This window comes from Tachypleus tridentatus, chromosome 8, assembly GCF_004210375.1.
Source record: "Tachypleus tridentatus isolate NWPU-2018 chromosome 8, ASM421037v1, whole genome shotgun sequence".
NCBI lineage: Eukaryota > Metazoa > Arthropoda > Merostomata > Xiphosura > Limulidae > Tachypleus > Tachypleus tridentatus.
The window spans coordinates 93816627-93888715 of NC_134832.1; the positions used below are offsets into that span (position 1 = coordinate 93816627).

Consider the following 72089-nt stretch of genomic DNA (forward strand, 5'->3'; position numbering starts at 1 on the left):
GTCAATAAACTTCGATCACGGTGAATTCCTAACCATTTGATAACGCTATTTCGCTATTTCCAATATCCTACCGAGGAGAATCATCAGTGTTGTTAGATTGTTAAGCAATACGGAGCAAAAACAGGCAACATTTCTAAAATAGAAATCTTCAACGTTATCAAGAAAAGCGGGAAAACGCACACAACAAAAGGTGTAGTTCTGAAACCTCACTTGAAAGACAACTAAGAAAAGCAGTTGTGGTGAAGATGAGCAAATTCTCATGATCTTCTTACACAATAATACCTAGCTGACGAAAGACTGGAGATTACTATAACATCTTGAAATAAATAATTATTTCACAAAAAGGGTGGTTAAAAAAACCTGAGGGTCTATGAGAAGTTTATCAAGAAGTATGGTCTTACACTGGCTTTTCCATCTTGCTCCAAAACTGGTTACAATGGAGATTATACTGTCACTGATAAATCACTCTTTAGTGTAGGTAGCACACTACGAGTGTCAAGATGAATCCAAAGACAGCGTACCTGGTTTCAGGTAATATACAGATATTCATCAGACAATTCTAGAAATTCAGAACCGAAATAAGCAACTTTAGACTTTTCCTGTATCGATGTCTTTTGTGCTTAACCTTTGAACCCTACAATATGTCAGAGAATGTTAAGTTGTTCGATAATGTGCTATTTAACAACAGCATCAATTTGTCCTTGATTAATTTGTGTTTTTTTGTGAGAAAGCAAGTGGTGCTCGCATCACAAAATGGAGAAAAATTTACTTTAAACTGGGTGAAGCTGTACACACTGGCCTAATCTCAATGTAATTCTCCTAAGAATATATAGCAACAATGCAACAGCATAGTTTATATCTGTAAATACTTAAAATCGTAAACACTTCCATGGTAAATGTTTGTGTTGTTACATTACGTACAGAGAAAATAACCAACGTGTAAAGCTTTGTCTATTAAACAGTGCATGAAATGGAGTGATTTTCATGAGTGCTTTAGAATGAAAATCATGATAAATCAAAGTGATCCATAAAAGAAGAGACATCTCAAAATAATGATTAGTCAAAATAATCTAAGAAAAGTAAAATAGCTGAAAATAGAAATGAGATGAACTAAAACATGGTCGCAATGAATGATTAGGAATTTGAACTATGTACTTCCAAAAATGAAGAACCAATTACTTTCTCTTTATTAATTTTGTCTTCCACGTAAGCGTCAACAGGGTCAAGAACATGTCCTCCTTCTTCTGCCATAACACTACACTTGTCCTATTTTCTAAGAATAGCATTCCTCCCTTATCCGTTTTTGCTTTTGTTTGTTTTTTTTCATTGCGTAAAGCTTAACTTGAATTCGCGAATAAAAGTAACAGAAATACGCTTCGAACCCGTCGGTAAACTCAGCAGATAGCCCAATGTGGCTTTGCTACACACACACATACACACGTACAGAAATACACTATTCTGACCTCTCAACCAGTAATAGGAGGGGGTTAGTTGTGATTGTGTATGAAGCCAGAGGTCCAGGATTTGGCGTAGGTGAGCTAGTGACAATGTATGATTTGCTCACTGTAAGCTAGCTGTAAAGATTGTTGCTATTGTTAAATCAAAGGAAAACAAAATTTTAAACATATAAAACTAGAGTATCTCTAAATGGTGTAGATGGCTTACTCCACCTGAAGATATACTTGATTCACTTGAGGTGGATAATGTACCTCCTCATATGACAAAGTTGTCCATCATTTAATCACAGAACGGTCCATCATCTAATCATAGAGTAGTCCATTATCTAATCACAAAACTGTCCATTATCTAATCACAAAACTGTCCATTATCTAATCACAAAACTGTCCATTATCTAATCACAGAGCAGTTCATTATCTAACCACAAAACGTTACATTATCTAATCACAGAGCAGTCCATTATCTAACCACAAAACGTTACATTATCTAATCACAGAGCAGTCCATTATCTAACTACAGAACGTTACATTATCTAATCACAGAGTGATCTATTATTTAATCACACAATAGTCTATTATCTAATTTCAGAGTAGTCCATTATGTAATCACAGAGTGGTCCATTATCTAATCACAGAGCAGTTCATTATCTAACCACAGAACGTTACATTATCTAATCACAGAGTGGTCTATTATTTAATCACACAATAGTCCATTATCTAATTTCAGAGTAGTCCATTATGTAATCACAGAGTGGTCCATTATCTAGTCTCATAATAGTCCATTATCTAATCACAGAGTAATTAAGAGTGGTCCATTATCTGGTCTCATAATAGTCCATTATCTAATCACAAAGTAATTCAGAGTGGTCCATTATATACTCTCATAATAGTCCATTATCTAATCACAGAGTAATTCAGAGTGGTCCGTATCTAATCACAGAGTAGTCCATTATCTAACCACAGAGTAATACAGAGTGGTCAGTGTCTGATCACAGAGTAGTCAATTATCCATTCATCATTGAGAATATACAAAAAAGCTAATTGTAAATCAGAGCTCCTATACTCAGTTCTAAATAGTTTACGACATAACACACTGTCAACTGCGATTTCCTTACTATTGAAGCCATGACATTTGATAACTATAACCAAAGCTGTCTCTAACTTCATTTGAACCTGAATTAACTTATAATACACAAAAGAGGAGGATGTTAAACACAGCTCATTCATGTATAACTAACATCAAACGTAGTCCATAATTTTACACTAAATACCATTGTTAAGCTTCTAACCTTAACACCTGCCACAGTTGAAAACAAGATTTGCAACACTGCTAAATGAAAATCAATCAAATCAGATATTTCAAGGCAAAAGAAACAATTAATAATATGTGTGTTTGATTATTTCTCTTTCCATGCATACAATGCTTTATATCTTCTTTTTTATTTCTCAATGTACTATCAAAAATTTGAAAAGTCAGTTACTTATATATTTATGTGTACATGTATATCATGTAGACACCAATAATATAAATTCAGATTATTAACCAACACTGCATATTGATGTTGCCGAGTTTTACTGAAACTGGACAGAAGTAAGTAAAAACATTTTAAAACAATACCATCTACTTGTATCTAGTATAAAACAATGTCTTTCAATTCACTTTTCTATTTATAATCATAGGCACGGTATTGCCACGTGGTTAAGGCGCTCGGCTTGTAATATGAGTGTCGCAGGTTCGAATTCCAGTCACATCAAACATGCCTGTCATTTCAGCCCTAGGTATGTTAAATGTAGGTCAACCCCACTATTCGTTGGTAAAGGTGTATCCCAAGAGTTGGCAGTGGGTGGTGATGACTAGTTTCCTTTCCTCTAGTCTTACACTGCTAAATTAGCGACTACTAGAGCAAAGAGTCCCCGTGTAGCTTTGTGCAAACTTCAAAAACCAAACTTATAACCAAAAACATATTCAATATTAACAATGTATTCAGTAAAAATTATCTTGCTGTATTTTATATATTTAAATTATATAGTGTAGTTTGGTTCGATATCAAATTCATGATACGCTTTTCAAGAAAGTTGTTAATTTGCATTCTGAGATAACCAAGAGATGATTAAAAATTAGTCATAGTACGCATAATAAGAGTTCTGTTTTTCTTAGGTCTTAGTCATGTTTTAGTCCATGTATTAAAATATTCCTAAAGCTATTATAATCGCTGGGGTTGTGTTTGTAATAAACGATGTTATAAAACCGTCAAACCGAGATGTTTTACTCAAACATCGGGACTACGTAAACATAACAAGTTGAATATTCCTCCCCCTCTGACTTTAACTGAGCTGAAGTATGCTGGTTTTCAAGTACAGATGGTACTTATAGTTAACTCTTATGAAAAAAATTACATTATGGGACTTTCCAACGCTAACTTCTAGTTCAAGATGCAAGAAGCATGCAAACACGACATTCTGTACATCTATTTGTTGACTTTTATTGGATAAAAAAACAAGGAAATGTGTGATTCCAACAGGAGAAAACAAATCTATTCCATGACTGGCAAACAGTCATGTCCTGGAGATAACAAAGAAAGTTAAAAAGCTTATCACTGGAGCAACTCGAATATACAGGGATGCGTTGCTGCTAAAGTGGGAAACTCTCTTGAAAGCAGAAACAAGATATTTCACAAGGATTTGTGTCTATAAAGGTAACACAAGCTTCTCTCAGTGCACGAAGCCACGTAAAAGACCTACTACCCAAAAATATATTAAGCAGTACCTGACATGTGGCATATGAAAAACCAATTGCTCAAAATATGCTCAGCAATGTCTGATATGTAGCAAATGAAAACGAACTCCCGAAAACATACTCAGCAGAATCTGACACGGAAACATCTTGTCTCATTCGATCAAGCATATATACACATATATTTCAGTGACTGTAACAACGTACAAACAGTTTGTAACTGTTCTTATGATGATAGAACAATTCAACTATCTGTACAAAGCACTTCACGAAATTTTTTCCGATGCACGTGGTTAAATGTTACAGTTATAATGGTCAGGTAAGCCTATAAAAAAGTCGATAAAAATACCAAATACATGCCATTAGGGTTGGCACGCTGATGGTACTGTGTTACGAAGAATTACAATCTTTTTACAGATTTGATGTTAATGAGGAATGACTTCATCTTGTCAAACCATCCAGCCATACGGCCCGGCATGGCCAGATGGTTACTTGACTCGTAATATGAGGGTCGCGGGCTCAAATTGCCATCGCACCAAACATGCTCATCCTTTCAGCCGTGGAAGCGTTATAATGTATCGGTCAATCCTGCTATTCGTTGGTAAAAAAGTAGTCCAAGAGTTGGCGGTGGGTGGTGATGACTAGCTGCCTTCCCTCTAACCTTACACTGCAAAATTAGGAACGGCTAGCGCAGATAGCCCTCGAGTAGCTTTGCGCGAAATTCAAAACAAGCCAAACCAAAATCCAGCCATACTTCCAAGTCAACATGTCATTTCCGCCGTAACAAGCGACTACAAACATGAATTCACGCTATACGTTTCAGCAGCATATCCTGTAGAGTTCTGTGTCTCCAAGTGGCTCAAATAAATCTTGAACGTTGTCTCCTTGCACGTGTGATAGGCTATCGAAAGCGTGTGAGAAGAAAAGAACGACCACCACTGACCTCAGTATATGTTATTACAATTTTAATTAATTTACAAAACAACAGTCCATAAAGAGTATGATCATATAGACCATCACTGCTGGAAGAAGAGAATGTTCTTAGACCTTGGCTCTTAATCTTGTATGTTTTGCCACCGATCAAAATATCCCATAAAACAATACATGGTAAAGGATCACTATAGTTTTATTTTCGTAGAACTAAAATTAACCATATTTTATTAAACCATAAGGACAAAAGCTCTTTTTTAAAAAAAACATACTAAATACTAAAGTTAGGTTATTAAAAAGAGAAAGTATAAAATAAGGAGGTCTGATAATTTATTTAAAATCCAAAAGATTCGGTTGCTGTCAAAAATATTATGCTCTGCCCTTCAAGACCGTGGGTATGCTATAAAAGTAACGATCGAACCCCACTATTTAGTCATACAGGAGTAGCCCAAGAGTTGACAGTGAATGCTGTTGACTAGCTCCTTTCTCTTTAGTTTATCAGTTCAGAATTTGCGAGAGCTATTCGAAGATATTCCGCCTTGTAGGTTTACGCGAAAAGTCTAAAACAAACAGCAACAAAACGTTAATCAACTGTAAAAGAAGGGATAAATAGAGAAACAGTGTAATCATTTTTCAAACAATTGGGAAACTTCAGTACACCAATAAAGTACATACAGTCTGAGATTATTTACGTAAACGTGAGTACGGAGGCGTATCTATGACAGATCGTTTCTTGTTCCAGTTAAATACGTGATAGTTTTTTGTTATTTTTTCTGTATTCTCAGCACTTCTAGATATCTTTTGTGTATTTATATAAATATCAAAACTTTAAGTAGTACTTTTTTTTTTCTAACCAAACAGAGGTTAGATACGGCAGAAGACATGCCAACAGGTTTGTGCCGTTGCTTTTAATGGCAGTACATCTTAGCATGTACTTCTCTGTGCGTGACACGAAATAGGTCGTAATCACGTATCGCTGAGCAAAGTTTCTATTAAGTCACGTTTCATGGGGCTTGTAATGTCAGAACTACATCTTGACCAACTAGATTAATTTACTAAATCGATAGATATTTTGAATTAAATTGATATCTTGAAACTAAAGAAATAACGAGTTGTTATTTGTTTTGCTATCGACTCCTCAAGCTACGGATTAGATTTAAACAGACAGGGATACGCATTTGTTTTGGTATAAATACATAAGCAGAACTCTATGAATTAATTATACACAGTAAAATCTTATTCATATTACCAACATAACTATTGGTGACTGTCGCTCACACATTATAAACCGACTATGGTAACCCTATCTATTATCAGGTTAATAAGCAGTAATAGTTATCTCTTTTTGGGGAGATCCAGAATATTTTCTGGATTTAGAAGAATCAGGTTTGATGATTCCACCTTTTCCTCCCTTTCCTTTTATGTGATGTCACTAGCGTGATTACAATACCCTTATCAGGGTTACGTCCATTTACCTTCAATGTTTTAGCATTTGCAAATGATGATGATTGCCTCTATTTTCTTGTTTTAATTACCTGCAAAGTTATCAAAGGCTATCTGCGATAGCCATCCCTAATTTAGCAGTGATAGACTAGAGGGAGATCAGCTAGCCACACCACCCACCGCCAAATCTTAGGGTACTCTTTTACCAATAGACAGTGTGATTAACCGTCATATTAAAACCCTTTCACAACTAGAAGGGTGCGCATATTCGAAGAAAGAGATCCAAACCAACGACCCCGCAGATTGTGAATCAAGCGTTCTAACCACTAGGTCATTTCAGTATGAAAAACAATTTCATTCTCCAACTGCTTCAGGTATGCGACGGTTGAATGATTATATCGAGGAAGTAGCTGTATAAATATGAACTGTATCACTTTTCCAGAAAGAGTTCCTTCTTCATTACGTTGTTTACTGCTGCCTAGGGCACGTGGATGGCTTTTGCAATTGACTTAGGTGTTCGTGAATTCTCGCCTGTTACAATAGGCCACATTTATCATGACTGTATTATGACTTATTGTTGCAAATCTCTCTCTAGATGGTCTTGGTAACCCAAGTTGATTCATATTCTTTTGTTTTCCAAGGCCATTAACGCAAGAAATATCCCCATGTAAGAAATTTTAAATCCTCGATCTGAAAATATCTTTATTATCTAAGTATATGAATGTTTTTAGTCGGAAAGGGTTGTTTTATGCCCTTCCCGAAAGCTGTCAGTTTTCATTAGCATCACACAACTTACGAGATGTCAAATAAATATAAAAATATAGTTCTAATATATGTCATTCCATTTCAACTTTATAATGGCTGTAGTTGTCATGTTACTTCCTAAATTGTATCCTTAATATAACTTACTCGACTCTCTGTATGAGCATAATTTTAATGTTCAGTATTATTGTTCTGATAGATCACACAAAGTGTTCCAATAGCTACTTTACTTTAATATACGTCACCCCTTTTTCCTTGTTGCGTACTTGCTTTCTGATCTTAATATTCTGACACAGTCTTACAGAACTAGCCATGTTTGGGTGCTACATTTGAACAAAGGAAACATTTTCTAGATCAATTTATCATATAAAACTTTGTATCAGTTTATGATAGATATTTTGCCCCCAAAATGCAGTAAAAATTCCACAATGGTGTTATCAGGTCGATAAAAACCTTTCCAAAGCAAGGTTTCGTTTCATCAGGACTATGTGATTTTGACCTTTGTTTGTACCCTGATAATGATTTTCAACACGCTTACAACATCGAGGGTACCCTGAGCATTAATTAGAAACAGCACGAACCTACTTTCAGCTATATAATTTGACTTTCATTGGTTGAGGTATAATCAGTTATGTCTGTCAATCTGGTTTTTTTTTTCCCATTTGTTTAGATTCTAACATTTTCGGACGACCTCTCTTTCCTATTACTTAAATACCAACAGCTACTTAATCGTGAAAGCCTACACATGAATGCCTACATAACGTGAGCATTTCACGCAAACATTACACTTCCAAACTTTCAGGATTACTTTTGGACATTCTACTAGTGTATATTGATTAGTTTAACACTATAAATGAATAATTTACTTAGCTGAAGGCAATGAACGTTCACCAAAATATTTATACAAATGGGAGAAAAGCTCATTTTTCTAATGAAGATTTCACTGTAACAGATGAACCGATTAGTACAAAAGGTATATCATTCAAAAGCTCTAATACAAAGGCAATTAGTACTTTTTATCGTCCTGCTAGGTATTGAGATCATGAAAATAGTCACTAATGTCAGAACGATAGTCTTTTGATTTTAATAGCAAAATGCCCTTTTCTCCTTATACGTTATCTAAATCGGTCATTTTTTACTTGCTATATAAACCACTCCTTTTCTCCTGCTACCTTTGTTGTTCGTAGTCATACAGCTGTATGTCTGCGGACTTATGATGCTAGAAAGTAGGCTTCGATACAAGTTGAGGGCAGAGCACATTTAGCCCATTGTGTAGTTTTATACTTGACTTCAAACAAACCTACCTGTGTTACCTCAAACATCCTTCATTACTTCAAACATGTTATCTAAATTACTACTTCTTTCCTCCTACCTGTGTTACCTCAAACATCCTTCATTACTTCAAACATGTTATCTAAATTACTACTTCTTTCCTCCTACCTGTGTTACCTCAAACATCCTTCATTACTTCATACATGTTATCTAAACTACTACTTCTTTCCTCCTACCTGTGTTACCTCAAACCTTGCAATTATTATGCCAGTTTGGATTTTGGTAATTATTTAATTTATTTGAATACGAAGAATCACACATAAGAAAAACGTGGAAATTGGTGTCTGTAGTTTTATCTAAATATAAATTACTATTTTATTTTTAATTTTGTATATTTAACTGTTTATATACCGTATATTAAACATCCAAATATTCCCGACGATGAAAAATAATTCATGAAAATTTTGACAAAATTATAAATGTTTGCTATCAGGAAGTTTGAAGTTCACACTTTGACAACAATATTTGTGAATTATTAAATCGCACAGATATACATAAATATATATATAAAGTAGGCCTAAAAGTATTTACAAATAAGTCTAGTTCACGATATGTATGGTGAATACCTCGCTTTCAACTAAGTGTATTTACTTATCAGCTTCAAAGGTCACTCTGGTAAATACAAAACGGACTTTTGATCCAGTACATGGATTGTTTAAGACACTGGTAGAACATAGCACAAGCTGTTTATACGTTAGTCAGATGTTGGGTAGCTGGTTAAAAAAATAAAAAATGTAAACAACACTTGTGGAACGAAGAATTAGTTGTGTAGGTCTGAATAGGACACATGGAAGTATTGAAACCAGTTTTTAGTGTATGGACTAACATGTTGTTCCAAAAGTATGGTTTAAGTATTTTTCGATAATTTAACCAACATACACGACATTAAGTAATTATTAACCAGTCTGTTTCTTGTTTTCTTTTTTTTTTTTGGAAGTCATTGAACTAGTACAGTAGTAGTACAATATTAATTAAGAATTAATTCGTTAATCGTTTTACAATTTATACGACACATGCTTAAGATATGCAGTCATAGGTCAAAACATTTGATTTAATAATTGGCATTTTTATACTTTATGTAAAAACATTCACATTTCAGTACAAAACTTCGTTACGAAAAACAAGGCGTACATGCAGAAAGCTTCGTATCTGCTTTGTTTCTAAAATATTCATTTATACATAACGTTTTCTCATAAAACAAGACAAAAATGAAACCTAAGTAATTCACATTTCAAATGTGGTAAAATAAATCTATTCTTTTTAAAGTAGTGAAATTACCAAGTTTCTTGAACTTTGTATTTTAAAAAGATAATATGTAATAGGTTAAAACAGCAAACTGTAACCTTTCTCGGCAATACCGTACACAACTTCACGACTTAACGTTTGAGGCAGGCCATCATATATGTATGCATCCGTCTTGTGAGTGCTATAGATAGCCATCATATATGTATGAATCATTCTTACGAGTGCCATACCAAGCCATCATATATGTATGCATCCTTCTTGTGAGTGCTATAGATAGCCATCATATATGTATGAATCCTTCTTACGAGTGCCATACCTAGCCATCACATATGTATGTATTCTTCTTGTGAGTGTCATACCAAGCCATCACATATGTATGTATTCTTCTTGTGAGTGCTATAGATAGCCATCATATATGTATGAATCCGTCTTACGAGTGCCATACCAAGCCATCATATATGTATGTATTCTTCTTGTGAGTGCTATACCTAGCCATTTTGGTTAGTTTGTCACCACACCACTTTGTGCTACGGCCGACTTACCTTATTTACAGTTAGAATGAACACGCTGAGAACGTAGTGTTTACATATTCATCAATCAGGTATGTTGCAAGTGCCCATAAGTATGATACTTTCTGATCAACACATCCATATGCGTGTTCGTTGAATGATTATAACATGTAGGCTGGGCATGACCAGGTGGGTAAAGCACTCGACTCGTAATCTGAGAGTCGCGGGTTCGAATATGTCCGCTCTTTCAGCCATGGAGGCATCATAATGTTACGGTCAATCCCACTATTCGTTGGCAAAAGAGTAGCCCAAGTGTTGGCGGTAGGAGGCAATACCTTCCCTCTAGTCCTACAATGTTGAATTAGGGACAGGTAGCGCAGATAGCCCTCGTGTAGCTTTACACGAAATAAAATAAACGTATCAGGAAAACCGGATATTGTAGTACCTACTATATATAAGGGCTCTTATTTGCCTATCAATATACGTTTTAAAATTCGCATATAAGAATACGTTTTACAGTGACGTCCTTAAGTGAATGAAAATTGTTTACATATTCTCTAAGAAACATAATTGCTTTTAACTTAATTATATTTTCATCTTTTACCAGATAAGAAACAAACGTTCTGTTCCTTAATGAATGAAGGTAAATGTTTGAGTATTTAACATGGTGCAGCAACATTAAGCTGCGGATTAGATAGTTTTCTTCTGTAGTTGTGTGAACCTTTTACCAATCTTTAATAAATTAACAAGGAGTTTAGTTTGTCGTTGTTCATTTAAAGGGAGCATGATGAAGATATATATATATATATATGTGTGTATGTGATTTTCGAATAAAGAAAATAAAATTTTAAGGTGTATGCATTAATTTGTATACCATAGAACCACTTTTAGAATACTTTTAAGAGCACGTGTTTATGTCATTGTTATTGAATATTTTATTAGTGTAAAAGCTATACAATGGACTGTACGAGTTTCATGTATCTTAGCTCTGTAAGTATGGAAGTTTACCGTTGACTCACCGCGTGACCTTAGTTTTACGCGATTAAACAGTATTGTGTTTGAACATATGAGAAAAATAGGGTTTTCCCTTCACATACAGAGGCCCGGCATGGCCTAACGCGTAAGGCGCGCGACTCGTGATCCGAGGGTCGCGGCTTCGCGCCCGCGTCACGCTAAACATGCTCGCCCTCCCAGCCGTGGGGGTGTATAATGTGACGGTCAATCTCACTATTCGTTGGTAAAAGAGTAGCCCAAGAGTTGGCGGTGGGGGGTGATGACTAGCTGCCTTCCCTCTAGTCTTACACTGCTAAATTAGGGACGGCTAGCACAGATAGCCCTCGAGTAGCTTTGTGCGAAATTCCCAAACAAACCCTTCACATACAAATGTAATTTTTGTATGTTAACAAGTCCCTGTAAGTTTGAGCTACAGCTCTATTTTAGGACTATGCTTTTTTTTGCGTAACTGATCCATTTCCATATTTTTAATCTTTTTTATTATTTTAATAATTTTCAAAATAATTGCAGTTTAGTTTTACATTTATGAGACATTTTCTGACAGTTTTGTATTACATATACACATATATCAATTTCCCAATTCAAATATCTTCTTGAACCTTTAATTTTGTTTATATTCATAATTTTAAGGTTTCTACCTGTATAACATAAATACCACCCATACTACTTTAAAATAGATATCTGAACACGTGCCTTAGTATATCATCTTTACCTTTAATTTAAACTCTTATTTTTTTTAAGCACTTGTTAGCTAACTAGTATGAACACCTGAATATTTTGTAACTCTTCACATACACTGTTCTTTTTCGATCTCCAGCACATGTTATATCTCGCATATCACAAATATCCTTTAGGTTGACATGTACACTGTATCAACTTTACAGAGAGTTCTGTTAGATTATAGATTATTAATAAAGGCTGAGAGATAAGGTTTCAGCTATGTTCAGTATTTGTTTTCCACGTTTCGATAACAGTTAGGTTTACAGTTTATAAACATTAGTTAAGTAATAGCGATATCCTTCCACAATACATCGTTCAAGCAGTCTTATCAACACACATTCTTGTCATTTTCTGTTATTTTATATTATAAGAAAGTAATTTAATCATGACGAAGTACCTTGTCCCACCGTCCTTAATCCATTCAATTTATATTTCTAGCCTTTTGTAAGTTTGTATTTATAGTATTTATTAGAAAAAATATAGCATTTATCATAACTTGATGACACTTCACCTGTTAAGATTTATAGTATTAGATTCAGGTCCTCAGGGCAGATGTCCCAAAGGGGTGTCAGTATCCTAACCTCTTCGGAAAAGTAACATCATATTTTTGTTATTAAGAATCAAAAACTATGAACATAATTTTTTATTCCAACTAGTGTTTTTACTTTTCTAACGCATATAACATAAGACCAAATACAATTCAAATAAGCAATAAGTTTTCACGATTCTTTTTCTGAGTAAAAGCATTGATCATCTCTTCCGTTTTGTTTTCCATCACAGAATTTATTTCCTGTTCAATATTTAAAATGATGACATAAGACAGTCTTTCTTTGACAATGGTAAAGCGTAAGTAAGTTTTGATTCAATGTAAGGCAGAGAATGATCTTTCAGCAGAACAACATGTGGCTGGAACAGTACTGAATATTTTCGTTAACCGAGAATAGATTGGAAGAAGTTGAGAGATGCCATTCTCATAAATCAATTTTGACAAATTTTATCCCAAAGACAAATAGAAATTTTGTTTTTCTTGATCAAAAAGACCAACCACAATCTTTCTTTCTGGAGATAGTTGATTCTCAATCAGTCCATAAAAGTCACAAAGTAATGAGGCATCATCTGATGAAGTTTCACTTAAAGTTTTTTCCAAGACTAGGAGAGTGAAGATGAATTATAAGTCACAGACTTTACCCGTGGCCGAAGTGCTGTGATCGTTTGAAACAATTTTAAGAAGGGCGAGAATTGTAGCTTCAAGCGTTTCTTCAAGGCCACCGCTGCGGCATGTCTTAAGGCCCAAGGGTATCGCTCTGAGACTGAAGTACAATGACTTTCTTTCCTCGACTTTTTTTTAATTTCCTGAAATATTTGGTGACACGTGGAACTTCCCTCGACAAATTAATAAATTGATTGTATTGTTCCTGGGGTTTTTCTCAGTGATTGAGTTTTCTTCAGGGTTTGTTGTTGTTTTTTTTGAACGCCAAAATTAAGCAAGTGACCGAAACAATGGATATAAATTTATTTTGGAGCCACAGTTTTGATTAGACTTTGAAGCCCAGCATGTTCACTTTTCGTGTTACTGGCTCCGCATTATCCTTGGCCAATTATCAAAAAAAGATCGAGACCCTGTTGCACTAAAGTTTCTGTAATAAATACAAAAAGGCTTTTGTTGATTTCGCCAAGAAGAACCCTAAAAACTCTTTTAATGACACCTTCTGACATGTAGCGAAAGCAGAGAGAAAGTTGCTCGTCGCTACTGGCATCCATGGTTCATCTGTGATGACGGAATAAAAACCACTGAATTTTACTTCATCGGTTATTGATTTTCTCACGTTCATCACAACCAGATTCAAAATTTTATCTTGAATATCCCAGCTCAACCATTGTTTATGTCGGCCAACAAGCTCTGTGAACTTTTCTTTAAACCATTGAAGATCCTTAATCCACAGATGAAAAAGTTCAAGGAAATTCCCTTAATTTACATCACAAGAATCACATACATTAAGAATATCTTCATGATCACCCCTAATGGCAATGTTCTGCTTAGCAAGAAAAGCGAGTGTTTCTATGACTTTTGAAAGATAAATTCTGTACAGAAAAAGGTAAAAATTGATAAGTCTAAAAACAGGTGAAAGAATCAATGAAATGAAAATGACCATTGTAATTAAAAAGAAAATATATATTCATTATTCAAATGACCCCCTGATCCCCCATGCCCTAATCAGGCTAAAATGTACAAAAATGGCGTAAAATTAATGTTTAAATGTTTATTAAATTATTCACAAAATATAAATGCATTTTAGATCAAAATAAACATTTAATAATATAATTAAGGAAAAATGCCTTTATTAACTGTGTGTGTTTCGTTTGTTTGATTTTGAATTTCGAGCAAAGCTGCACAAGAGTTATCTGCGCTAGCCGTCTTTAATTTAGAAGTGTAAGACAAGAGGCACCTAGTCATCACCACTCACCACCAATTTTTGGACTACTTCTTTCCCAACGCATAGTAAGATTGAACATTACATTATAATGCTCCCACGGTTGAAAGGGCGAGCATGTTTAGTGCGAGGGGAATTCCAACCCACGACCCTCAGATAACGAGTCGAGCGCCTTTATCACCTGGCCATGGCGGGCGTTGTGTTTTCTTCCAACAAAGTCACATCGTGGTATCTGCTGAGTCCATCGAGGGGAATCGAATCCCTGAATTTAGCGTTGTAAATCCATAGACTTACCGCTGTACTAGTGGGGGACTTTTGTTAATTAATTAAAATGCATTTTTTTCTTCTAAAAAACTTTATCACAAGATAAATATTAATTATAAAAACAGAAATTTTTTATATATTTATCTTATAAATATTAATTAGAAAAACTGAGAAAAATATTCTATATATATTCATTATTCAACCGTAATGATACGTACAAGAAAAAAAAATGATACAGAATTACAAGGTAATTGGATCATTTCGCTTAAACCACTGTTCAATTGTTTACTGAAATTCATACGCTCGTGCTCCGACGATAAGGAAATGAATGAAGAAAAGAAACTAAAGTCAAATCTTTATCTTGATATTCTTACGGTGATTTTTCTGTCTCTCTATCCGATCCTACCTCCCTCTAGTACAACGCTAAAATCAGAGGTTCGGCTCCGCTCGGTGGGCTCAGCAGACAGTCCGATGTGGCTTTCCTATAAGAACAACACATACACTCTATCCGATCCATATTTCTTCCCTGCTTTTAAATATTTTCTATCTTATTTTTTCTCTTATTTTCTTTTATTATTGCCTTTTCCATTTTTTCTTTTCCTTTTTTTAATCACCCTTCAATGTTTTTCTCCGAGTTGGGTGGTCAAAAGACCCCTGACCTTCATGCCCTGCAGGCATGATTGGATTTGCTTATATAGTTATATTTTGTTTACCTAGATAGCTCTATCTGTTGTTCTTTTTGCCTATATAGTTATTTCTTGTTTACCTACACAGTCCTTTTTTAATTTTTGTAATTCTATAACTTGCATCAAAAATGATTTGTGACAAATATTTTATGTGGGATTATTTACAATAAATAGATTGCTTGAACACATTGGATATATGGATGACACATTGGCTGTTTTTACGAATTGTAGCACCAGAATATTTGTAAATATGTATGTATATGGTTAATAGTTTCGTTATATAGAAATATACATAATGATTTCAAACACGAAGCTTTTCCTTTAACCACCGTGTACTTTTTACTACTTTATTATTAATATAAGGAAACATAAGAAACATACACATACTTCATTTTTTCGAACATATGTTGCAAGATTGTAATTGTAACTCATGTGGAAAACTAGGCTTTAATATTGGAACGCCAGAACTCTTACAACAACCATATAGATAAATAAATCTGTAATAATTATGTAGATATATAAATCTTGTGACGTCACAGCCCCTATAACAGGTATGAAGATGTACGACATACCGCTGTTCAAGTAATTTCGTCAGAGTGAAAAAAAATGGGTTTTCAATCATTATTTAGTTTGTTTCACATTTAGATTCATGCTGTATTTAGGATGATCTATCTATATCTTATGTTTTACAATAAACATCATTTTAAGCTGTATTTTATAAATGTTTTTTGAGTAAGTCAAGAGAACTCATAAAGACGACGGATAATATCGTCTTATTATTAATGTATTTCGATGTCGTTTTGTTTGGAGTGCACTTAGCGTTTCTCTAGATCAATGATAAATAGTTCATTGATGTTACTATATGAAGAAAACAAACTGGTGAGCATGTAAGCCACTAGAGATCATTATAACATCAGATAACAGTGTGATTTAACACTGTTTCACTCAATGGATTATAATTTAATTTCAACGAAAGTTTGAAAGCAGCTTTTGTGTGTTTTTTAGGTTTACTACACGTTTGTTATCTCTTTTTTCAAGTTGAAAATAAATTATATTTTCTTATCACATACAAATACATACATACTAATACAAAATCAAATATACAAATAAAGAAGTTCCTTAGGAGTTTAATCTATTTATTAATAGCATGTTTTAATAGCTATGAAAATTTATTCTTATATATATATATATATATATATATTGATAAGGATTAATAAATTAATTATATATAAAAAGGCAAAGTTAGCATTACAAATTATCGTAATTATCACTTTTCAAATCTCTACATTATCCTATCAGTGAAACTCACATATTTTAATTCCTAATACAGAAATCTGATACCATATAAAGTTACTACACCCTTATTCCTGCTTGTTTGTTTGTTTTTGAATTTCAATCAAAGCTGCTCGAGGGCTATCTGTGCTAGCCGTCCCTAATTTAGCAGTGTAAGACTAGATGGAAGGCAGCTAGTCATCACCACCCACCGTCAACTCTTGGCTACTCTTATACCAACGAATAGTGGGATTGGTCGTAATATTATAACGTCCCTACGGCTGAAAGGGCGAGCATGTTTGGTGCGATCGGGATTCAAACCCGCGACCCTCGGATTACAAGTCGAACGCCTTAATCCACCTGGCCATGCCGGGCCTTTAAAGATGTGCGTTTGTTATAGCAAAGCCACATCGATATATCTATTGAGTCCATCAAGAGTCATCGAACCCCTAATTTTAGCGTTGTAACGTTATTTCTAATAATATCAACCTTATATGAGTAAACTACTATTCAATGAAACTTACTCAGTTTCTCTCTTAACGCTAGTTAATAGTCACTATTTTAATTTTTTTCTATAACTCTGAAATTTTATTTCCTTCCATAAATCCTTTGGAAATTTGTTTATTATATGTGATAGTTTATACTATTATATCAGAGTCAGAGTATTATACATATTATTTTAGAACTTTTATTTTTTTAACTGTAATAGAAATTTAAAATTAAAATATACTTATTAAGAGCACACACATCAAATAACTGAGTCCGTATCGTTTCATTTGTTAATATTAAATCTATATTAAATTCGTCATTTTTGTTTAAAATTATCAACCTAAACTTCATGTTTTTAAATATATATTTAACTTTTCTAAGTAGGTGTTACTTGTTGAGCCATATACAGGCAGGATCATCGAAAGACAGGTCGGCCCCAGGTACAATTATGTCACCGGGCCCCCTCTTCGAAATCTTCATAAATTAATGGTGCATTTATGGCGTATGAAGAATTTTGCTGGTGCGCGGAAGCCAAATGTGTTAAGAATTTATATTTTTTGGATAAAAGGTGTTTTTTTGAGACGTGTGTGTGTATTTTTCTTATAACAAAGCCACATCGGCCTATCTGCTAAGTACACCGACGGGAATCGAACCCCTGACTTTAGCGTTTTACGTCCGTAGACTTACCACTGTACCAGCGGGGAACTATTTTTTGAAGGCAAAGCAATTTTCCGTAGGACTGCGATTTTTTTTTAAGTATACTACGAAAATGAGAATACATTATTCTTTATCCTATATTTCTTCGGGCCCCTAATTGGCTCGAGACTGTAGCCCCCCTGAACTACCCTCTTTCGTCAGGCCTGTATACAGATATTCCTCGATTTATGAACGTTCGGTTTAATTTTTATGGGCATATTGTTCTATTTGCGTTCGCTATTTTTGTTATATTATCAACTGACGTGAAAGTTGTGAGAACATTTTTCCCTTTACGAAACAATTTTTCACAATTACGAAATTAAAATAGCTAAAAAGGTATTTTTCATGTTATAGTATTGAAATATATTTAGTTAACAAACTATTTTTACTCTTGCTTCAGTCCAGTGCGCAGAATGTTTGAAAGTAGAGGCTCTAATTTGTGATATCAAAAGCTAACACATATTATGCAAAGCAAGTTATTGCTACGGGTGTTTGGGGCATGTCCCCCAAAAATATGTAAAAAGTAAGTACTATAAAATTAAATCTGAAAGCATGAAATATAGCTTACACAATTGCACGGGTGCTCACATAAAATCAACAATTTTCCATTTTGTTGTAATACTGCATGAGAAGTCAGTCTTAAATTAGCATAAATATGTATGCTACAAAGCGTCAAACAGAAGCCATTGGTTGCGGCTTTTTTCTAGCCAACAAATACTAAAGCTGTGTAAACTATGTAAAAAAAGGAAATTAGCATAAGCAACTGCTCTATAACTAAATAAGAACTCTCAACATGAGCATCTTGCGAATCATCTCTACTTCAGTCGGTCTTTGTTCCCTGTTTTGTGACTAAGTTCTGTGTTGTTGTTGTTTTTTATCAGCCGTAACTACCTCAGTTCTCAAAAAAGTCTGGCCCAAAATCTGATGTTAGAAACTCATCCTCTATTTTATTTTAAAGTAATTGGAAAAGCGTTTTCAATTTACAAATTTAACATTTTATGTTAAGTTCTCCAAGAACCTATCATTTCGTAAAACGACGAATACTTGTATTGTCAATTTAAAGAGATAAGGATGGAATACTAAAGAGAAAGAGAAAAGTGGCTTCATATGTAAAATGTGAGTTGAATTTTGTTGAAGATGAGGATATAAAAAATAATAGCAATGAGATGGAATCCATTTAGGTTTCCATTAGTGGATATAAATTGAAAAGGGTCTTATTGGGAATTTGTTACAGACTATCAGATGATACTGATAAAAGTACTGAGAAAACTTACAATGGTATTAAGATTTAGCTCAGGTAATAACTGTGGATGACTTGAATTTCATGAATATAGATTGGAAAACGTTAGATTCAAACCAAAAGGGAGAAAGGTTATTAGAAACTATTCAATATGATTATCTTTACCAACTGATCAAGCAATCTACTGGATACAGTGCTATTATTTGAGATTTATTGTTAATTTCTAAGAAATAAATGATTCAGAGAAAGGAAATTGGAGAATCTGGGTGCAAGTGATCATTGGTCTATTAGGTTCAATGGTATGATGCATATAGAGATCAGTACAAATTATATTTTGGTTACAAATTAAAACAAATTTTGAAGATATGCAACAAGAATTATTGAATTATTTGGTGACATTGATCAAATGTGGAAACTTTTAAAGTTAATTTTTAAATGTTCAAGACAAACATGTTCCTTATATAAAGAAACGTGTGGCTGCAAGTAAAGAAAACGAAGTTGACTCATAAAAAGTTTAAAAGACAAAACTGGTATGATGGAAGATTATAGAAGACCAAGAAAGTTGCTCAGTCAGGAAATTATGACATCGAAAATGATGGCTGAGAATGTAAAAGTTAATAGGAAGAATGTCTTTAGATACAATAAGACTAAACAAAATTTTAGGATAGGAACTTTGAGAGATGATAAAGGAAGATTTGTACATAATGACTATGAGATGGATGTGTTATTAAATTCTACTTTTCTCAAGTTTTACTAGTGAAGATTTAAACAATACTTCTTATCTTGAACAGTTAATAGATGGAAACAATAATAGATGAGTGCATTAATTCTGAGCTTGTTAAGAAACAAATGGAAAGTTTGAAGACCGATAACGTCTCTGGGTCAGATATTATTTCACTAAGGATTTTGAAGAAGGTTAAGAATTGGATATGTGAGCCAATTGGTACTATATTGTGTATGTTCTTGAATACTTGGCAGGTGCTATAGGATTGGAAGTTGGCTAATATAGATTTAGTATATCTGGATTTTAAGGAATCGTTTGACAAGGTGCTACATAAAAGGCTTGTAAACAAAACTATCTCTGTAGGTGTGCAAATAGAAGAGTGACTGGATGGAAAACAAAGAGTTGTCAAAGTTCATTCAAACTGGATTAATGCCACAAGTGAGGTACCTTAGGGGTCAGTCTGAGGACCTTGTTTTTTTTTCTTTACATCAGTGAGAGATGGAGGAAGAGTCAATAAATTGCTTAAATTTGCTAATGATATTAAGATCGTAGATGTTGGTGGCTGTAAAAATGCTGCTGCTGCTTTACAAAAGGATTTAGATTATTTATTGAGTTGGGCAGATGGATTTTAATTATAATAAGTACAATACAATGCATGTGGGTTATCATAATTTAAGTTGTAAATATAATTTGGATGGTAATAACTTTAACAGTATTATGAAAGAAAGAAATATTCATGTAGTGATTGCTCAGTCTCTTAAGCCATCAAAGAAGTATGCTGTTACTAGTGGTAGTAAAAATTTGATTTAAGGTTTAGTTTACAAAAATGTTATATGGGATCTGACTGAGGTGTTCAAAATTTCTAAGAGAATTTATAGTGTTGATGCATTTGTTTTCATACTTAATGGTGAGAATAGTAGGCCTAGGTAACACAGATATAAATTTCGACAAGGTAAGAGTCATCTTCAGCTAAGACAATTTTGTTTTTCTTACATAGTGGTTGCCTTTGGATGTCGTGGAAGGAGTGAATTTAAGAGAAAGTTTGAATTACAAGGGTTGGCTTTGATGACTTTTTTATTTAATAGTTTTAATTTAGTTTAAAGGATGGGGAATCTTATATGTACCATTATGTTATGTTAAAATATCCAATATCCTTCATAAGTTTTCTGTCCCCTACTGGCACAGCGGGTAAGTCTACGGATTTACAACGCCAAAATGAGGGGCTCGATTCTCCTCAGTGGACTTAGCAGATAGCCCCATGTGGCTTTGCTATAATAATACACACACACACACACATAAGTTTTCTTTTAATAAGTCTTAATTAATCGGACGTCATATTTATATGATTAGGTCAACTAAAAACATCATCTATAATTAGAAATAAATAAGTCTTAACATTGATATTTTCAATATACATCTAATTACAATAATAATAGTGCTCATTTTCTACAAATAAATGTTAATATTTGGAATTTCATCTTTGGTTCTGGCATTGTAAAACTTTTATTAATAATATAAATGTATATGTTGTGCATGAACTATTATAGATTTTGTTTTTTCAGTATATTTATGAATTCCTTTTGTGTTTATTGAATACTTTAACTTATTTTTAAAAAGCAGTTACAACTCTATCACGTGTATACTGATACATTTTACTCTTTCAAACCTGTATTTACAGTATCCACATTAAAGTAATAGACATAAAATTTAAACTTGTGCAACACTATATTTTTGAAACATTGAATGAGTAGTTATTACGTCAATTATTGTTATTCCACATTATTACTCAAATAATTCAATTATGTAGCCCCCACTTCAAATAAAATTTATCTAGCACTATTCTATAATTTAATGTATCAAAAGCTCTACTTAAATAAATAAGTATTTTTTTTTCATTTTTCATTTTTATCTAATTGGAATGTGGTACTTTTATTCTTAATTAAAGCAATGTAATTTTAACAGCATTCATTTATTTCAAAGTAATAACTTGAATATACATACTTTATCTCAAACGTTTAAAATTATAAAAACGTCTCTTCATAAACAATATTTGCAGTTTGCTTTCCAACAAATAAATGTTTTGAGGTAATCCCACCCTTGAACACCCTTTGCTTTATTGACCATAATTTTACATGATTATTTGAGAAAAAATGCAGCAATTTTTATTTTTCAACTTTGAATTCCTTTAGAATATTCAACATTTTCTAAATCATCAACCTGCGAAGATTATTTGAGATTGACTCGATAGGTTAGGTGTAATTAATCAACAGGTGTTACAAAATAGAAATACAATTAAGTGCAATTTTTGATTCCCTTTGGATATTTCCCATAGCTTATAGCGTTTCCGTTCAAAGTTCGGTTGAGTTTGGCCCAATAGCCCAATAGCAGGGGTTAGGGTGCTAACAAACAAACATTTCGTCCTTGTATATATATAAATCCATATCGATATTTGTTTACTTTTTTTTTCTTGGTAAAGTACAAGATTTTGTTACATAAATATCTTTACAATATTTTTTTTCAATTACACATAAGATGTCTTTTTTATTCCTGACTTACAAATAGGTTCAAGTATTGGTATATTAGGTTCATTAGGGATTTTCCCATCTTCACACATTAAGTTTGCTTTTACATTAATGCATAGTTTCATTGTAAACATATCATATTACCATTTTTAATCAAACAAACAGTTTTCTTTTGGTAATTTTGAAACAGTTTTTTGTTAGCAAGTGTTATACTTTCGTGTATACAAACTTCATCTACATATTTATTCTAGTGAATTTGACTTTGTTTAACATATTTTTCTTTATTTTTCAACAATTTATCTTTATCCAAAATACTTTTGAATTTAACTATTATAGGTTCTTTCTGTTTACTATTATAGACAAGTATATTTGACCCAATATTATTTCACATCGTTTTAAACTGTCATATTAAACTCACGAGCCACAACATATGTAAAATATCTTTTAATTCCTCGTTGTCTTGTTTCATTTTACAATATTACTCTAAATTGCTTGTTCATCCACAGTCTTTACTATTATTAACTTGAATCAAAATTGTTAAAGTTACTATTTTGAGTATAATTAATCTTCAAACATCCCATATTCTCTTTTTAATATTTTAATACTTTCTCCATGTTTCATTTGTGTTAAAGATATTTTAACGTGTTTAGCTGACAATCTTTTATTTCATTTATATTCATTTATACTTCATTTAACACATTTAATTTTTCGCTTAAATTTTGGAATATAGTAACTACCACTGAATTCTGCAATTCACAATCAGCCATATCCAAACCTGGACGACTTTTTAGGATCTTCCCTTGATCTTCGGTTTCAGTAAATTTTAATGAATTTGTTGTATCGTTTACATTTTCTTTTACTTGATTTCCGTTGTTACTGGCTTCTAAAGTAACTTTTACTAAACCTGAATCTCCGTTTGTTCACTGGTTTGTCGACAGCAGTAACAGCTGTATGACAGACTTTTAGCATTAGACATATGTCTCCATGTTGTATTTGCCAAATCTTTGCATTGATAGTGAAGTGAACACTTACAACTCCCATAACAGTTTACATAGTATCCATCGACAAGTAAAGATTTGAGTTTAATTTTACCGAGAAATAAAGAGGATTACATAAATATCACAATAATAAATTATTTTATTAAAAAACAAACTAATACAAGAAAACTGAATAGAAATAACTTGTAGTACTTTATCAATACAGACATGTAACAAAGTAGAAACACTGTTCTTTTTTCTGATAAGCCTTCATGTGGCACTAATCAGAAAGAAGGCGATAATTATTACAGCTGTTCGGAATGAACTTTTTTCGTCTAGAACTAGCTAAGAAATTTCAATCATTTGAAATTCAAACTGAATTGGTCGATCAATGTGAAGAATTGTCGAACTATAGAATCTACGACACTTCCCCATATAATAATCACGTTAGTAGCTCATAAAAGCTGGATTAGAGGATTACCAAACCCAACCATGTAGGATGTTAAAAATATATTAAAATTCCACCATGGACATTATAAACCCATGGATCATGCTTAATAACAATCCACATTTAGATACATGAATTTAAGTAAAACCTTGAGATTAAGTATTGCTACGAGTTAAATTTAAAGTTACATATAAATATACATTATAGAGGAATGTTATTTACATTATAAATCTGGTTTTTTGGTCATCCATTTTTTATAATAAAAGATTGTTGTTTGGTGACTCTATTTTTGTAAACACCAACAAGCGTTTGAATAACAACTTTTGCTTTTAACTTTCTGGAGCTCATTCAACAGTTTACACAAATGGACTAATATTTAGTTTGTTCGGTCTTTGTGCTAATGAGCGTTATTTTGATGATTTGTCATTTGTAGTTATCTCTTGAAATTCTGGATAACTCATTGTTTTCAGTAGTAAAAATTACATTACACCCATAAGTCGAGATATTGAACCGTTTTCTCACCTGAAGAAATATATTGTAATACTTGATAATCCCGAAAAAAACGCCATAATGAATTATCGGACATGTTGATAAAATATTTTTGAGCAATTAGTTGTCTGATATTTACCTTTGTAACGTATTCTACACTCCTATCAACTCTGTAAACCGGAAAATGTAACACCGAGTATTTGCTCTAATCTATTGATGTTTTTACGATTATAAACATGTGCATTAAGTCCATCGGTACTTAAATTGTTCATTCCTTGCATCGATCGCTTTGAGTTACTCGACTTGTATTGAAATGACTTAACCCTATCCTCAGGTGATTAGAGTTTAAATTAATATCAGCTTTTTCATTGATAGAGTGATACTTAACTGTATGCACTAACTAGCAAATATTTCGAAAGACTGTTCCACTAATAGACTGATGTGCGAATGACTCAACCTATCCAGTTACTAAATAATGTCTAAGAAATCTACTTAACGTATGCACTAGGCCTATTTCACACACACACACACACACAAAAGATTTAGGTAAGTAAATATGGAGACAGTTTTGGAGATTTCGAGAAAAGCTAAATAAATCAAAGATCCACTATCTTCATAAAGCATAGTTTCAATGATAAAATTAATATGATTAACTAAGCGTACTTACCTTTCAGTAATACACAAGCTATTTATCAGGTGTCATTAACGTGATATAAAATCTCAGTTTACAGGACATCACTAGTTAATGCACTTATGTACAGAAAATGCGGAATTCTGAAGTTCGGTATCTGCAAAATATATCATGAATCAAACATTCAAGAAAGATAACTAATAATGGGATTTAGTGACAAAGTGGGTGATTTTGTACATAATCTTTGTTTGAATTGGTGAATTTTGATTTGATTTTAAACCCTAAATTTTTACATGACTGGTAATATTTTGTATGCTTATCACACCGACTGAAAAGATTACTTTAGGTGTCTGTTGTCGTTGAAGCGTATATATTACTCGCCCATTCAGTTCTCTTTATGCCAAGTGGCACCTAAGACTTCCACGAGGGATTTCCACTTCATTCTGTCTACTGACTGTCGTCCATTTGATTCCCAGGTCAGATTAAATTCTTTAACTTCTCTCGCTTCACTATATTTCTCGAGATCTCCTTTGGACAGTCAAATTTCTTCTTTCTTTGTGGATTCCACTGAAAGCCCAGTTTGGGAAGTGCGAGGGTGTCATTCTGTTTACATGCCTCAGTCACCTCCATCGTCTGATTTTCACTTGTGTTGTCAGAGATTGTGCTCCTGACGATCTGAACAGTTCTTCATTATTTATTGTATGAGACCGGAAAGTTCTTCTAAAGCATAGAAGGCATTTTGACTGAAAGGTTTGAAATTTGCGGTTATTGCCGAAGTCATCCTTTACCATTACGAGGCATATAGAGGAGCACCATGTACGTTACTCTAGAAAATCCTAAGTTTGGTTTGCAGAATGATTGTCAGCACGGTGAAGACGTATTTGGCTTTGTTGACCTAAGTAATCACTTCTTTCTTTGCAGTTTATATCTGTTCTTATCTTGCTGCCGAAATGTATAAATTTATCAACTTCCTACCCCATCCTGGTTGTCAGAAGTGACTAGTGGGTAGTTGATGGTTCTTCCTCATGCATCTGCCTTACCTGATTCCACATTGAGGCTTATGCTTCACTATGCCTGATGTGTTTCCAGTTTTGTCTTGGCTATCAGCATGTTAACTTGTAAAAAGACTGATGTCATTTGCATTGTCAAGATCGTGAAACATCAACATGTGTTGCATTACTTCTTGTAGTAAGATAAATGTTTTACTCAGACATTAAATTATCAGAGAAATACACAATGCCATGCTTTATTAATTACGAAAGTGGATAGGTGAGAAGAATGTTTACCCAAAATAGTGAATTTTTTCATTCTCTGCACATTTGAAAGTTTCTTCAAAACAGCATTTTTGAAAAGGAAGAAAATGTACATTAACATGAAACTTATAAACTATTATAAAGCACCATTCAATTTCAAGTTATTCATGTGTTTTAATTGTTTATATTGTTGGTTGAATTATTTTATATTAATTGGTACAATATACAGTAAAGTTCAGTCTACTCAGTCCCCCCAACAAGTAACACAGCGGTTTGCTTTCGAACTTATACTGTTAGAAACCGGGTTTGCGATACCCGTGGTGGTCAGAGCAGAGATAGCCTATTATGTAGCTTTAAGCATAACAAAACAAACAGTCTACTCAAAAGTAACAACATATTTTATTTCTTCAGGCTCTACGGTGAGCAAAAACAACGGTCGTCACCTGGCCCTAACTTCACAAATAAACTAGGTATAACAAAAATTGCACTTACTTGCTAATTTTGCATTTCTGTTTCATCGAAGAAATACTAATTCTGTTTATAACATCGAATTTACTGACTGAAAATAATAGTGAAATTGACTAAATCGTTTACTGGTTACTCATGAACGGCCCATTGAAAGAGACTTAATAACACGCTCTTAAACAGCTTGCTTTTTGTTTTTGACACAAACTGTTTCCTAAATCTTGAAGAAGGCTCAGATATTAAAGCCGCGCCCAGCGAAAGTACTTACGATTAATTAAATAACAATATAATTTCATAGAAACGTCTAGATTAGGAATATAATTTTGAACTTTTTCTTCCCCCTATATTAAAATTACCATTAACACATCTATTATAGAAAAATTAATAATGACACATTCACATTTAACATTACACGATTATCAGTAATTTTTCAAATTACAACATTAATGTTCTTCAATCTAAATGTTACAGTCATTAAATCATTACTAAAATACGTAAAACTTAAAGTACAATCAAAGTTTTGGATAACATTTTTTTTTAATTTTACTTATTTACTTTCCCTAAACTGTTAAGTTTAATGGTTACATTTTCTTTTGCTTACCGTGCCATTTTGTAAGTATAGAAGTACTCTTCAAGAAGGCCCTGACATGATTAAGTGGTTAAGGCGCTCGAATCGCAACCTGTGGGCTCCATTTGTTTGTTTGTTTAGAATTAAGCAAAAAGCTGCACAATGGGCCATCTGTGCTCTACCAACAAAAGACATCGAAACCCGGTTTCTAGCAGCGTGAGTCCGCAAACATACCGCTGTACCACTGGGGGGAGGCTGCAGGTTTGAATCCCTGTTCAACCAAACATACTCTCCTTTTTATCCGTGTGAACATTATAACGTAATGAGCAAACTTACTAGTCATTAGTAAAAAATTAGTTTAAGAATTGGCGGTGGGTGGTGATGACAAGCTTCCTTTTATATAGTTTTTCACTGCCAAATTACGGATGGTTAGCGCAAATAGCCCTCCTGTAGCTTTGTGCGAAATTCAAAACAAACTCTTCAGATAGATGGTTCTGGGACTCTGATGGTGGTTCTATCTTTGGAGATACACTAGAAGTAATTTCAGTTAAAGCTTCGTCCTTGTTATAGAAGATTAAGTTACTCTTCGATAAGTATTTTTATCAGCAAACCAATTAGTTCTTCTCTCACCAATTTACTTCCAAAGATGATCACAGTGCATGATCTTCAGCGTAAAACCCTTATCCTTCTGAATTCTGCTGACTAAATCTTTAATATTCTAGGTACAGCATCTTGTCATTACCAGTATTTACTTTACTTTGAAGATAGTCCTTAATGTAAATCCAGCCTTACAAACAGTTACATCACTCTAAATCTCTCTCAAGTGTTGTGTTTTTACTGGAGATCAACTGGCTTTAGCTTCTTGATATGTTCGAGAATAAGATTTGTGTCTGAAGAATTATACTTGTTATAGACTACAAAAAATATAGCATAATATAGAAGATTCCGTAATTTTATTTATCTTAATACGAATGAAATATTCGCGTTAATGATGGAAACTGTAATAACAAATAAAAAAGTGCATTCCACTAAGATATTATTTGACACGCCAGTGGAAACGAACACTGTCTATCTTTACATAGTGTGTTCTTCTTTACGAGAAAGCGCACGTAACCCTGCGTGTGAACGATCTGGAACAATAAGTAGCTAGAGCAAAAGCAAGTTGGCTACATTTTTTCTCGTGTTAAAGCTAAACAAATGTTTATATACGGAATATTTTTAGATAGTTTGTAAAATTTGAAACATTCGTCATACTAACTAAGGAAAGAAACACTAACTGTGTTTTCATACCATCTTTTTAAATGGTAGAATGTTCTCTGGAAATTAATGAATTTCTATCGGTTTAATAACGTCATCTTATACATAACAGCCATTTTCAAAAACGATTCATGTATTCTCAACTCAATGAGGATTAAAACATACAGATTAGTTGGAGTTTGCTCAGCTGCTAAGCTAACCAATATAAACAAAACTTCTGTTTAGTTAATCGAAAAATACAGTGATATTTGTATTTCCTCTAAAGTGACATTAAAGTTTTGGATTTTGAATACATTTTAATAACATCTTGCTTCAATAGTATCGTTAAAACTTTATTTAGCTGATGTGTTTTAGGATAAGACGTAAAATAAGGAAATAACCTGTTCGAAAAGCCATAGGTTTATCAAACGTAAAGACTTCGGCTATTGCAGTCAAAATGCGCACATACAATTTCAGAAGCTAATTGTGTGAAACAATCACAGAAGAACATGAGTTGAATCAACCATTGATAATAATGGAAAGTCATCAATCTAATCAATTAATCAAAAAGATTAAAGTTCAAATGTCTAGTCAGCCAAGAATAAAGGTGGAAATTCACTAGTTTAATCAGAAAATTAGTAAACAATGAGTATATATGAGGTTATTTAATCAGACAGTGATGAGTAAATAACGACGTCCATTGAGGAAAAAGATATGGAGTCATTCTCTCAGTCAAACACTGAAGGTTATAAGGTAACCTGATAGAGTTGGTAAAGTCACTCGTTAAGTTAACCGGCAATAAATATTTATATTCTGATTAAAAGCTACCCATTAATTTATAAGAGTGTGTGTGTGTGTATTCACGTTTGTGATTCAAACGCATGTGATTTCTGCACTTAGACTCATCAGATCGAAATTTAAACACCGTTGTAAAATAATGTTATAAAAAACTCAAACGTACTGCAAAATATTTTATTTCAGATGGCAAATTATTTCATTAGTAAGTGACTAAATCTTCTAACAATAAATCTTGTTTTCCTAGTTGTATGTCAAGTTACTTGCTTGAGACTCGTTACGTTATTTTTATTCTAACCTAAATTACAAATTGAAAGGCAATTTTCGACTTGGAAAAAAACAACAAAAATATAAATTATGTTCATTTTATACAACAATTAAACCAATTCATTCCCTTAGAATTCAACGCCGGAATTTAACATTACACTTGCCATTAAATTATTGCAATGAAACTACTCTCCTATTTGACACGATCATGGTTAAGTACCTAATATAAAACAGTTACGTGGAAATACGTCTGTTAAATGTACTTATTTCACACAAGCGCTATATTTCTGTGGACTCTATCATATGTTTGTTTGTATTTGAGCAACGTTTTTAGTTACGATTCAAAGCTGAATAGAAGAACAGAAATAAATAACCAAAAACACCATTTATGGGTTGAATCATCTCATAATACTTTCGCCTTCTTTAACATGCGGTAAAATATAAATATAAGCTAATTATACCATGTATTTTTACAATACATCTAAGTATGATTAATAATGAATTAATTTCTCCAGTATTGGTGTTGTCTAAACCGTGCTACAACGCTTCTATACAACACTGACTCTCACTAATTACCACATATTAATTTATACATAAGGTTTTAAAGTCTTGATCAACTTATTGTGCAATCTGTTTAATGATTTAATGAAAAAATTTAAAACATAAACATTTCATAGATTTATACATCAGTAAGGGAGTTTGTGCTACATATTTGTTGTTTGTTTATTTAAAATGAAGCAAAAGGGTTCCCCGCTAGTACAGCGGTATGTCTTCGGATTTACAACGCTAAAATCAGGGGTTTGATTCCCCTCGCTTGGCTTAGCAGATAGCCCGTTGTGGCCTTGCTATAAGAAAACACACGCTAATGAAGCAAAAGGCTATACAATGAGCTATCTGTGCTCTGCCCACTATGGACATCGAAACCCAGTTGCTAACGTTGAAAATCTGCAGATACACCATTGTGCCACTTGAAGGGGTATTGTGTCATATAATTAAAACATAGCATATAGTACAAATTACTTTTAATATACTTACATCCTTTATTTTCACACGAATCAAAACTTGTTGAGATTTATTTTATTAATCAATCGATTTTAGATAAACAAAAATAACATTCTTTTCTCGAGTGATAACACCCTGATGTTAACACTTAACACTACTTTTACAACATTGGTACAAATTACAATGAGATCACGACTCTATGATAAGTATGGTATTCTAATATTTTCAATCTAAAAGGCGCCTTATGGACTAAACAACTAAGTCAAAGATTCCTGGGATTCTAATTATCCTTAATTTCTAAATTTCTACAAGAGGAAGAGCAGCAATTCATTAGCATTCAGCGCCTATTGGCGCGTCTCGACCACTTATCGGGATTGTTTTGCTATCTTACTATAAAAATTATCTATTTTGTGTGTTGCATGTCTCATTTACCCTAATTTTCGTTTTGGTAATTGAAGGGCTATTTTGTTTCTTTATTTTTTCAAGAATGGAGTTATACAGAGTAGTACAAATGTCCAGATTCTGTAGACGTTCGGTTTTGAATTTAAAGACACAAATACTTAATCGGTTAAATTACCAATTATCACCCACCACAGAACATATTATGTAATTAATATCTAACGGAGATTAATAAAAAATGAAAAAAGGAAGGGAAAAGTTATCTAACATTGTCCATCATATTTTTGTTTCCTTAACAGGTAATCACCTCATTTAGTACTAATAACGCTCCAATCACAAGTGTGAAAAGTGTTTAGAGAAATAACGCGGTTCTAACCTTAGATATTCTGATTTATAGATCATTAAATAACGACTAATTTATGCCTAGCTCACTACAAAAATATTCCTACACAAGATATAAGGAAGGGCTATGGCTGTTTGAGATATTGAATTAATGGACTGTATATTATTTGTATATTTATGGACTGTATATTATCTGTATGATATTGATGGACTGTATGATATTAATGGACTGTATATTATCTGTATGATATTGATGGACTGTATATTATCTGTATGATATTGATGAATTGTATATTATTTGTATAATATTGATGGACTGTATATTATCTGTATGATATTGATGAACTGTATGATATTAATGGACTGTATATTATTTGTATATTTATGGACTATATATTATCTGTATGATATTGATGGACTGTATGATATTAATGGACTGTATATTATCTGTATGATATTGATGGACTGTATATTATCTGTATCATATTAATGGACTATATATTATCTGTATGATATTGATGGACTGTATATTATTTGTATGATATTGATGGACTGTATGATATTAATGGACTGTATATTATCTGTATGATATTGATGGACTGTATATTAATTGTATGATATTTATGGACCGTATATTATCTGTATGATATTAATGGACTGTATATTATCTGTATGATATTGATGGACTGTATATTATTTGTATGATGTTTATGGACCGTATATTATCTGTATGATATTGATGGACTGTATATTATTTGTATGATATTTATGGACCGTATATTATCTGTATGATATTGATGGACTGTATATTATCTGTATGATATTTTTACTGTATATTATTTGTATGATATTTATGGACCGTATATTATCTGTATGATATTGATGGACTGTATATTATTTGTATGGTATTTATGGACCGTATATTATCTGTATGATATTAATGGACTGTATATTATCTGTATGATATTGATGGACTGTATATTATTTGTATGATATTGATGGACTGTATGATATTAATGGACTGTATATTATCTGTATGATATTGATGGACTGTATATTAATTGTATGATATTTATGGACCGTATATTATCTGTATGATATTAATGGACTGTATATTATCTGTATGATATTGATGGTCTGTATATTATTTGTATGATATTTATGGACCGTATATTATCTGTATGATATTGATGGACTGTATATTATTTGTATGATATTTATGGACCGTATATTATCTGTATGATATTGATGGACTGTATATTATCTGTATGATATTTTTACTGTATATTATTTGTATGATATTTATGGACCGTATATTATCTGTATGATATTGATGGACTGTATGTTATTTGTATGATATTTATGGACCGTATATTATCTGTATGATATTAATGGACTGTATATTATCTGTATGATATTGATGGACTGTATATTATTTGTATGATATTTATGGACCGTATATTATCTGTACGATCTTGATGGACTGTATATTATCTGTATGATATTGATGGACTGTATATTATCTGTATGATATTGATGGACTGTATATTATTTGTATGATATTTATGGACCGTATATTATCTGTATGATATTGATGGACTGTATATTATCTGTATGATATTTATGGACCGTATATTATCTGTATGATATTGATGGACCGTATATTATCTGTATGATATTGATGGACCGTATATTATCTGTATGATATTGATGGACTGTATATTATTTGTATGATATTGATGGACCGTATATTATCTGTATGATATTGATGGACTGTATATTATCTGTATGATATTTTTACTCGTGTTTTATTCACCACAGTGATTCTTTTTCTTTCTTTTTTATACAATAATTGTTATTTTCACTCTGAGTGACGCCTTGTGAAATACATGGGCTAAATGGCCGGATCATGGGCATAATTATTTTTAATTTGAACTGCTTAGAAGAGAGGGTAACCATTCAGCGGCATCCGTCTACAAGGCTTTTTTTTTTCTTTAACCGACTAGCGGGATTTTCTGTCACTTTTATGATGCTAAACGTGTGGAACGTTATCAGCGGTATATCTAAGACTTCAGCCTTTGTGGGAGGCCCATCCTCTCCGCTACGTGTATTTTATAAGCTTTATTTTCCCTTCATTTTTTTGTGAAGCTATGTCGCATGAGTCGTTATTTTTTTGGTGATATTTCTTTATCAGTAGTAAATAAACGTTTACCATGTTTAGAATGCACCTGTAACCAATGTAACGAGTTTAGTCAGGATAGCAAGGCATTTGGAAATTCCTTCTTGGAATGTGGAGGAAAGACTTTCTGTGTAATGTGTCGTAAATAATGGCCATTGTCTAAACAATATCCGAAGGTTATGACATGAGAGAGAATCGAAGACACAAGAACAAAATGTAATTTCTCTCATTTATTTTCGTTCTCAACGTTTGACAAATATTTTACACAGTAAATAGTAACAATATGACTAGCCAATTATAAAAACTAACAACAAATATGCATGTTACAAAACAACTTAGAAAAAAACAAGACACATAAAAAAAAGGTAGAAGAAGTAAAACACGTGAGCAGGTTACAGGTTTTGGACGCAAGAAAAAACATTGAGTAAATATCTATTTTGAAATAAATGTTTTTTCTCTTTATGTAATACAGATCAGTAAATTTATAAATATACATAATTACGATACCGAAAATGTGCATATTTTCGGAAAAGTTACAATTACAACAAATTTTGACAGAAGAAAATGAATTTCGTAAGCACATATATCTTTGCAAGAGCACCCAATTCTTTTATACTTGCTTTTCCATAATTTGCTAATTTCTTTATCACAATAATAGAAACTTAAATAACTCGAAACAGTAAACAGTAGATACTGATTGTTTCGAGACAATCAATTTTCAATTAGATATGCAAAAATTGCTCCGAATTTAGGTCTCACGTTCTTTCTTTGCTTTTCTTTCATTTTCATTCCCCAAAATTGTTGCTATTTCTCCTTGCATAAAAGTCCAAGGAACATTAGATCCTACCAAAGGGCATTTGTGACCACTTGGGCAATAAACCTCATTCCCATTGGCTGCCTTTTGACTCTTAATGCTTTCCCGAGAACAGGGAAAGCAAAATTTATGGTTTTGCATTGAGGGGCATTGCACAAAATGCGTATCTTCCAGGCGTTCATTACAAAGTGTACATTTTAACGCGGGAGCTGATTGCTGTGAGTCAGAATGTGTTGTAGTTGCTGTAGTTGTTGATGTTGAAGCTGTTACAGTTGTTGTGGTACTATTGCTGTTCGTTTCGTTATCGCATGTAGTGTTTTCAGAGTTTTGACGCCCCCTAACTGATGTTTTCTTTCCTGATACTGGAGAACATCTGGTGGCTGAAGAAGGACGAGAAGGTCTATTTGCCTGAGAAGACATTTCTCCTCCAGAAGAGGCACTTCTTGTCGAATCCGAAGACAAACAGTCGCCGACAGACATCAGTGATGCCATGGAATAATTTCCGTTTTGGATTGTTCCTTCTGGTGACGATATTGTGCGGTTACTCAACGACGGTATAGAACTCAGTGAAGAACTAGGTGTATTTGCTATACTTTTAAATCCTGTAAGAAAATCCAAATGAAAATTCATGTCATTTTCAATATCTTACTCAACAAAACCATCAAACGCGATCGTTATCCAATAAATAATATTAACCTTATTTACAAAATAAAAACATATTTACATGACATTTAAAACGCTAACAGTATAATCTAATAATACTAAAAAAGTGTCTCAACCAATATAAGTTGCAATACAAAAACAAACTTGTGTTAGATGTATCTATCTAAATTTTCCAGAGGTTTTGTAATGTTTATTAACTAATATCTAATTAACAACAATCATCTAACGAGAGAAGTTTTATTGTTCTTATTTACGTATATAGGATTTCTAGAAAAAAAAACACGTTCACGAATTTCACTTTTGTTAGATGCCTGATTAGAACAAAAACGCTTTTAAGAACTACTAGTTATTGGTTGTTTTTGTTTTTGTTTTCATATATAAAGTAACCATAAGCACTAATTTAAAAGATTACAGATTTTTTTTCGAAGGTACCAGTCGTATGTTATGCGTCTTCTTCGTGGCGTTGTCAATATCAAGCACTTACATTACAAACAAGTGGAAATGAATTGATACGTAATTAATGGTTAATGTTTTGCCTTACCTTACATAAAATTTGAGAATAAACTTAATTAGTTTCTTAGTGAATACTTTGGTATTACATACGAACTTAAATAATGCAAAATTGGGCATCTATGACCATATACACATGTCAAGTTAATTTCATTTCTCAAACCCTTACAAGATAACACGTTAAAGAAATAATAATCAGTGATGTCGAGAAAACCCACTTGTAGAGAAAAATCTATGTGTGAAAACGGCTCGTTTGGGTTGAGAAAATCTCTACGTAAAAATATTTTCTCAGCCCAAACGAGCCGTTTTTACATACAAATATGTTAAAGAAAATTTATCCCAAATCATGTTTTCGTCAACTTATTTGTTGCTATTTTGTGAAAACAATGAAAGAACTCCATAATAAGTAGCAAAATCAAGATGATACGCAACGTTTAAATAATGTTGCTTTCACGTGGTCTGAAATTCCTGTTTCTAATTTATACCGTACACCTAGAGACAGGAAAACGCAAATTTTTTGCCAACTGTGTATGTCATAACAACCGTTAAGCCTGGTTTGAAATAAAGAAAAAAATGATATCCTTCGTAGAATTGTGAGCTTTTTTATCGTTGTCAAAACGAAACGTTCAGACGAAATCAATGCTTATTTATACTCAATGTTTAACCTTATTGTGCCAAGTCTTTCATTCGAAAACAGTTCACATACCAACAACAGGTTTTCCCCATAAAGTATAATTTAAACTTTATAAGATCACGAAGGAGACTAATGAAACCGAATTTCCTGAGCTATTCTTAATTAATTATACACATCTTGTTAAAGAATGTTTCATATTTCTCATACTTAGCACTGTATATCAGTCCAATGTAAATATATTCCCAAAGTATGCTGCATATCAGATTGTTAAAAAACGGTGTTGCTAAAGTATACTGTATAAAATCACTATGATGTTGACACAAATTACTGACACAATATCAGCATATATTTCTAGTGTATCTTTGCTTAAGTATTTCTGTAATACATACTACTTTCTTGTGTTGAATATGAACTATATTGCTTATAATTGTATAATTTTATTCGTGTTACGTTCTTTAACGTATGCAGTTTCACTAAGACAAAGGTCCTACTTACCTGTTGAAGATACAGCCCCAATTGTTTTTATCTGTGTGGCTGTGGATGAATCAAGGGAATACATTCTCCCCACTAAGGCGTTCTCCTTTTTGAAATGATTGTACGATATACCTAGAACAGCTGTTGGAAGGCTCTCCCCTCTAATCAACTGAGGCCTAAGTGTTTGATCATCCAGACGTGGCCGTTTCTGTCCATTCTCTGATCCACTAGAGTTGTCATCGTCATCGCTTGGTCGTTTTATGGGAATAGAACTTCCTCGACCACTGGCAAGAGACACAGCTACATGTAATGAAGGAGGAACAAGAGACAGTGATACAGGCAGACATCTGCCTGACAGATTTGGACTGCAGCGATGTCGACTAACAGTTATTGGATCAAAGATCACATCTTCTGCCCTTTGAAGGCCAGGTATACGATAAGTATTATTATCCAACAAGGCTCGTGTTCGACTATCTGGTGCCGTAAACCTTTCTGAAGTTGTTCCATCAGAGGTGGAAAACATGACTGAGCCATCGCTACTATTACTTCTACATGACAGTGACCCCTGATGACCCTTAAAAGTCTTACTATCTTGAAAACTATGTGCACGTTTCATCTGTCGAGCAGTTTCTATAACCAGTTCAATGCGGTCTGCTCCTTCATAATTAACACAGCCGCGGCACACTGGTTCTAAAAAGTCATGCAGCATTGCCCACGGCATCCTCGGCAGATCACACAAATAACATTGTTGACGTTGGCCTCGAGAGAGACCCGACATTTCTATCACTGACCAAGAAAATTTTTACCTCTAACAGCGAACAATGAAGGCTCAAAAACTGATATCGTTTCTGTTTGATAAGTTTCGTTCGTACAGCAGACAGAATTCACACACTGATCGTTAAAGTACAAGAAGCTACTGGCTTAGAGCACGCGTACTGTGAAACCAAATTTCGTGATGTCAATATTAACATAGACACCTAGCGGAAATGGTGTTAACCACACTTTTACTACATAATCATGCCCTGTAAGTAGTACATGAGGTTAAAAATATACCAGTCTGATGGTCCTACATAAAGGGCGTGACAGAATTCGTGTGCATTAATGTTAAATGTTATTTTTTTCAAGATTTACATAAAAAAGAGGTTGAAATCGGACACTTTCCAGAATTAAAAACGAGGGCCAATGATATCTTCAGCGTTATTGCCACTTGATGATATTCAGGAAAACCGGTTTGACAAGCATGCAGTTAACAGTTTACTACAACAAATCAATTAAATATCTTTGTTGTTTAGTTGTAAAATGGCAATGAATTCAGTACGACGACCATGTTTGTAAATATCATTTCTATGTAAACCATTTAGGAAGAAAGCTTCAAAATATAAAATAGCTTGTTTAATTACGTTGCAGCCATGACAGGGCGAAAAGATCTAGCTGGCAAGAGTCCAAACGATTACGAGAAGCCCTGCTGCTGGTTCTATCACGCTTGTGACGTAACACTGTATCGATTATCATACGGTTGCACGTATCTTGGTTTGTATATAGTCCGAGAACTGAGAGCGGGAACCCTCTAGGAGTACAACAATAAAACATTTTTCAAAAAAAAAATCAATAACCGCGTTTGTTGATTTCTAGAATGATTTTCATTCATTGTGCACATATCTCTAGGTAGAAAATGTTATCTGGATTAGTATAGAATGAATACATTTTGATATTGATTGTCAGGGTATTTATCAAAAGTGAATGAATATATTTTGCTTATGAAGGACATTTGATTAAGAACTTCGACCAAATGTTTATCGTTAACACAAGAAAGGCTACAATAAAATATTCTTATTAGACCCTGTTCAAACATTACGTGTTCCTGATTGCTGTGCCTGAGTGAATATTTTTCAGTGATTAATCAGGCAATCAATACACAACGTTGTCAGTTTGGAGATATGAACATTTGCGCAAAGCTAAAGTGAAAAACTGAATTTTTGTACTATAAAGCACGATATTTTCCTTTATTATCAAAAGTAAAAATAAATTGTTTTTCCTTCATTATTTTAAAACCCCTCCCCAGTGGCTCAGTCTGAAAGTTAAAACCCCGGTTTCCATACCCGTAGTAGGCACAGCACAGATAATGAGCTTATTGTGTAGCTTTTCGCTTAACAACAAACATATAAAATCGCTAAATTTCATATTTACCAAAAATTCTCAAAACAAAACATGAAAATTTTATTCCAGGGAAAATTGTAAAAAAACAAAGAACAAACACCTTTGTATTGATTTCAATACGTATTTCTTTTTTATTGGGACAAGAAAAACCTTAGAGCTCATCTGTGAACATTTCGTTTTACAAATAAAAACTAATTAAATAAAAAACTGATTTCTAAAAGGAATATTCTCTATATTTTGTATATTTATCAACAGTTGTCTATATATTTGGGTATCCAATATTAAGCAAGAAATAAGTGTTCCTTAAAACCCCAAAATTTATTTTTAGACCGTTAATTTTTGAATTTTCATGATTAGAGGGAGCCAATTAATTAAATTATCTTCGTTTAGTTTAAGCATTATACATTTGGCTAAGCCAGAGATCCACAAATATTCTTAGTTCAAGATTGCCCGTGGCATTAGTTATCCTGACCAAAAACCCCTATTTAATGAATTCAGAGAAATACAGTAACTTACTCTTATAACTTTCATTGTTTCTTTTGCTTTCCTTATACTGTTGTATCTAAACGCCTGAGTGATTTAAGAGCGACTATTTAAGATAATAATGAGCGTTCCTCTCCCCAGGTAAAGATATGTTATGTAAGACAGTAATAAAATCGATGCAAAAATTGCAATGTCCACATAACCTCAAATTTACAAGATTCCAGAAGTTAGCCGACGGAATGCTTGTAAGAATTTACGATAAGAGCTCGAAACTAAAACAATATTACGTTAGAAAATATGAACCTTGCGCGAGCTACGTATCAAACCTCATTACTCTTTCAGAAATTCGTGACGTTCCTTCTTATAAGATAGTCTATTTAACATGCACAGTGCATAAAATAGAACGAGTAAGTGAAGTTATTCGTTTGTGAAGCTATAACCGAGTCTTTTAAAACTTTCTCATGCATAATTTTATGAAATACAAATATAAAACCTGGGAAAACATCATTTGTTAACACAAGTTAGTAAAAATGTAACTAAACAACATTCTTAATGTTTAGTTTTGAATTTCGCGCAAAGCTTGTTTGTTTTTTAATTTCGCGTAAAGCTACACGAGGGCTATCTGCGCTAGCCGTCCCTAATTTTGCAGTGTAAGGCTAGAGGGAAGGCAGCTATCATCACCTCCCACCACCAACTCTTGGGCTACTCTCTTTTTTTTCACTGTTATGAAGTACATTTAATGCTCAGATCCAACTGCTATTATAATATTCGCTACATGATATTCTCAAAAATAATAACAGAAATTGAAATGTAAATTCATAAAACTGTTGATTAATTAAATTCGTGCCATGTGAAATACACTTTTTTATTAGTAGTTAACCCTATTTATGAAGCTATAACTGTATTGCACAATCTTGTGATAAAGAAAATAACCAAAGCCATGAGCCATTGAAAACAATTCTAAAGAGAAACGACATTTACCTTTTTTTTAAAAAACAACTAGATTTAAGTTTCTTTTTGAGTATTCTCTCTGATTTTGTTAGAATACTAACATCGCTAGTGACTTAAAAAGTGAATTACTTCAGAAAAGATTAAATTATAGAGTGAAGACTATTAATCACATTTAAACATCGGAAAGTATTTTCATGTTGTTGTTTTTCACTGTCAGTAGCATTTATTAATAGTTCCTTGTTTCAGCGTAATTAGGCACAAAGTTACACAATGGGCTGTCCGTGCTGTTCTCACTGCGTGTATCGAAGCCTGGTTTCCAGAATTATAATTTTTAAGACTTATTGCTGAGACATTATGAGGCGCATGACGAGGTAAAGCATAATTCAGTAACATAACGTTCCGATATCATGGTTTTATCTTTAACGATATAATGGTTACAGTACAAATTAACCCTTTTCTGTTCTGGTCTGATGTTGACAAAATAAAGTTAGCTTGTTTCTCTTAATTTTTAATCTGAACTTCACAGAAGAATGTTAGCTTGTTTCTTTTCGCTTCTGATATGAAGCTAAGATATTATTATGTTGATTGCGATAAAAATATTTGAAGGGGGTCATACTTTACAAAGCACAACTCAACTAACTCCATTTTTTGTGAACTTATATCCTACAAGAAAGGAAAAGGTGTTACTCAAGCGTAACATTATGAAGCGCATCAGGTAAATGGTGTCATCCTTTCCAACTAATACATTAAGCTTCTCATTTAAATTACTTTTAGTGAGCAAAGTCGTTATTACCTCGTTAAAAAGTAGATGTAAATCATGTTCACTGCAGAGTTAATTTTCATTGAAAAAGTTAAACCGGTATTAAAAGTCAGGGTTTAGGAAATGAAAAACAAACAAACTACAAAACATACATCAATCATAAAAGTTAATAATGTAGTACAATACTTATTGCTACAGTCTTCATTATAAAACTCGTAACATTGGATATAACCAGAATAGAGCTGTAGCGAGGGTAAAGCAGGGGATGGAGACAGTTCCATAGAGCGCATCTGGAAGGGAAGCCGAGTCAGAAAGTTAAACCTATTATTTAATAATTTATGCAGAGATATACTGATTCGAAGGCAAATAGAGGATACTTACCATTTGAATTTATTACCTGAATTATGCAAGATAGCTTAATACGCTATGGTATGATACTTAAGTTCCTGTCATCACTACTTATTCTTCAACTACGTCATAATTCTGTTCTAAGGTTATGCATCATAAGTATTTTTATATTCTCCTTCTAACTATTTTATCCTCTCATCTAACTATGTGCTTCTTTCATAATGTATATATATGTATATATATATGTTTTAGGAAAAGGAAAAATAGGGCTCGAGAAACAACACATCCAGTGTTTCGGAACACCTTAAAATTCTGTTGGCTACAAAACGTTACAGGAAGCATGCTCGACAGGGTAATTGGGTTTGTATTGCATCTATCATTGCTGTAAAGTAAACTAATGATTTAACCTATAATTTTGTATCTGCTAAAGCTGCGTAAGTAAAAATTTAAGTTTCTTAACCACATAAAATAATTTATTAATAATAATTTTATTTAAATAGAGTTTATCATAAGTAAAGCTGTATTTTTGGTTTTTATTTTGTTTTGCCTTAATTAATGCCATGCTTATTGATATAATTTTTAATTAACTTCATAAATATCATTTTTAACTTGCTTTCTAAGTGTCATTTTTGACCAACTTTATAGATATCAGCGTGATCGTACTTGAAAGCACTAAACTGAGCATATAAATGGCATTTCAGAGAATTGTTTGTCTGTCATCGTGTACTCAAAGTGATGAGTTATGGTATTGATGAAAAGCCTCTGAGCAGAAATTTTTGGGAAACAAAGATAAAAGCCTAAGAGTTATTTCTATACACCTCTTATTTTAACCCTGATAGGTACAAATTAAAAGAAATATATAAAAAAAAACCAGTTTACGTAATTTTTATCACAAAACATTTTAGGCCTATTGATTTCTAATGCCTTTCAGCTTCCAGCGTGTAAACCAAAAAATCATAAATTTTAGAGTATACCTTAAAACTTTTTGTCCTGGATCAAATTTACCAGATCACCAAAGACAAATTGCAAATCATATTTGATATCCGGGAAAGCTTAAACATGGTACAACGTGTTGCGAACAGCTATTCATTATACTCCAATTCCCAACCAGAATATAAAACATACCTCTAAATGCAACAAATGTTAACGTTATATGTGCAGGACATTGTTTGTTGATTCTCACTATCTTATTTCTAATAGTTATTTTTCATGTTCTCAAAACTCTGTTGGTTATTTAGATAAACCACCATATGCTTAATCGCTATTTCGTCACTAAAAGTTGAGATAAATATATACAATTTATTTTACACCATTTATAAATTTTCATAATCTTTAATAAGATAAATTTTATAACTTTTTCTTTTAATTTTGCGAGCTTTCAGTACCAGAAATTTACTTATACATATATAATAGTCACTAGTAATGAAAACTATATCGTGAAAATATAAATTATCTTATAAATAAAGTATTAGCTCAGTTCTTTATCAAATGTATGTATTCACGCTTGCATAATAAAACAAGTACACAAGATAATTGAGTTGTAGTTCAAATGTAAAGAAAAATAGCTCATGAAAGTGGCGTATTCAAATAGTTACATCCTAACCACATGCATTAACTATAACTTGTTAATCCACCTTTAAATTATTTAATAACTAAAACGACAGACGGCATTTTTATTATCTACTCTTTGCCATGAGAGATTAGGCCTGAAGCTAGCCAGTTTAAATTTCTTTTTGATAAATTTAACTAAGATAGAGACAAACACGCTTGTAAATTGACTGATGGATTTATCGAACAACCATACAGATAACTGAGCAAACTACTGGATATATAGAATTAATAGATTGATGTATATTTTATAAAAAATAGATATAGAATTAATAGATTGATGTATATTTTATAAAAAATAGATATTTTTTGTACAATAATAATGGGATATATTTTAAAACACTAATGTATTTCCAACCAAGCTTGTACTTCGACTAAGTGGAATATTTATGATCCGAACTCTTACATTCTGAGCTTAACATTAAATTTCACTACACAGTATTTGTGAGAAAATAGTTTTAATAGTTTTCTGTGTCGTTTTTTTTTTTTGACTAAATATTCATTCTTGTGTCACTTGAAATTTTGGTAAGTACCATTGGTTGGTACTATAAGAAAGGTCGAACTTTTCATTCGACTTGTGACTGGACGACGACGTGCCCAACAGCACGCTGCATGACGTGCACAGGAAACGTTAACTTAGTAAAACTGACCGAAACCAGTTAAGCGAGAGTTAAGACTACCTATGTAGTGAAACGTTGAAGTGCCCTGAAACGGAAGTAAACTCTAACTTATTGAGAAGAGAGGTACAAACGTTAACATGACAAAATAAGTCGATGTTTGTGTTATTCTTCTGTGTAAAGAGAGCAGGAAGGAAGATATTTATACTTTATTTATAATTATGAGTATTTGTTCTATTTACTCACTAAAGTATAACGAGCTGAATAATTTATTTAATTATTCTATTTTATAATGTATCTATCCGTGTTATGGGCATGATAAGTACTTAAATTTCAGATTTATTAGTTGAAACCGATTACTAATTTACATTTCAGCTCAGATGCTATTTAACGTGTCCTTCAGTGGTAAGTATGAGTGTTTATAATTGGAGTTTTGGTCCAAGCGATGGTTTGTTTGTAGGTATTTAATCTCAAAGCTACACAATGGGTTGTATTTGCTCTGCCCATCGCGGTTATCGAAACCTGGTTTCTAGTGTTGTAAGTCTACAGATATGCCGCTGTGCCACTAGGGGGCACCAGCGATGGACCCTTAAACAATGTTTGTTTTTTGAATTTCGCACAAAGCTATTCGAGGACTATCTGTGCTAGCCGTCCCTAATTTAGTAGTGTAAGACTAGAGGGAAGGCAGCTAGTTATCACCACCCACCGTCAACTCTTGGACTACTCTTTTACCAACGAATAATGGGATTGACCGTAACTTTATAACGCCCCCACGGCTGAACGGGCGAGCATGTTTGGCGCGACGCAGATGCGAACCTGCAACCCTCATATTACGAGTCGCACGCCTTAACACGCTTGGCCATGCCGGGCCCGCTAAAAGAAAGGATGAATATATGCTTATTGAGCTACCAGAATCACGAGCCTTGGAAAAATTCTCATTTAAAATTCTTTTGATCAGTATTTTTCTTGAACATTTGTCCTTCCTTCTCGAATCTAATCTATTTCCGTGCATATTATGTTTCAATTATAGTTAAAAACATGTAATTATTTTACTTCTATGTTAAATACAGTTTAACATATTATATTTTCGTACATTTTATAATATACATTACACTTATTTCTTCAAGTATTTAGCACCACTATGAGACAGTTAAGGTCCTTTAACTCTAACAGATAAATAGGTGGGTGATTGTTTCCTTCCAATTTTTAAGAAATAATTTTTTGTTCCTTTACGTTTTCAAAAGTAAACACATAGTTGGAACGAAAAATAAATATTCCAATAGTTCTTTGACTGGAAAACATCGGTTTTTTTATATTTTCCTATCATTTTATTGTCGTCACTCAATGTAATGAAGCTGTTTGATGTTTAAATCAGTATTGGCTCAGTGAACTAACCTAACATATTTATTATGCATGGTACTTGATAGAGAGAAAATAGACCTACGATTCCTTAACGTCCTTTAATATTAACAGCACATGAGTGAAACTCAAAAATAATAAATATATATAAACATACAAACTGATACAAATACGCCCCTTCAATAATTAATATGATTACAGCTTAAAATACACTGTCTAAAATGCGTAATATTTACAAAACTTTAGTTATGTATGGAATTAATATATTACTGATAATTGTTAAAATCATATTCAACCCTTTCAATCACAGTTTTTCAAAGTTCCTGTAGCATATTCAAATTATCTCGAAAAAAATTATTATTATTAGGGTGTGAATGCCTTTTCTAGGTTAGATAAACATATTTAATTAATTTTTCCATAGCTTGAGTATTATATTTTTAACAGTGCATATAAAATTAGGAATAAAAATAATATTTATTTTCAATGTGTTTCTGAAGAAATTTGATTCCTCGACCAATAATTTCTAAAGATATAATCCCTTTAAATAGGTGATTTTCCTGTTTAATGATACTGTAATATGTCATTATTTTTGCAGTTACTTCATTTGGCCTATCCAGAAGGATTTTGATGTTCAACAATAAAAAATAGTGTTTTTATGTTATCATACTCTCTTTAATGTACAGAACAAACCCTACTACATTTGTTTTTCTGTATAAACAGTAAGTCTCAAGGACAAGTCCACATGAGCACTATTGGCGTGCTCTAATAACCTAGTTACAAATCTCAAAATTTAGGTTGAGTAGCGTTGTATTTATATATAATCTATCTATACGTTTCGATATGTACCTATGTGTCTACCAAAGGATATTATATGCCATTACTCAAATACACACAAATAGATATGTCTCTTCATTAGTCAGATGTAAAAAAAAATAATTTGGTGTATTATTTTTATACTAAATAATTATCAAGTTGTGCATAACTGTTTTATAATGTGCTGGATGGAATGTTTGAACAAATGGTTCTCCATTGTCGAAATACGCTAATTATGAATTTAAAAACTTAAATCTATTTGCTTCACATTTAAGCCAGATTTAGAATACTAAACTTTCATATTTCTGTCTCTTAGAATTTTCTAACACTAGAATTCTCAAAAATAACTGAACATTTAACGTAAAGTGATTACTGGATTCCAATTTAAATGATAAGAGGTGTAGTTTGAAATCCTACTCATCGTGGCGAAAAAACTTTATTTAAATATCGAGTCAATATAAATAAAAACAAAAACAAATATAAAAGATTCAAATGCAATGTCTTCTTAATAGCCCAACAAAACTAGAGGTGAATAATTTGGTGAAATAACAGAAACTTTAATTCATTTATAAATCTACGTATTTATTTTAACGACGTTTCAAGCCAAGAAGCTATTTGTGATATCACTGGCACATATAAAGCGTTATATACTTATTCAGCTTGAATAAGTTGGAACTATTTCTTTTTGTTAAAAACTAGTATTTTGTATTTATAGAATAGGTTTGTACTGCTGTTATAAATATAAATTCGTAATACTAGAAAAACGCTTCTTTTACGACTATTTTATGTTAATATAAAACTTTTGTTTATAAAGCTGCTTTATTTGTTGAATTTCACGCAAATGTACACGATAGTTATCAGTGATATCCGTCTCTTATTTAACAGCTAGTCATTACCACCCACCGCTAATTCTTGGGATACTATTTTACCAACGAATAGTGGGGTTGACTTTACTATAATATTGCCATCACGATTTAAAGGAGATCATGTTTGGTGTGACAGGTATTCGAACCCGCGACCCTCAGATTACGAATCGAACGCCTTAACACACTTGGTTATGCCGGGCGAATGAGAATAACACAAAAGACAGATTTAGTGCAGACAAAAACACCGCTGTCATCTAGTGTCAGGAAGTAACAACATAACCCTTCTTTAAAACGTTAATTGAAATATTCCTTTTCTTTACTTTTACATAAAAACTTGTCTCCTGCATTCATTAGGCAGTGAATATATATTACTATGTGTTGCAGTACTTTAAATTTTTTTTTTTATGAATGCTAAATTTCAATTAAACGTCTTTCTGAAAACCACTGGAAAATATTTTTTATTATTGGTTCTACTGTAGTCTCACATATCACTAAACACAAAACACCAGTGTCAAAAAACAAAACAAAATCTCCTAAAAATACTGTTTTCTTCACCTCCGTTTTTTTAACCACCATCGTTTGATGAATAAAACAATATTCTTATCCTATATAAATTTTGATTCAAAACCTAAAATAAAATAAACAAGGATTCATGTGAAAAAAACTAGGAACTTGGTGTAATCAATAACCATGTATATATAATATTAAAATGAGTAAAACATAAAAAAAATCATGAGACTAGTGTTTTGAAATGTCATTAATTCAAAAACAATACAACAGTAGTATACACTATCACCTTACTTAAAGAGCAGTAAACAGATTGTAGAAGGAATGTATTTTAAACTTTGATTGATACATTGATTAATAAGTTTTGTTCACTTATTTTAGAGCAAAGCCACATTGAGCTATCTGTTGGGGCTACCGAGAGAAATCTGACTCAAGAATTTAGCATTATAAGTCCCTAAACTTATCACTGTCTCACCAGTTATATTAACTCATAAGAATGAATCATCAACAAGTTGTAATTGATAACAGGTGAAGACTGCTTACATGTTAGAATTACAATGTGTGTGCATATGAGAATTTACAATTAGTTCTCATAGGATGCCAAATATTACTTTTTATATGTTTAGTTATGAAAATTTTGGTTGTTTGGAATTAAGCACAAAACTACAAAACGGGCTATCTGTGCTCTGCTCACCATGGGTATCAAAACATAGTTTTTAGCAGTGTGAGTCTGCAGACATGTCGCTGTATCACTGGGGGATAAATATTATGGAGAGGATGGTTTCTGTTTGGAATTATATTAATAAAGATACAGATTAATTATATGATATTCTTTAACAAAAAAAATATTCTTTGAATTATCAAAGCTTTCTCTATTTTCCATTTTTAACTCGTAAGATTTCCTTCATATAATCTGAATAGTATTCAGATATGTTTGGATCCTTTAGACATTCAGTAACACATGAGTGTGCTTTCTAGTGTTATTTTAATGTTTTTCAAATGCACAAACGATTGTATGAACTGACTCAATTCTGTACGCTACTTTCTTTTCTCTCAATCTCTTGGTAAGATATTTTTCTAATAATGTTCTTGATTTTTCGCTCTTCTTTTGTAAAAATGAAAATATTTTAATATAGTTTTCTATAATATCACGCACTTATCACTGAATATTAGGTGACTATGCTAATAACAATAACTTTATTTTAAGAATATTTATTGGTTTTGACGTTCCATACTTTCTTCAATTTTCTTTTATTAATTACTTTGTTAACTGCTATTTCTAGGTATTTGGGCATGGGTTAGCACTGTGGTAGAGCTTTAGCTTAACTTCCCAGTGGCACAGCAGTATGTCTTCAGACTCATACTGCTAGAAACCAGGTTTCAATACTCATGGTGGACAAAGCACAGACAGACAGCCCATTGTGTAGTTTTGTGCTTAATTCCAATATATTAATCAGCTTTGGGTTCTATAGCTGGCGTGCCGGGTTCACATTTGTGTGATACGATTAAACATTGTTGTCACTATAAGGAATGAATGAGCTATTGTCATCCCTTAGTGTGGTAAGATGTTACTGAGTGGCTGCTTTCCTTCTACTAAGTAGTTTAAAATTTAGGATGGCAATAAAATAGCTGTATTAGTTTTACCGTGATTCCAAAAATAATAACAGTAATAATAATAAGTACAATTCTGCATAACAGTTGTTTTGAATAAGGATCCTCATTGGAGCTGTCGAAAGAGAAAAATTTTAAATCAATTTCAATAAAGAATGTCATATAACTAATCTAAATTTTGTTGTATAGCAGTGGTGCACAAACCTTTTGAGTCAGGGGCCACAAACAGACTTCTGTTAACCGTTGGGTGCCACAAAAAAGTGAAGATTAAACTCATCCCACAGTTCTTTCACACAAGATGGACATCACATTTAAGAACACACAAATAATGATTACATCAAAGAGTTTGCACATTATTCTAAGAAATGTTATGATATGTCAACTATCACAAAGTCAGTGCGATGGATGGTGCTGCATGTCATCTACGAACTTAGAAATGTCTGGCTTGATGTTTGACGTTGAAAGACGCAAGACTGCTTCCAGATGATCATCAGTCAGCTGATTGCTAGTAATGTTTTTGTTCAGTTTCATATGCGAGAAAGCCTGTTTGCAGCAATACGTGCTGCCAAACATGCTGGTGTGGACAAGTGCGTTCTCTTTCAGATCAGCATATGTATCAGGCAACGTTTTGTAGAAGTCAAGCAAACTGTTGTCTTGTTAAATATCACGCAGTTCATCAGATGCCTGGAGATCAGTAAGTTCGAGCTGATATTCTGCTGACAAGTCATCCACTGACACACTGAATGGATCAGCAAAAAGTTTCATCAATAATCTGCATTGGTCAAAGTCATGAAACCGTGAGTTGAAGGATTGAATCAAGGTATCTAGCTTCCCAACATAAACTTGTGTGTCAATGTCCTGATTCTTCTGTAGCTGTGACTGAAAAGTGTTAAAGTGCACGAAGTTGCCTGATGCTGCTTGCTGCAAGAACAACTGCAACTTTGTCTTGAAAGCTGAGACGTGATTTGCAAGCTGACAGACAAGCTGATTTCTGCCTTGCAACTTCAAATTCAGATCATTCAAGTGTTGTGTCATGTCGACCAGAAAGGTAAAATCAGCTTGCCATGCTGAATCAGTCATAGAAATCACTTCTGTGTCTTTGTTCTTGCTTCTGAGGAATTCTATCACCTCATCAATTAACTCCCAGAATCTTCTGAACATCTTCCCTCGACTCAGCCAGTGTACTTCACAGTGATACACAAGGTTACCATTGTCTGAATCAATTTCTTCAAGAAGACTTCAAAACTGACGGTGATTGAGCTCTCGTGATTTGATGAAATTAATGGTTTTCATCACTATTGTCATCAGTGCCTGAAAACGTAGTTCTTTAATGCACAGGTTCTGTTGGTGAATAATACAATGCATCTTCACCAATTATCTGTTCTGCTTTCCTTGATGCTTCATCAACAGTGCTACCAGCCCGCTACTTTCTCCAGTCATGGCTGGTGCTCCGTCAGTTGTCACACTTACCAGTTTCACGAAATCCACAGTTGTACTGTCTCCTCGAATAGAGCAGACCCTTCATGGAACCCATGATTTGTTCCTCTGTGATATCAAACGATGATGACACACCATGAACAAAAACTAGTTGCTGTGCTGTTGAACTGATGTTAGTCGACTCGTCTGCTGCTAAAGAGAAGTAGACAAAGTTACTTACAAATAAGTAAGCTGCCTTGTCTCGTCTACTGAGAGGTGTGAAATTCGTCATTGAGAAGTAGACAAAGTTACTTACAAATAAGTAAGCTGCCTTGTCTCGTCTACTGAGAGGTGTGAAATTCGTCATTGAGAAGTAGACAAAGTTACTTACAAATAAGTAAGCTGCCTTGTCTCGTCTACTGAGAGGTGTGAAATTCGTCATTGAGAAGTAGACAAAGTTACTTACAAATAAGTAAGCTGCCTTGTCTCGTCTACTGAGAGGTGTGAAATTCGTCATTGAGAAGTAGACAAAGTTACTTACAAATAAGTAAGCTGCCTTGTCTCGTCTACTGAGAGGTGTGAAATTCGTCATTGAGAAGTAGACAAAGTTACTTACAAATAAGTAAGCTGCCTTGTCTCGTCTACTGAGAGGTGTGAAATTCGTCATTGAACTGTCATACGATTCAAAGCCATCGTCTGTAACTTGCAAACTGCTTCCGGACACAACTTTTCCAATGCAGTAATCATGCATTGCTTGATAAATTCACCATCAGTAAATGGTCAGCTAGATTTCCCTATCATCAACAAAATATCGTAACTGACCTCACATGCTGCACCTAAATCTGCTGACTGCTTTGAGAAAACGTTCTGCTGGTGATTCAGCAACCACCGCAGAGATTCAATTCAAGCTGTTCGTTCATCACCAACAATGTTGTAGAAATCTTTATGCTTTGACTTATAATGACGCTTTATATTGGATACCTTCACCACTGCTACTGTCGAATGACACAGCAGACAAATCACGCTCTTCTGTTGTTAAACAAAAGAGTATTGAGCAGTCCAGTCATCATGAAACTGCCAGTTTTTGTCATCTTTTCTTTTATGATTAGCTGCCATTTTTGTTATGAAATAATATCAAAATAGGGCTCGTAAGTAAATCTTGAAGAACAATTGGAACAGGTGAGATTTCGTAATTACGGAAATATTACGTCATTGCGCCAATGATTAAATGCCTATGCATTAACAAGATTTGCTTATTAAATTTTCTTTATTGATTGACACAAATATGGAACCATCCAGTATCTAATCTAATGCATATTCTTCTACAGCACTTAATCTTCGTGCAGGCACAAACTCTCTATGTTTGACTTTCCCGTTGAACATCACGGGCCACTCGGCGACTCGTCGTGGGCCGGACTTTGTGCACCACTGTTGTATAGGGTATTCAGATTTCCAGTTTATCTATTGTATGGTATTGAAAATGGCTGCAAAAAGAGTTTTTCTAAAGTTGGTTAGAGAATGCAATGGGTAACACATTCTTAAGCAACCAAGACCATAAAGTACATAGAGATTTTTTATCCTGCTCAAAGTAAGATTCTAACTTACACTTTAAGAAAAATAAAGACTTTGAATGATGTACATCAAAGGAAATGATTGATGGAGCCAGTGCAAGCATTAAGAAAGAAAACTGAGGGTATCAATTTTGTTGGAAAATATCATAACTTTGATTCATATTGACATTTAATCAACTTTTCAATTTGAATTACAATTTAACTCAGTTTTAGGTTATTTGATATTGTAATGGGTAATAATAACTTGCAAACTCATCCAGGATAAATCATAATACATTATAACTCTTACAACTTATGATCACAGTTCTATTAATTATACCACTACTATCCAATTACTTTTCAGCAGTATCACCTCCAATACTATGAGCTCACAAAATGAAAACAAACAAAATAGAAACAACTACAGACTAAAGTTCAACATTTTATTTGCACATTAAATTTCATCATAAAACATTTCATAATTCTGATACATCTTTAATACAACATACAGAATAACAAACACATAAAACATAAAGACTAGACTGAACTAAACAAAAAATTGTTACCAAAAAATTCTGAAATGTATTAATTTATTTCACTGAGATAATGTAGTAAATCGTCTGAGAATGAGCTGCTATTGATGAAAACATCAAAAACACTTCCCTGCGGTAGAAAGGAACATCACTACAAGAATGACATGCACCAATTCAAATAATATTCCACCAATGACAGCTACAGAAAATAAATAGTATATACATTACATAAAATACATATTTGTAGGTGAAATATTGCATCTTTTGTAACTAACAGATGAAAAAGTACAATTTATATATGTTTTAACACCTTAATTATTAAAAACAAAAATGTACATAAGTATCCACTATGGAGAAAGATATGTGTATAAGAATCAACTTTAGAATTTAAAACTAACTATGAAATAAAGCAATATAATTCAACTACATTAGGAAATGTTAACAATGGGTAGCAACATATGAAGTATATGCAATAACAATTACCATTATACATCAAAATCTATTACCAACTACATTATTTGCTATAGTTCATGGTATGTATGATTTAATTACAACACATAATTCTTAACATCTGATCATAATATATATATATAGTGTACAAATTTATTCAATTTTTAACTACATCCATTATCAAGTAACTATACACATTAGGCCTTAGACAATATTTAATAATAGGTAAACTTTCAACCATCACTATGCCAACTAAAGATTTACAACTACTCTCAAACAGGTCATATTTAGCTCTAACACAATACCTTATTTATTCAACAAGTAATTTATATCTAAACATATACCAAATGTTGTGGTTTACATAATAAAATATTATTAGATAGAAAGAATATTTGACATGATTTACTTGGAATAAATGCTGCTCCAAACAGTAATGGAATTTTTAATGTATTTATAAGTTATTTAAAACTCAATAGAAATCATGGTACTTTTGATATATTCTATTCTAGTTTCAGATATATTTTTTTTGTTTTCCAAAACAAATTATCAACCTGCATGAATTACTTTTGTACAACCAACACAGTACAAAAAAAAAAAACTAACTCAAACATGAACTAGAGCTAAATGTCTTTGTTTTTACATAAATTTTTTTGTTACATATTTCTTAACAGAAGTAACCAACATGTAAAAATTAGAAACTTGTTAAATTAAATTAGAAGTCTTATATGAAAAAAACTATTCATAAGGAATTATACATGGGCTGCTGTTGTGTGAAGTAACAGTTGATGTAACTTAATATATATTTATGCTAATCTGGCCTAGAAAAACAAAATATATTTTTTTTATTTTATTCAATATTTTCAAATCTTTCTTCAAATGGTTTTACTATAGATACTGTTGGGGTAGAAAAATAAGAGATACAGTGCAAGGTTTTACCAAAAAAATATTTTTATATTAATTTGAGAATTTCTAGAGGTTATGGAAACAAAATTATGAAACACTGTGATGAAAAAAGCATTTTTTATTCTTAGCATGAAAATTCTGTTTCATGGAGACACTAAAGTTTCATAAATTCAAACAAATCTTTAGTTAAAATACTTTATTTTGGATACAATGGATGTTTAATGTTCATTAAAAGCTTGGAATATTTTGTGATTACATTGTCATTAGTTGTAAGGTCAAGCAAATTTCATGTGGTTAACTACTCATATTTCAAGTTATATGCAGATATGTTGATTAATTACAAAGTAAAGAAAAAAACGTTTTTCATAATTTTGTTTTCAAGGAGCTATACATGAAAATACATGAGCAAGTTTACCAATATAGATATTTCAATGGAACTTTTAAGAACTTTTTGTTTTCTGACTGATGAAGAAACTTCTGTACTAACAAAAATCTAATTTTTCGAATATGAATAGTGGTTTCTGAAGTTTAATTGTGCTATATAAACATTATGATACAGATATGGTGATGCTCTTGGAGGTACATGTAAGTCCTACATCATTGCTTATGCATTATTGTCCAACACTAGAAGTTCCATTTTAAATGTTAAATCATGCCCCTTCATCAAACTTCCCCTGCAAATGAACATTAATTTCAAAGACTATGTTTAAACAAACCAGTGGCACAAAAGTCTACTACAGCTGCATGGAACAACTTGGATATGATTGAATGGTCTTTCTAAAATTCCAGTTCTTTGTCATCTTTCTCTTGAAAACATCTCCTGATTTTGGAGTATAGCAAAGTATTTTTGAAAGTTTGGATTGTAATCATTTGTCAACCTCAAAATCTTTGTTGCTATTTTGTTATCAGTACTGGAAACCATATCAAACAACTTCATTTCAATGACGTTTTTGGTAGGAGAGTTTTCATTCTTAACCATAGCCTCAATTTGAAAATAAGAACACTTCAATTAATTTAGTGTAGTTCAATCACTATATATGTAAAAACATAGAATTTTCTCAACCCATACCAACCGTTTTTACATCTATAATTTTCTATACAAGTGGGTTTTCTTGCCATCATGGATTATTAGTTCAAACACTGCTAAGAAATGCTGCTGTATAAATATCCTCTTTTAAAAAAGTTCTAGGACACATTTCTTTAACCTAAGTCCACCTGTGACTGCCTTATATTACCAAATGATCAGGATCTGTAATGAACCAAATAATATACGTGTTCTAAATATGTCACCTGCACCTTCATGATTAGCATTTTCAGCAAAATGCTACTATGTTAGTAAATGGAACTTGTTCTAATTAAGTGCAATTACCAATCAACATAATAATTAAATCATATACAATATGAATGTGAAAATATATTATTCCAACTCAAACAGTGATTTCCATCTCATCTCTAATATTAAATTAATGAGCTAAACAATGATGAAAGATTAAAAAATTATGTTGTAAAAACAAAGAAGATATATGATGATTACAATTATGTAGCTCTAATTATTTTAAACTAAAAGTGATTTTTTATTTCATTCTTTAACAATTTTACACAGTGTAAGTTGCTGTATTGATAATTACAAGCCACATCTACTTTAAATCTGATATTTCAAGGTTTTAAGAATTTTAATTTGTTATGATATAGAATATATCATACAAGTTGATCACATTGGATTATGTTCCTGCTCACAAATTCAAATAAATCATTCTTCTTAGATATAGTCCTTCTGTGGAGATGAAACTGTGTCAATTTTATTCTTAAATTTGAAAACTAAGTTATTTGTTGAAAATTAACATATTCCTCACATGAATATTTACATCTGACAGATACTTCCTCCTCACACAGAATAACTTGATTCCTTCTTCCATTTGCCTGAGAGTTTTACATACCACTAAACTGTAGTTACCATCCATCTGAAAAACACATGTTCAACATTATGAACTAATGCATAATGACATCATACAATGAGAGCCCTTCACTAATATTAGGAGGATGATAATCTCCTCACACAGTAGCTCCCCTCAAGCACTTGTACTTCAATTCACTTCATTTTTAAACAAAGCAAAAAAAATACACCAAAAGGGGGGAAAATGAGTAAGAAGGTGTATGGAGGTGAGTATCTTTGGGAAGTACATTTTCAGGAAAAAAATTGTTAATTTCCAAGATGATGTCTGACCTCAGTATACCAAATATCTAAATTTCCACACTGAAATGATGTAAACATTAAACCAAATGAGCTTCCTTCAGAAAGCATCCAAAGGGAAAGATAATGGGGTATTACACCTAATGGCAGGAGCACCATAGAGACACATCAGTGGAAGACCACATCATGTCTTGACCAGGGTATACTCTCCACCTTCAAGAAAAGGCAAAAAAGCACTGAGAACTGCAGAGATTAGCAGAATTTCTGTATGGCCAACTGAGCATCTGCATACAAATGATCAGCATGCAAGTGAAGTGTGGTTCCAGTCCAGTGAGCAATGGACCTGGCAATTCTCATGTATAAAGGAATGATAATCCTGGATGAAAGAAAGTTGTATGGTTGGAACAAAAAATGGCAGGAAAGGGATAGAGGAACAATGAGGCATGGACATCAATTGGCAAAGCAGTTAATGATGCACAAATGAGATCCAACAAGGAATGTAGTATATCAAATTGAAAATACAAGAGAGAGGACAAAGGAGAGAGGCAAACAGAAAGAGGTAAGACCAGTCCTGGTTGAGGGTATTGACTGCCTAGGCTGAAGGAAACAAAGGAAAGTTTGGTGTTCAGAGAAATGGCAAAAACATCAATGAAAGCCTGAAAGAGCAGAGAACAATCCACAGATAAAACTGTGTCTGACTGACATAAGCAATCAATCACATGACAAACTGTGATAAATCTGCTGGTAATGAGCCCAAAATAATAGGACCAATATGTGGAAGCAAAGAGTCCAAATGGGAATCTCCTGATGACCAGGAAGTTGTTGAAGTGCATAATAACAAACTGATCCATTACATGGGGGAGGAAATGGGAACATAACCAATGGACAGTGAAAAGTTTGATTACACTGATGTGGAGTGAATGCTACTTAGAAGCCCACATGCTTAAAGTCATGTTGTTGTTCAGACACACTCAGACTGACTGAGAAACATTTGCTCAAATACTATTGGTGGAGGGTTGTCACATAATGATCTACATGTAAAATGCAGTTGAACCACTGATTATGGGGTACATGGGAGTTCAAGGTTTGCAGCATCAAAAAAATGTTTACATATAGAGGGTGGTACTAAGCAAGAATAGCTATACATGCAAGAGGGGGTAATATATAGTACAAAAACATTATTTTGCTCCATACATATGAAAAAAAAAAAACTTTGGTTATTGCAATAATATTTGTTCAATGATATAAAATGAAATGCATAAATTTTACTCCCCAGCCAGTGCTTGTTGCTCATGAACTAATTTGATGTTTGATAAATTATACTGATGAAATGGTGCATCTGTTCATTATTATTCATGATATGAAGATGCTAAACTGGATAATTTTCTAGTGATAACCAAGATGGACTTGGTCTTCCTTTTAGTAGGTATTTTGTTGGAGGAAGTCTTGATACTATGACTAGAAACATAAATGTGTTTGAATATTAAAATATGAAAAAAATTGTAATAAACTATAAACAGATCTGAAGAGGACAGCCTGAAACACTGTCTTCTGAATAAAGTTCTTATTGAAAAGCTAACATTATTAATATCTGATTACAGAAAGGCATTACTGAAGTAACTTAAGATAATAAATTTGCAAAACAACAACAGTAATAAAAATATTAATAAAATGAAATTTTGAAAATCACAATGTCCTCAACCTTCTAAATAATAGGAAGAAACCTTTCTGGGAAACTTCTCTTAAACAAAAAAATATGAATTTATTCTTCAACAGATTTTGGGTTGAGTATATTAGAAGTACCACTCCATTTTATAAACAACAAAAATATTTTAAATTTCATAACACATTATATCATTTATTTCATTGGTGTTTTTCTTTTATTTTTATGCCTGTTTTCACTAACTTGTGATCAAATATTCCATCAAGACAATGAAATATACTTTTTCTAAAATAAAGTGTGTAAAAATTTCTCTCCTACAGATTACTAGTTTATAACAATTATAGAATATAAATTCCTAAAATAAATATTTATTTGTTCATGTTTTTAGGGCAAAGCCATATTTGACTATTTGTTGTGTCACTTCTGAGAACTGAAACCAAGAATTTAATGCTGTAAGGCTGTAGACTTACTAATGTCCTATCAGATACTTTTTTTTAAAATAAAAATTGTTGTTTCATATGCAGCTAAAACACGTTAGATCTAAAAGTTCACTGAAGGTAATATAATTCATTAAGCCTAAAAACTGTCCTTCTGAATAACCATTCCTAGTACAACATAACAGAAAAATTAAATTGTTAATCACTTACCTGAATTAAATTAAATAATTAACAATTTAGCTGAATTAACTGTACTTTTCAGTTATATCAGATAAGTCCATTAGATAAATAGCAGATTTACTCTAGCTACTAATTATACAGATACTAAACCACTAAATAACTCAGTTGATATCAATTTAAATAATTTTACTAGAAAGTAAGTGCAATACAAAATGAACAATGTTCATTAAACACTAAACACAAGCTCAGAGCATGTACTAGCTGTTACTTAAACTGGAACACAAAACTGACTACTAAAGACCAAGTTCCAGATGATGTTTCAGACAAAACTGACCAAAAGCCACAACACAGGTTACTAGTTACTCTTATTATAACACAGATGAGGTATAACCTTTAGATATAATCTGAATAACTAATAAATGGCACCCATGTTGACATCCTTACATAATATGTCATAATGAATATGATCCTTGTATTCTTTTAGTAAATTTTGGCTAACAAAGAGGCATGATAAATTAGCAGAAGATAACACAGGTCTGCAAATTTAAAACTTGATAAAAGCTGTTTGGGTTTTAATAACGTATTTTCTATAATTCAATTATGCAAATTTCAAAAATAATATTCATATTTTTCTATCATGTAAGGATTTTATACAGATTGGGAAGAAGAAAAAAAAGACTTACTTAGATCAAGTTTATAACAACTTCACCACAAAGATAACAGAATATGTTTGGGTTATTCATACAATCTTTGTAAACATTGTTAAATAATATTGAAAAGAAAAATAAGAATGTCAATGTTTATGCTCAAACAAATACTATCACAAATATGATCCTGTAATGCACCTTGTTACTTGAATTCCAGTAAACACCAAATTTATTCAAAAGTCAGGTACAAAACTAAAGTCCATACTATGTAAAAAACTACACTGACAAACACAACACCAACATAATTTATAAAATACAATGCAACAACTGCCACAACTTCTATATTGGAGAAAGAAACAGAAAATGGAAAATAGATTCAAAGAACACAAAAAACATCTTCACACATTTTTGAACACTGCAAATCAAATAAACACAACATAACCTTAGAAAACACCCAGATATTAAGTAGGAAAACAAATATAAATAAATGCAAAATCAAAATAGCCCTACTTATACAGCAATTAAAACCAAACCTAAACCAGTATAAAGAAACACCTTTATACCTATATAAATTAATAACCTAATATCCACCTGCAACACCCTCTGCAATCTGGTACCCATTTATACTCTCATCCCTAAGACATGTGTCCATCAACGGTCACATTCAAACACTCTTTCTTAACCTGAGGATGACCCAGGAAGGTCAAAACATTATTATCTCCTCATCAGTAAAAGTGTTAATACACATACCAGCCATTTTGAGATACATTTTTATTTCAAGTGAGTTTCTCATCATCAAAAGAGGTTGTTTTCTTTAACTACAACTGAACTATGCATATGATCATAAAAGAGTTGTTCCAAAAGATGAGAGAAGAAAAACTTTTTCTAAATTGTAATTTATCATATTTTGTACAATATTTTGAGCAGACACCCTTTGTCAGTCAGAAAAGACCATGTTACAATGGCATTAGGTTTGGAAATAATTGTTAAATGGTGAGATAATACAAAGTTTCTAATTACACACATTCAGTGTATTATTTGTACTGTATTACCTGCATGTGTATAATTAGAACCTTTGTATTATCTTAATTTTTAAAAATTATTTCTAAGCCTAATTCCATTGTAGCACAGTTCTTACTGCCTGACAAATGGTTTTTGCTTGAAATGTTGTACAAAATAAACTATAAAAAATTTCTGTTCTGAATTTAAGTCTAATTCTTGTTTTTTTTTCATCCATTTTCATATATTTGACCTCATTTTAAATTCTCCATGAACACTGGTTATATACAAACTACTTAAAGAACTTCATTTTTACAAAATCCATTTTTTTTCTTTTTAAGCAGACTGATAGAATGGTATAGCTACACAATAATTAAAACTTTATCCAAGTATGTAGATGACAGACAAAAGGTGTGATAACTACAAGAAGACAATACAATGTTGTTTGAACAGACTTCTATTAGGTTATGACATGTAAATTAATCTTCCTTACATACTGGTGAATGTCTTTATACCAACTAACATAATATTTCACTGCGTCTCAACTTGTGTTTTCTTTAGGTTCAGACATGCAAGAATTATTGTTTATTAAAATAATTATCACTGATTAGTAAAAAAGTGACTAAGATATATTTCATGTACATTTTTGTGTAATGTAAGATAAATTAAATATTTAAGTGCAAGTAATATATTTAGGATTTTTTTTTTAAATATAAAATGGGCTTCTGATATTTTTTTGCATACTAAGGATTTCATTCAGATTTAGTAAATACTACATGGGACTGAAATAAAATCTTCAAATTATGATTTCTGTAATTAATCATAAAGTAAAATCTTAAAGTGGCTGATTGTGTTAAAGAATTCAATCACCACTTCTGGAGATTAATTAATCTGCATCCAATACATTAAATTCTTTATGGCTATGGTAAAGTAATCCACAAGTTTAACTTATAAAACAATGGGCCAAGGAAGCACCTATTGGCCACTACGGATCGAAAAGGAGAGGTCAGTGGATCAGGAACTCCAGAAGCTGTAGGATTTTGATGTAATTTCAAATAAATATGGAACTGGTTATGGCACTGTATGTCACATTTTTTTAATGTTTTAAAAAGTAGAAAAAGCTAAAACTGAAAACTTTTTCCTCTACTCAGAATTATTTCATTAACCAATGTAATTGAATAAATCCTTAGCAAAACTTTATAAATAACAATAAAAATTCAGTTTTATAAAGCTTTGTATACTTTCAAAATCCTTGTACAATATGGCAATCAATCACAATGAAGAAAAGCTGCTGTTAATCAGGTTAAACGTACTTTCAGATAATGTCACAGAGCAGCAGACAATCAAAGTTAATAGATATTTACCTCCAAAATTTTGAAACAATCTTTTCTTTCTTTTTTGGTAGCGAGGGGGTATTCAATTAGGCTACACATAATACTCTCTCTATTTCAGAAAGTACTCATCTCAGGGAAAGTACAAAATAAAAGATATATTTTCCACCCATTAAAACCACCTAGAGAAAAGGAAGAATCAAAGAATATATATACACATAAATAAACCAGTTGAAGTAAAAATATGTATTCACACAGACACATCAAAAATATACAAGTCACAAGAGAAGAACCATTTTAACAAAAACAAACAAAAGTGTAGCTATTATTAATAACAAGAAACAGACTCAAAATAAAAATGTATTTCAGAATGGCTGGTATGGGTGTTAATGCTATTAGTAATAAAGCAGAGAACAACATTTTGACATTCAAACGTCATCTTCAGGTTAACGAAACACATTCTTCTGTGCTTATCAATAAAAGTATTAATACCCATACCAGCTGTTCTGAGATACAAAAATGTAACTAAAAGCTGTAACTGAACTAGAATTTCGAGATTGAACTTTATGTCTTGAATAAAACAATAAATTTAGGTAGGAAATTTTCAAACTATGTTAAAGTCAATAACAGAAATAATTACTCAAAATTAACAATTACTTTTGTTAATAACAAAATAATTTTGCAGTTTAACCTGAAATGAATGAGCTGAATAATGAGGTGTAAATTTTCAATATATAATGTGAGAAAACAGAATCAAAGGTTTTACAGATGTAATGAAACCCTAACAGCAAGAGGAGGCAGATGTGAAAAACTGCAAGATGCAAATGAAAGAATTTTCACTTTGCTTCCAAAAATAAAACACTGGTCTCAATTATTTTAGTAAAACCTGTCTAAGCTGGAAACTGCATGGGGCAGAAACCTTTACAAGCTGGAAAATATAAACTTTTGCAGCATTATCTTAAGATATCTCTTATAAAAGGCCCTCTATATACCAGAACCTGCATAAAACAGACTGAAAACTATCTTTCACCTACCTCGTCTATCAACAAGTAGGATTAGAATCTGAGTAAGGAAGAAAAATGTTTTTGATTAAATATTAATTTCTTATTTAATTAATAATTTCATTAAATATTAATAAATTCTTATTTAATTAATAATTTATTAAAATATAAATAAATTATTGGACATTTTGTTGCAGTAAGTATTGGTTAAATATATTCTGTTCTTTTTTCTGTCATTATTATTCTGGAGGTCACTATTCAAAAGAATGATAGACTGTACTTTTGGTCACATTTGCTGATGGAAAAAAACTTAGGTAAAAGTGAAAATTTGTGCTGTTTCAAAAATGTAAGGAAAAATAACCTTCCTGTGGAACAGAAAGCGAATAATAAAGTGTGGATGACAAGTGCTATATTCGAGGAATTTTTGAACAACTTAAACAAAAGAATGGAAAAAGTAAATAGGAATATTCTACTTTTTCTAGGTAACGCAACTTGTCACCCAAAAGTTCAACTTTCAAATGTTCATTTAGTCTTTCTACCTCCATTTATAACATCAGTTCTACAGCCACTAGATAACGGAATTTTACAGTGTATAAAATTAAAATACAGAAAATTGATGCTTCAGCACATTACTGCAAACATGGACGACTGAAAGAGAGTATCTGAAATGACCATGAAAATTGATGTGTTAGATGCAATTGTAATTTTAAGTCATTCAATCAAGAGCATAAAAGCTGAATGTATAATAAAGTGATTTCAAAACTGTGGATTTATTCTTGATAATGGCGAAGATTGTGGAGAAGTTGTTTATTATAATGATTCTAGTGAAATCCAAACTCTGACTGAGAATACTGATGCAAATGATTCTCTGAATGCAAATAGTTTTGTGAATGTTGACAAGAATGTTTTAACAGAAACTGATGAAATTGATTTAAAATCTATAATAGAATTGTGAGATGGTAACAGTGTGAGAGATTCAAAAGATGAACAAAATGGAAAAGATAGAGAGGAAATAGAAATTTCTACTTCATCGCAAGTGTTAAGTTATATTAACACTATCAAATTGTATGCAAATATGAAGGGGGAAAATTAACTTCATGAAAAGGCCATAGAATTGGCATTCTCTTTTAACTGCATTAGAAAGCCCATTAAAAAGAATGAAAAAGTTGAAATTGGACACTTTCTTCAAATAAATTTGATTAAGATTTTGTGTACTTAGGAATATTTTGAACGTCTGTTTTTATTCTTATTCTAAAAAATATAGCTTAAACAGTATAATAACTTTATTCACAAACGTCTTACTTCAATTGAGTCAAGCAAGTATAACATTCCGCTCACAAATTATATATAATTGAGGAAATACATGTTCACTGTCTAAGCTGAAAAACCTGCTTAAGCCAAAAATTTTACTTATATCCGTGTGATTCTTCCTAAGACAGGTTTTACTGTATACCCATATTACATAAAGTAGAGAGGTGAAAAAAATAACTTAAAGCCTGATGACACTAATAGAATCCAGCTGGTAACACACAATGAAATGTTGATGTCAGTAAATATATCACTCTTGATCAGTACAACTAACAAGATTTAAATCATTATTTTTATCACAACCAATTAAAGCATTTTAATTTAATAGAAGTCATAAAAACTGACCAGGATATTCCATACAAATGCTACAAAGTTAGAAAGAGACTCAGACTCCTCGTCCTGTATTTTCTTAACAAAAAGCAAATTTGTAACCACAATTTCAGGAGTGAAAACAAGTAAGGTCAGAGTGAATCAGAATATTCAAGATAAAAAAAATATGCACCTATATTCAATAAAGCTAAAGGTACAGTATGTAGAGGACATAAAATCTAGCAAATCTCTTGAGTAAAAGTCAATGCAGTTATGATTATCTTTAGGAAAAAGGACCATTAACAATCAAAAATCTGTCTAGAACCTGAACATCTACCAAAGAAACAACTCAGAAGAAGCACAGGTATAAGGTATAAAAATAATAGTTAAAACAACTAAAATGCCAGCAAAAACATAAATGAAAATTTTTTCTTCAAAGCCATAGTTAGTAAAAGGTACAACAAAACCCCAAGAAAAAAAGTACTAAAATAAAACATCTGCTAAAATATACAAAAAAGAACAATAAATAAAAGGAAAAATCAGTACTACCAAAGATAAAATAACAATTCATGAATAATTATTTATGACATAAAATAAATTGATAAACTTGTAATATCACAGAATCAAATTTAACTTTTTTTATATGTATATCCTCTAATAATATATAAAAAAAATGAATACAAGAAATTATTATTAATTTAAGGCATTACAAAAAATGTCTTGAGATGTTACTTTACTTTACTTTACAATTGGAGTTACTTATAGTTATATAGGTGCAAGATGCTGAAAAGTGAGAAGGCATTAAAAGTTATTTAACATTCAATTACTTAACATGTTTCATCTCAAAATTTTTTTACAATTATGAAAGTAACTAATAAAGCCTCCACTGCTTACTGTCCAAGTATGTCAAAGTCAATATTTGCATGTCAGTAAGACTGAATATACTGGATAAAGTTCTATGATAAAATACTAGTTAACAAAGTTTTACCAACATGTTTCTAAGCAAAAGTAATTTAAATTACACATGATCTAGACTACTTGTGTTCCAATATTTATGTAACTAACACCTTAACTGCATAACCAGTTGGTAATAAATTATAAATCAGGGCTAGAAATAATGAAATAAAATTATGTTTATTCAAGAGAAAGCTATTGGGAAAATTGCACTTCCTTTAGTTATGACCAATGAAAGTGAACATTTTGCATGGATTAAATATAAAACAATCACAGATGGACCATGCATTCCCAATCAAGGAAGCCAATTAAAAAAATGAAATTCCTCGGGAATGTAGGAGATTCCTTAAGGCTTAATAAGAGTATCTTGTTTCAATTCATTGGTATTTGATTTTTGTTTAAAATTAATTTTATATGATATACTATGGTTTTAGTGATGTCAGTTATAAAAGATTATTTACTGTAGCAAATTATTTATCTATTTTGTGTTTGTAATTCACTGATGTTGAAGCAACGGAAACTTTTAGAAGGCCTAAGTGATAGACTTGTAAATAACAGTGACCAGGTGAGCAGAAATAAAGAAAACGAAAAGTCACATGAAAAAGAAAATTGGTAAAGAGAGCAAACACACAGTTAAATCTCGCAGCAATTCAATGCCTAACAGTTTATATGTACAAGATTAAAAATTTTGAAAGAAATTGTCTCACTAAAGAGTGTTCTAAGTACAAAAAACAGATAATTATTGGAAGTTCAAGATAAAACTGTGTACCTCACTCAACAGTATAAGTGGATTATGCATAGATACTATTGCAACAGAAATAGACAAAAATAATTTGTATTCCAATTGAAGTTTAAAGCAACTGAATAGGCCTAAGTAAATTTTGACCAGATGAAGAGAACTTCATAGTGTTTAAGATTATAACTATGATCTCCACAATGTAAAAACGTTTTGTATATACATTTAATTTGTTTCAAATACATATATTATTTCAAAAACAAGTGGAGTTGGAGCTGTTTGTAATTGCTCTTGTGATGTTGTAAATAGCATAATTATTACCCTTTTCAATAACATTAAGACATTATTTAACTATGAATTTATATGACTTATATAAGAATGCTAATCAGTGTGAAACTGCTGCACATTTGAACAACAAACATTATGATGAATGTATGTTGCTACTTAGTCAATATTAATGATTAATTCACCAAATAGGATATATTGAGGTTATCTTTAAACTGTATTTGTTTACAAAATGCACAAGTGGTGATGTTAAGAAAAGGTTTATCATATGACAGTAATAATAATTCAAAAAGGACTATAAAAAAAAAGAAGTAATTGAAATTAGTTTGTTTAATATATTAAAACAATTCAGTGGTTGAATGACCTATAAAACATCTGTTTTTTTGTACTTGCTGGGGAAATATACCTATAAATTAATTAAATGTACTAAAGTAATTATCCTGTCAACTAATCAATTAGCAAATACTGACAACTGTCTAACTCTTGTTCTAATTATTGATCAAGCTATGTTATGGCAGTGGGGAGTTGGATTCACTGAATACTCATACAATTAACAAGAGAAACAGGAATAAATTATATTCTAATTATTAGAAACAGTGTATACTGACAGCCTAAATTTATTAATTCACACTTTACAAAACCTGTTACTAAAATTAACTTAACTTACATTTTAGTACTATCTTGTTTATGTGGCTAACTGCCTAATCTATCTTGCAACATGTCATTGCTACTATGCTTATATAGAGGGAAAGAAGAAAGCTGTTTTCTCAAATATGTAGCACCTTTAAAACAACAAAATACTGACCTCCAAAACCTACTTATACAGGTCCTATACCTGAACCAAAAGTAGTTTCATCATCCTATCCTCCGTCAACTGTATAATCATCATTAGAAACAGAATCATCTGTTGTCTCATAATCCTACAACCAGATAACTCAAATTTATAATCTGAATATTACACAAAGTAAGCACTCGATGACCCCACTAAAGAAAAAGTGCAATATATAGCTAGCCAAACAAGGATTTAAAAGTTACAACCTGTAAATGTTAAAACCATCAACAAATGTAGCTTAGACAGTCAAGTATCACACACTGAAGTGCAGTGTATTTATATCTAGTCAAGAGTTAAAAGTTATGAAACTGATTTAAGAAACTGTTGTAGCAGAAAACCTTATCTTTTATTTTCAGCAAGACTATTTGTATATCTATACCATCTGTGAGTAAGACTATTCATTAAATTTACAAACACAGTGACAAAATTTAATGATGAAGTGAAAATTCAACTATCACATTTTTGGGTGGGGGAATTACTAACTTCAAAGGATGGGATGTGACCCATAAAATTCATATTCCTACCTTTTGAATGAACTAATTGTATGTTTACATGTGTGATTTATGATACTTTTGTACAATACTGAGACTGTCTGCAAGCTTATTCACTAGTTTCATTTGTGTTCAATTCATGTTAAAATTTTCTATAATACAAATATTTTTGTGAAATCTATACTTCTTTAAGCATTTAATTATACAATTCTCATACAAAAATAAACCTAATAATTCATGTAATGTATTAATTTACAGAAAAGTTTAGTAATGATAACCAATAATAAAAGCCATATCATCATATGTACAATTCTACAAGTTAATAGCTGTTAATAAATACATAAATACATCTATTGTGATGACGAGAAAACCCACTTGTAGAGAAAAAAATATATCTGTAAAAACAGTTGCTTTTGGTTGAAAAAATTTTTTATGCAGAGGAGCGAACAATGCTTTGACCTTCTTTGGTCATCGTCAGGTTCACAAAGAAAGAAAGAGGTAACTGACCAATAGCTGACCACATGTTTGAAGGGGGTTGTGTAACTGAGTGCAGGAATGTAGAGGGCATGCTTAGATGTTTGAGATGTTTGATTATATTTATTAATATAGGTATATAGATGTTCCTTTGTATTGGTTTATTTTGGGCTTGAGTTGTTGTATAAGTAAGGCTTCTTTAATTTTCTGTTTGTTTATGTTTGTTTCTTTATTTAGTATTTGACTGTTTTCTAAGGTTATGTTGTGTTTATTTGATTTGCAGTGTTCGAAAACGTGTGAAGGTGACTTTAAATCTGGTTTCCATTTTTCTATTTGTTGCTCCAATATAGAAGTCGTGGCAGTTATCACATTGTATTTTATAAATAGTGTTGGTGTGGTGTTTGTCAGTGTAGTTTTTACATAGTATAGACCTTAGTTTTGTGCCTGGTTTTTGAATAAATTTGGTATTAACTGGAATGTCAAAACGTTGTTCGTTCCTCTGCATGAAAAATTTTCCAAACCCAAACCAGCCATTTTTACAGATATATATATCCACATCAAATTTCATTAAATTACATCCCCTGATGAAATGTGTTTTCTGTATATTTCAATTGTCAGGCAGAGAAAGCATACCTTTAATGCTAATACCACTTTCACTTACTAAGTGAAATAAACACTTAGTACTTTCCCACTGTACTGTATACAGAGAATATAAAAGTACTAAGTGTTTATTTCAAATCTACAATCAAATTAATTGTTGTATTTTATAAAATTATGGCTAATGTATGAATTTCCATACACTGAGTATCATTTAGCCTTTCACAGCAGTACAGATTATAATAATGTTTTATACACATCACTATACTGGAGCCCACTGAAATGGGGCTCCTTTCTAGTGGACCAATGCTTGAATTATTTACATTAATGATGTCACTTTTGATATAACTAATAAATTAGTAAAGTTTTCTAGTGATATTAAACTTTTCAGTATGTCTAACTGACTGTACTAAGAAAGTTGTGATATTACAAGAAAACTTGAATTATTTTTTAAGTTGGATAAATATTTGGCAAATGACTTTTAACAATAATACGTGTACACAACCTATTTAGATTATTACATCACATATGTAATATAAACAGAAACATACTCAAAATCGTGGATAAAGAAAATAATTTTGGCTTAGCAGCAGATAAGTAGCACAAACCATTAAACCAGTGTTCTATTGCTAGTTGTAAAGCTAATAAAATTTTAGTATATACTTACAGATATACTGATAATAAATCAAAAGATGTAATTATCTTCCTATACAAAACATTAGTTGTGTCTGCCTCTACAGACAAACGACCCACACCTCTACATATACAACGTGAACGACAACGGTTCAAATAAATATAATATTAAGGATTAAAACAAAACGCCGTTACAATTTAGGTAGGGCAAAAACAATTGATTAAACTGCAACGATAACATATATCCAAAATAAAAGTTGTTATAAAATTTTATTACTTACTCTACAAGTCTTGAATCTTCGATAAAGAAAATGTTTCCCAACATTAAACACGCTAGTTCGACTTCAGGAAAATATAAGCATTAACTACTACAACTACTGAGCCCCCACATCAACCGCTCAACAAATAAATACAAAAATGTCATGGGTTAAATAAAACAAAACGCCCTTACAGGTTGGGTAGAACAAAAGCAATTTATTAAACTGTAACGGTCCCCCAGTGGTTCAGCGGTATGTCTGAGGACTTACAACGCTAAAAACCGGGTTTCGATACTCGTGGTGGGCAGAGCACAGCGAGCCCATTGTGTAGCTTTGTGCTTAATTGAAAACAACAATAAACTATAACGAAAACAGTAATGCAAAAGAAAACTTTAAAAAATCGGAATACAAATTTTATCATATACAAAAATGAATAACTAAATCCGTAGCTGGAAATGACTTGACACAAACTTTAATAAACAATACAACAAGAAAATCAATATTATTAATTTTATAAATAAAAGAACTGGAAAAAAGTTTGATTTTTGAATTTCGCGCAAAGCTACACGAGAGCTATCTGCATTAGGAGTCCCTAATTTAATAATGTAAGACTAACTCTCGGGCTACTTTTTTACCAACGAACAGTGGGATTGACCGTCGAATTATAACGCCCTTACGGCTGAAATGGCGAGCACGTTTGGTGCGACGGGGGTTCGAATTCGCCTCTGGAGAAAAGAACCGAAACAAAAATAACTGATTCTTAAAAACAATGAATATAAAACAATTGCAAGAACTAGCTCTTTTAAAATTAAAAAAAGAGTTTTTATTTAATGGTTAGTGTGTCTGTGCTTTTTATAGCAAAGCCACATCAGGCTATCTGCTGAATCCTCCGAGAGAAATCGAACCCCAAATTTTAGCCTTATAAATCTGTAGACTTACCACTGTACCAGCGGGGTGCTTTTAATGGTTAGACCATGAAGTTGTATCTTACATGACTAACTAATTTACATAATATTTCACAACATTAATATCTGTACGTCACTGTTATGGGAATCTTATGTCAATTTTATAATAACTACTTAATTTAAATGTTCTTTAACTAGAAAGTGAATAAGTGCTTGATATATAAAACTAAACATTCATAATTAAACTTGATGATATAAGGGATTATAAACGAAAAATAAACAAAACTATAACAAAATAAAAGTAGAATTCGCTATTTCACAACTATAAATCTGTAAAAATATAATAGTACTGTCTGTTATTTGTTGTACGAATCATCACCAAAATCGGTATGGAGGACCATTAGATACACGGAAAGATACAAAGTTTCATATTTGCGTTTTTTGGTTTTGATTTGTATTTTGTGCGTTTTATACCCCTACCTTACCTCCAGTGTACGGACGTTCACCAATTTGGTATGAAGGTTTAAGAGTTCATGGGGACATATGTAAACATTTTCAGTTTTGCATTTTTAGATTTTTACGGGCGTTTCTTGGGGGGTTTCGTCACTACTTTGCAACCTGTTGACGGAATTTTACTAAATTTGCCAAGAAGGTTTGTTAGATCCATGAGAAGATTCATGCAAACTTGCAATTTCACTTTTCCTGTTCTGCAATTTTTATGGATATTTTTTTTTACAATTACGTATACAGGGAGCAACCTTTTATGTTCTAAGATAACTTTCCATTAATCATAAATTTACACAAATTTAGTGTTGGCAATAGCTGGTGTTTTTGAATAATTTTCACGCAAAGTAACGTAAGGTTTGACCTGCAAAAAGCGGTTCAAAATTTTGAACACCCACTTGGACCGCTCTTCTCAAACCAAACAGTGGGATTTGACTGTCACTCTCAAAGCCTACACACAGCTTTAAATAGTGAAACACCTTTCTCTCGCTGGGACGAGAACATTAAAACACTCGGGTCCACTGTCCGTTCTTGCTAAGTTTAGGCCGCAGTCAGCCCGCTTGATACTTTGAATAGGTAAAAATATAAAATTACTCAATATGCTGTAATATGTGGACCTCCCCAATCATTAGTTAATATCCTACTCCTCTGATTACGTGTGAAGTCATCTAGTTAAGCTTCAGATGAATGACTTACAAGTAATGGAGTTCAAGAAACCTCCAGAGAAACTGTTTGGATTTTTCGTGGCTCGGGGCAGGATAAAAACTGAAGAGACAGAGAGCCTTTGTTTAAATTAGAAATGTGTTTCTTTTTTGTGTTACTTTCTTAAAAGAAGGCCGAAGGCTTCCAGGAGAGTTACTTGTTTTAACCACTTGCTCCATATTACTATAGTATGTTGTCTGTCAGTTACTTAGTAGACACTAAAATAATGTCACACAGAGGGTGCTTAAAGGTGCAATTTGTAATGTCGTAAGGTTAGCAAAAACTTTGCATGTCATCACTCACGAGCAGAATAATGTACTCTGTAGGTTATCTTACGGGCTTTTTGCATTTATTTACAACAAATTCGCACGTTGTAGATCGATCTTTATCAAATTTGGAATGGAATCGCTCGTCTACCTTTGTCGAACTTCCAAATAAATCTATATAATTAAATGACTATATTATTTAATTTTGGGAAAACCCGTAGCCTAAAACAACATCTCTTTTGGCCCAACTTGTAAAATATATTTATGACAAAGTTGGAACAATCAACGCGATAGACTCTCCAGTGGCATAGTGGTATGTCTGTGGACTCACTCTGCTAAAAACAGGGTTTCGTTAACTGTGATTGACATGCACATACAGCCCGCTGTGTAGCTTTGTGTTTAAATAATTATAAACAAAAAGACAAACAAACAACGCAATGATGCATGCTTATTATACTTAGTTACATGTATGGAATTTTGTAGAATTTTCATTACAAAAGGGCAATCTGCAAACAGCTGTTATTAGATTTGAATTGATAAACTAAAGAGAAGCCGGCTAGTCAACATCACCCATCACTTTCTGTTGAACTACTCGTGGTATTCTCGGGGCCACTAATTTATCATAAGAGTAATCAGTTAAGTTTCACAAAATAGTAAGAAATGTATTACAGATCACATCCAGATTTTTATCTTTGAGTGAGTTTCTAGAATAATGAGATTTTTTCTGCCCTCTTACTATTAGCTGTTTAAAATGTCGTCAAAATTAAATTGAGTGATTTACTGGTGATACGTGTATACGACAATATATTTGTATAAATGAATATATGAGTATGTTTAT

General features: G+C 32.2%; 1 protein-coding gene across 1 annotated transcript; it reads right to left on the reverse strand.

The window, feature by feature from the left end:
* Window positions 1-33742: 33742 nt before the first annotated feature.
* On the reverse strand, window positions 33743-38030 carry LOC143222965 (interferon regulatory factor 2-binding protein 2-B-like). Its single transcript, XM_076450211.1, has 2 exons — window positions 36639-38030; window positions 33743-34938 (listed from the first exon to the last, which is right to left on the reverse strand). Exons 1-2 carry the CDS (start codon window positions 37393-37395, stop codon window positions 34271-34273), a joined length of 1425 nt encoding a protein of 474 aa, XP_076306326.1. The 5' UTR covers window positions 37396-38030; the 3' UTR covers window positions 33743-34270.
* Window positions 38031-72089: the final 34059 nt, after the last annotated feature.

Bases quoted from the DNA above. Each gene is read 5' to 3' on its own strand.
- LOC143222965 (XM_076450211.1), bottom strand. From the start codon at position 37,395: ATGTCGGGTCTCTCTCGAGGCCAACGTCAACAATGTTATTTGTGTGAT. The intron at 34,939-36,638 runs GTAAGTAGGACC...ATTTTCTTACAG, and splicing joins TGGGGCTGTATCTTCAACAG to GATTTAAAAGTATAGCAAAT.